At 35.9% G+C, this 72089-nt stretch overlaps 2 protein-coding genes and 1 pseudogene across 2 annotated transcripts; all 3 read right to left on the bottom strand.

Annotated features, from left to right (window-relative positions):
* Positions 1-16518: 16518 nt before the first annotated feature.
* On the bottom strand, positions 16519-41396 carry LOC149148529 (multiple C2 domain and transmembrane region protein 5-like). The gene is made up of 2 exons (XM_089442202.1): positions 41248-41396; positions 16519-17623 (listed from the first exon to the last, which is right to left on the bottom strand). Exons 1-2 carry the CDS (start codon positions 41394-41396, stop codon positions 16519-16521), a joined length of 1254 nt encoding a protein of 417 aa, XP_089298328.1.
* Positions 41397-42506: 1110 nt separating this feature from the next.
* Positions 42507-43138, bottom strand: LOC149148528 (NADH dehydrogenase [ubiquinone] flavoprotein 2, mitochondrial pseudogene; annotated as a pseudogene).
* An 11483-nt stretch (positions 43139-54621) lies between these two features.
* LOC149148527 (xyloglucan endotransglucosylase/hydrolase protein 14-like) lies at positions 54622-55994 on the bottom strand. Its single transcript, XM_089442201.1, has 4 exons — positions 55979-55994; positions 55802-55902; positions 55601-55671; positions 54622-54715 (listed from the first exon to the last, which is right to left on the bottom strand). The coding sequence occupies exons 1-4, from the start codon at positions 55992-55994 to the stop codon at positions 54622-54624; spliced, it is 282 nt and encodes a 93-aa protein (XP_089298327.1).
* Between the last annotated feature and the right edge of the window lie 16095 nt (positions 55995-72089).

Genomic DNA, 72089 nt, shown 5'->3' with positions numbered 1-72089 from the left:
TGATTATGAATTTACAATCTTAAAATTTTCTCAAAGATAGTTATTTAATTATATTTTGTATATGTTGACTATTATCTTGTATATACTTATTGAAAGATCAAGTTGTATGGTCAAATTATGAATACATCGAGTACTCCACATAGCTGATAGACACAATGAACTATGTTGTGTGACATATGAGAACTTGTTTATAGGATGGTTTATTACTTGGCTACATTTTCTAAGAGTTACAATGAATTATGTAATATTGCAAAATAAAGTGAATCAATATTGTTGATCATGCAGATTGGTTAGAATAAAGTGAGTCAGTTGATCATTCAAACTCGTTAGAATAAGGTGACTCAATGTTGCCGATTATGCAAACTAGTCAAATATATGAATTACAATTATACCTTAAATGAGTCGAGTAAAAAGCTAAAAAATTGTGGTGGAAAAAGAAAAATAATAACGAACATAAAACTTCAGAGTTAGTAAAAATATCACGAAAAACCATATCAAACCTATGTCATCTATATATGGATTCTAATTCAAGTAATAATAAAAAATACTTGGAAATAATTTCAAACACCGAGTTGTTTTTTAAGAAAACATGAGATGTGATATCCTCTGATGTATTATGCTTTTGATTAATGAAAAAACATAGTTTATTGCATGTAAATAAATTCTTAGACAACCTAATTTTTTACGTTTTCAATCCTTTCTCCATATCACATATGTATACATGCTTTTATACAACTACTGAATCTTAACTTATGAATCAAACATATCTCAAATTAAATAATGAAAAATATTTATTATTTATAAATAAACATGAAAATTTATAATAAAATGATCATTAATAGAGATTATAGTATGATTTTTTAAAAAGTTGTAAAGGATGTCAGTCTGCATTTTTATCCAACCCCGTGGAAGCATATTGTGAGGAAGAGAAATCTGGAATTGTCTCAAAGCTTATTCGAGTATCGACTTCTCCATTTTTTATTCAACCACGTGGAATTATACTGTGAAGAAGACAAACCTTGACTTGGCTTACAGGGTTGCCGTTCAACGAATGTTCTCAAAGTTTTCCTGATAGCCTGCACGCCATGAAGGAAATTTTTGGGCAATTAATATCATAATTGAGACGTATATCTCTAATCTTGCTCTTACGTATATCTCTAATGAGCGAAGTCAATTTGCATTGAAAACTCCTCTTTTCAATCTTTGTTCAGACCAGATAACCTATTTTGCGGTTATTAGAGTGTTTTAACTCTGAAATTTCAAAGGCCCTTATTTAGCTTTTATAATAATTTTTATAGTTAAATTTAAAAAAGAAATATATACATTTAAGAAAATGGAATAATATTAACCATCAAATTTTATTTTAATTTATTATGGATATTCTTAATTTAATTAATAAGTAGATTTTGTTACAATATTATGAGTCAATACATCGCTTATCAATATTACATTTCCAAATAAAATATAAACCACTTCATGTAATATTTATTCATATAAAATTTTTCTTAATTGATTAACTTAATTAAAAGGTCTTGGAAATAACCCTTATAATAGTAAATAAACAGGTTTGGTTTGTTGGATACAATTGAGATATTTTCTTGACAACTCATTTCTTGTTTAGAAAACTTTCTATGTAATATGCTGTTATATAAATGTGATAAGTGTGATGTATTAAGCTTTTGATTAATGTAAAAAACATAGTTTATACTCTATGGTTAAATACTTCCAACTTGGTATCAGTGTTAAAAACTGAAGACAAAGAATTTATTCATCAAATTGAGCAGCTCTCACATTAGGTGAGGAGCTTCACCTGGAGACTGTGTCTCACAGAACTTTCTACAAATGTATCATTAATCGTCATGAATAAATAGTTTACATGCAAGTAGGAGAGTTACAACAAACTCCTAAGATGTAGGAACTAAATCCTAATCTAAGGCTCACACTCAATTAATGAACGAACTCTCTCCAAGAATACATTTCTACACTAATTTCAACACTCCCCCTCAATAGAGAGAGAGTTCACTAGCACTCCTAACATCTCCCTAAATAACTCAAATTTAATTGTTCGAAGAGGCTTAGTAAAAATATCTCGAGCATTGTCACAAGTATTACAATATTCAATATGGATTTCCTTTTACTGAACCTTCTCCCTAACAAAGTGACACTGTGTATCAATATTCTTTGTGTTTTTATGAACAACTGAATTATTTGCAAGTTTGATTGAGCTATGGGTATCACATCTGATAACAGTTGCATCTTTCTGTTCTTCTCCAACATCCTGGAGAAGTCTCCTCAAGCAAACTGCCTCACATGTTGCTGCGCACATTGCTTGATACTTTGCTTCTGCTGAAGACAAGGATACAATGTTTTGATTCATGTTGCTCCATGTAATGACCTTGAACCCACTGTTGAATGCATAACCTGTTATGGATCATTGGTCATCTAGATTTCCAGCCCAATTTGAGTCTGAGAAACCTGTCAAGCTAACATCAAACGAATCAGTGTATTTAATACAAAAGTCTAAGGTTCCTTGAAGATACCTTAAGACGTTTTTCGCTGCAACGCAATGATTCTCAAGAGGCTTTGACATGAATTGGCTCAATACACTGACTGTAAAAGCCAAATCCGGCCTAGTTGTAGTCAAGTAAATTATACTCCCAACTAGTTGTCTATACAATGTTGCATCGACCTCCTTAGAACGATCATTATTCTAAATTTTGGTATTCTCTTGTAAAGGAACTAATGCAACTTTGCACTGATCCATTCTGAACATTTTCAATAAACTCCTAACATACTTTCCCTCAGACACAAAAGTCTGGCGAGAATCCATGCAGAATTCAAGACCCAAACAATAGTGTAACTCTCTGAGGTCTTTCATCTCAGAAACCTGTGACATTTGCTCTTTGATTTATTTAAAGAGTTCATCAACATTTCCTATAATAATAAGATCATCTACATATAAAGAAATAAAAGAAAAATTCCCCTTTTCATCAAACACAGTATATAGATTAGGGTCATTCTTGCTTCTTTTATAACTATGATGCTGGAAAAATGAATCAATTTTATCATACCACGACTTGGGTGCATGTTTTATTCCATACAATGCTTTCCTCAATCTATAGACTAAGTGCTCCTCCCCCTGTTTAACAAACCTTTTAGGTTGCATTAAACACACTTCTTCTTTTAATTCTGCATTTAAGAATGCAAATTTCACATCTAGTTGGTGTATCATTCAATTATGTTTGGTAGCTAAAGCAATTAAAATTCTAATTGTGTTTAATTATCTACAGGGTCATAGGTTTCCTCATAATCTATGCTTTCTTTCTGCAAGTACCCCTTTGCAACATGCCTAGCTTTATATTTGTCTATGCTCCCATCTGCTTTAAATTTAGGCTTGTATAACCGTGTGTAACCTATGGGTTGTTTTCCTTCACGTAGCTCAGCTAGATCTCATGTTTTGTTTTTAAGTATTGACTCATATTCCTCTTCCGTGGTTGTCCTTCATTCACTATATTTACTTTCTTCTTTGTAATTAGAGGGTTCAAAAACAATTAACATACTAATTATCAGAGCATGATCCCTATATCTTCCTCGCAACTGAATTTTTCTACCCGATCTCCTGAGTCGTGGACCAATATCAAATCTGTTATGTTCATCCATTGGTGGACTTGGCCTGCTACCTGCATCTGTACCATCCACATCTTCCTTTTTCTGCTGCTTCTACTGATGTTTTTGTTTTTGTTTCTACTCATGGTTGTCCCTTTCATCACTTCCATCTTCCACCAACAAATGCATGTGCCATTCTTCATTGCTTCTATCATTATTTCCATCATCAAGGTGCTCATGGAATACTACATATCTACTTGCAAACACTTTATGAGTAGAGGGATTAAACAATTTATAAGCTTTAAACTCTATGCAGTACCCAACAAAAATGACTTTAATGACCTTTGAATCTAGTTTCTTCCTATCCTCTTTTTGGACATGAGTAAAATATTTGGAGCCAAAAAATCTTAAATGATTAATTGTAGGCTTAAAGCCTAATAAAGATTTAAATGGAGTTTTAAAATGAAGGATTTTTGTTGGACTCCTATTCTTCAAATATACTGCAGTATTTATTGTTTCTGCCCAAAATCCATTAAATAGGTTCTTACGTTTTAACATGCTTCGAGAACACTCCACAAGGGTTCTGTTCTTCCTCTCTGCAACCCGGTTCTATTAAGGAGTGTGGGGTACTGTGAACTGCTAAACTATCCCATGGTCCTTGCAATATTTGATGAAACCACCCTTCTTGTATTCTCCCCCTTGATTCGAGTGGAGAATTTTGATGAATTTTCTTGTTTGTTTTTCAGTCATGCTTCTGAACTCTTTAAAATATTCAAAATTATGACTCTTATTTATGAGAAAATATACCCAAGTAAATCTCATGCAATCATCAACAAATAATAGGAAATAATAGGCACCACCTAATGACCTTGTTTTCATCGGCCCATAGAAATCAGTGTGCACAAGCTAGTATATCTCTCTTCTTTCTATCTACATTTGTAGGAAACTCATCCCTATTCATCTTCCCAAGAGCACACGTTTCATAGTAAAGATGAACATTCTCTAAAATAGGAAGACCATTGACCATACCTTGTTTCTAAAGTAGTAGCAGGTCATTAAAATTGATATGACTAAATCTTTGATTCCATAAGTCTCCTGTAGTCATAACTGGTGAGGTCAAGGATTGGTGTGGTGTGCTTCTGACATTCATCTTATACAATCTTCCCATTCAAGTACCTAATGCAATTGGCTTCATACGATCTAGTAGATCTTTGGTAACACAATAAGACCTAAAAAACTCTACCTTAAGGTTATGATCTGTTATCATATAAATAGAGATCATAATCTTTTTTATTCCAGGTACATACATTAATTTTTTAATATGTCTAATATTTCCATCAGGAAAAATGATAGGAACATTACCATACCCTCTGATCCGGTACCCTCTATCATCACCAAGGTAGATATTTGCACCACTCCTGGTTTCTTTAAAATTCTCAAACCAATGTATGTTACCTATCATGTGAGTGGAAGCTCCTGAGTCCACAAACCAACTTTCTTCTTTGACATCCTTAGTAGAGGACCTAGAATCATATACCTACAATCTCAGATTATGTTTCTGATCTTCATCAACAAAGTGTCCTGCATGCTTCTTATGTCTAGTGCGACCTTCATCAAACTTATTCTTATGGCAATTTTCAGCTATGTGACCAAATCTACCATAATAAAAGCATTTGAGGCTTGAATCACTTTTGTTTGAAGACATACCTTGAGGTGGTTTTCTTTGTGGTGTACTTCATCCTTTCTATACTACATTTTCCTTCCCTCTAAAGGGCTTCTTCTTCGCCCTTAGAGCAAGATCTGAACTCTGGGGTTTCAGAGTCATTCACCTTTCTTCCTCTTGCATCAGGATCCCTATCAATTATTCAAAATTGGAGGCTTTATCTCTCGCATTCAAGCCTATGATAAACATATGATAGTCATTAGTCATACCATTTATGGTAATCATGACAAGATCAATGTTTGACAATATCTCTCCTATGTCATCCAACTTATTTCTGAGCTCCTTGATTTGATAGATGAACACATCCACTGATTCATTCTCCTCCATTTTAATGGAGAGAATATTTGTTTTCAAAAACAACAGGTGATTTGTGTTTTTGATCTCATACAGGTCCTTGAGGGTTTTCTAGATGTCATTTGTTGATTTACATTCATGGATGTGATGGATAATACAGTCTTTCATTGACAATTTTAACAACACTTTTTCTTTGTTCTCCCTCTTTTCCGAGTCTTGTATTTTTGTTGTTGCTCCACCTATAGCTAGGGTCAACTTCAACTGATCACTGCTTGCAATCTTCCATGTGTTCCTCCCCTCCAATAGGGTTTGCAACTTAAATTCCCAATTAGAGTAATGGGATCCATTGAGCTTATTGCTCTCATTCAGATATGTATCTGCCATCTAGTTATCATCTTGACGGGTCTACCTCAAAAGAAAATTTGTCCTACAACAATTGATTATAAAAATGGATCTCTCTCTAGATCCAGAGAAAGGATATATAAAAAATATATATAGATGCCTGCCCTTTATTCAAAAATTAAAAAAATACAATCCCTCTCCCTCTTTTCTTTTTTAAATACAACCCTAGAACTTTGTTTAAAAAAGGTACCCCCTTATTGAATTTGCCCCAAACACATTTTCTCTCAAAATGTTCTTTGATCGAAAAAAATGATCACAAAAAAATAATACCTTTGAAAAGAAAATGATCTCCAAGCGATCAGCCTTTGAATATTAGCAGAACACCTCACACCTCGGTCAATATCAAATCAAAAAATCACATATGTTTCAGGAAAACCACCTAGTTTATTATGTGGCCCGAACATGACCTTTAGATTACACGCAGCTTCATCGAAATTTTTGAGAAATTACGTACACAGGGCTTTGAAGGGTCAACTATGCTCACCACTTGTAGGTCAGCAGGAATACAAAATTTGAACGATGTCAGAATATTGATCTTGTGGCACTATTAGGAGCACACACCTTAGGTATCGGTCATTTCTCGGACTTCGTGGATAGGTTCTATCCAACACAGGATGCACAACTTCACATGCAGGGAAATACTGTTTGGAGTCTCCAACTGGTCAGAAACTCCACCTGTTGGATTCCTTCCACTCGAAATCAACGAAAAACATAACGAATGAACAAGATCTCTTGATAACAATCCTCAAACTTTGTCTTCTCCTCCCATGATTGAACAATTGACAAATTCTATGTTGTGCTTCTCCAATGATTTGGACAGACTGGTGCACAATTTGGAACATCAGCTGCAACTAGGAGTCCCACACTGATCAGACTCTCTTTCGATCCATGCAGACACAGATCTACCCATCCATGACACCACCATCCTAGAATGTGTCGATCCATGGCACCACCTTCAATGTTGCCACCAAAATGTATCAAGCTGAAATTGGTCGTTTGCGTAGCACACACCACTAGCTCCATAGAATAGTACATCCGTGTTATTGGGAAAACTAGTGTCTATTTAGAGCCGCTAGTCCCACTAACACGGGTAGCTATCCTAGAAACAAACAAACTAAAGTCACTTGTGTTTTCCTTTACGAGAGATAGATGAGAAAGAAGCTAAGAGTACCAACCTCAGCCTTTTGCTTGGCTCCTTGCTTGTTTCCTTTCCTCTTTGACAGAATCTCGCCACTCCTTCCTTACTTGTCCCGCTTCAAGGAGCACCTATAGAGTCAAAGCAACATAATGTCATCAAAGCATAGAGATATATCACTGTAAACAATATAGGATCAGATATATATTGACCATACAAATGCATATATCAACACAATATTCAAAGATACACAAGAATATGGAGGAAAACTCAAATAGCTTTATTGATAGAACTAGTAGAAGAGAGAATTACAACCACTTGATCTGACCCAGTGCCATCCTCCCAGCATGAAAGCCCTCTTCACCTCATACAAAGCAAGATCACCCAACAATGTCTTCAAAGAGAAACCAATAGCACTTCCTTGCAAATTACAAAATTCCAGCCCTTGGATCTCTGGGATGAGGGATCCATATATAGATGTCTGCAGGGGGTGAGTCAACTTCTGAGATTTTGATTAGTGTCATCTCTCTGATAGTTCTTGGTTCCACTTAGAGATTTCATGATCTCTTACTCATACTTGGGTGAATTCAGAGAGGCAACTGTCAAATGAGCAGCTTCTAGAAGATTCTCAGGGTATCCACTTAGCAAACTGCTTGTGCCATTTGTCTACTCTTGCTCATCGCACCCTACAGAAGGGATTTCCAGTATGCATCGCACATTTTGCATGTGGCAGGTGAGATGCATCGCACCGTTGGCACTGGGCAGTTTGTATGGTCCTGCTTTGACAAGTTTTGAGTAATTTTTCATGGAGAATTTCTGGGAGATGATGTAATCAGTTGACCTTGCTCCTTTAGGGTATGGAAAAACACTTTTAATGACTTAGAAGCCCTCGGTTTATGGAAATATATGATTGGGGTTCGAGTGCCCAAATATGTCTATAACAGTTGCCCCCTAAAGCATGAGGTCATAAATCTTTTTGATGTTGGGTGAAATGCTTTATAATGAGGATCCGAGGTTTTTCAAACTGGAAGGTGACCTGTAATAAGATACAATACAATTCATTATCTTCATAATATTTTCATAATCTAGCTGAGGCGGGCATTCCCATGCTCAGCTTGATAAATTCATTTTCATGTACATAGGACACACAACCGTCTGCAGACTGATGATTCTGGTAGATCTATCATCCCTTAGTTTGGATGATTATCTATGCAACAATGATGTACATTTGATGTCTTTATTTTCCTGAATATATCGTAGCCCGGATGGATGAAACTAGATCCAGGGTCTTCAAAACTCGTTCAATCTTCACCCGAAAGTACAAGTCAGCAATGTGAAAAGATGTTCTAATGTCGAACATGGAAATACATCGCTTGATTATCAGCCAATGATGTAAGCTGTTAACAAGCGCGAGAGGAATCACCGATGATGATGATGACCCTTAAGGTACTGCAGTACAATTTACATGGTGTGAATACATGAGTCGATGTCGAACACCACGCAAAATCTTTCGGTCGAAGGCCATTAATGTAAACCTGTCACTGGAAGTGAGAAACTTGCCATTGAGGCATGCAAGCTTCAAAGTACTGAAAGGGTTGTTCTTAGTTTGACTTCTTGGATAATGAGCTGATGTTGACAAGAAGTGACCCGTCGTAGGAGGGCCTTAATGAATCCCACATCTATGACACGAAACGGAGCAAATGATTTTGTGGAGGTGAAAATGATCTGATGATACAAGGTTCAGGGTGGCGGTCATGAAAGAATGAAGCATGAAGGTATTGCAGCGGATGAGACATAAGCTGGGTAGGTGAATTCTCTGAGTGACTTCTCTTGAACATATCAGCGACACTGAAATGAATTGGTATCGTTAACCCCAAAAGTGGATGGTACGGTGGACCAATGGTGATATGACCGGTGAACGGAATAACCCAACCCGACTCAATCATGGTGATGGAGTGAAAGTGTCATGTTCAAGAGTGACCTGTTACCAATAAAGTTTCTTCAAGTTTTCTTCCCAATTTTCCCCAGTCATTTCTGACCAGTACCTCTTTACTTTTCTCAAGCTTGAGGAGGATAACATATGCTTGTTCTATAATTTTCCCTTTGGGCAAACCCATCGCTATGTTTTAACGAGCCTAGCGACAGTGAAACTCACTCTTGTCTGAATGGACAAGTTTGTCACTATTGTTTTAACGAGTTTAACGACAAGGATAACTCGGTTCTTTTCAATTTTAGAGAGTCTGAAAAGAGACGGAAAGGAAACTCCAATATTCCTTTTTCGTAATATAATCCCTTAAGTCCAAAAAAGTATAAAACAATGCGAAAGGGATGAATTTTCGATAGTTTTAACGAGCCGAACAAGAAAAATGCTTGATCTTTTTGTGTAATAATCCCTCAGGTCCAAAAAGCTTAAAATCTATAGGAGAGATGGCACTTCCAATCACTTTAACGAGCTGGAGAGGCCAATTGCTCGACAATCTTTTCATATTTTACGAGTCAGATGAAAAGAGCTTAAAGGAGACTCGTTTTTTGAGGAACGAGTGATGTTTTCGTATAGCAGCTGGTTCCAGGTAATGTTTGGAACTTTCCAATCATGACAGTGTAAAGAAGATGGCTAATAGGATCACTCATTGCAGCTGTTCCTCAAAAGGAGTAAACAATCAAACAGAGGCATATGATCGGATAAAAAAAGAGTGGAGGTGATGGTAAGAACACGACCAAGGCTCAAAAGCTGATAATAATGTGATCGCACTGGTTATTTACCGAAGATGGGTTCATTTTTTAACAAGCTTGAACTCTGGTGGAACATATGCTCATTGCTAGGTTTATTTTTTAGCGAGCTTGAACTTCGCATAAAACTGCTCATGCCAGTCGTATAATAAGGATGTCTCATCGATAGGTTCATTTTTTAGGGAGATTGCACCATTCGAAATTTTGCTTTTACTCCCTTTATTATGTAAGCTAGGAACGACCAATCCTATGAGCTGAAAGGGATAAGAATCTACAAACTAAGAAAATAAATTGTCGCTTTTCACTTTCATGCAAAAGGGTTTGCATGCCCCCAGCTATAGCAAAGTAGAGTTTCCAGGTTACCCTTCAATTTGTAGACAAAACATTTGTTCTGTGAGGAAAGGAATACCTTCTGATGGAGGTATCTTATTCTGGTCTAATCCCATTTCCTAAATGGACGGGTGTATCAGACTAGTCATATATCCTTCACGGAAACCTACCCTATACCTGAAGTTTTCCTGCCGAAGCAAACCAGGGTGCATGCCCCCTGGGTTTCAGTCAGAACCACCGAATCACTCGCGCTAATCAGGTGGACTAACTGGAGATTGATGAGACATTCCTCGTACAAAAAGACCTCTTAGGGATGGTATTTGACTATTAGCTATGTGTGAACCGGGGAATGAAAGCTAGTCTACGAGCTGGACCATTCTGCCTTCATGCAGAAAACACATCACTCGAAAGAGTGAGGAAACAATAGATCCCATGCTATAAATGTAGTTGCGCCCAAGGAGTAGATTGTAATATAAAGGTCCCTGGACTACCATTACGTTCAGATAAATGGTTTTCCTTCTCAAAGTTATAGGCAAATTTGGAAGGATCCCTAACGGTCAACTGGTTCCTTTGTCGAAGCATGTCAAATTTCACATCTCAGGAAAAATCGATGGCGAACCAAGCACTTTCCAAGCAGTTGAGGAAAGGATACTCACAGAAGCCCCCTCATCTATGATGGTACCAACCATGACCATTCTATAAGTTTGCACTATGATTCGGAATGGTACATTAGATGGTAAACGAGGTCTGCCTAGTAGATTCCAATCGAAGGAGATGACTAGGTTGCTTGGAGGTGGGACCAAATAAATGGTCGGATACAACTCTGACAAACTTCCTTCCTACGTTAAAGGAACGGGCAGATCTCCCCCATGTTCATTGGAGTTTGTGTTTAGAAAAAGAATTTGAATGGTGTCATTCTCATTCTCTTTGGTGACTGTATCATCTGAAGGTAAATCTTCTGAAGACAAGATGGGGTCGACTGCCGTCTCGACCTATTGACTTTGGTCCGATGTGGACTCAGAGGGTTTATCTTCAATGATAGGTGCTTCGACCGAAAACAAAGGTGTGTCAGTCAGATTTTCAACTAGCAATGGACTCGACAAGAGTTTCTTGTATCTAGGAGGAATTTGCTGTGGTGATGCAGGACGGTTATCCAAGACTCTTTTAGCTTCGTCCAGGAAGGGACAATGGTGGAGGGCATGATCGCCTTCACACAGTTTGCAAGGAAATTTAGATCTTCCTTTTTGTCCGGTGACTTCATTTTTGCTAGTTGACGGTGTACTCTCAACATGATCATCAGAGGTTGATGACACCAGATTGTGCAAGTGGGGAGACCAGTCCCTTAGGATCCGTGGGATGTAAGGACAATCTCAATGATAGTGGTCTCCTTTGCAGATGACACATGGATATTTAGGTTTGTATGGTGCAGTGTGTGGATTTTCGCTAGATGATGTACGGTTGCCCCTTTTTGTCGTTGGCTCCTTCTTCTTCTTCTCCTTCCCTTTCTTCTTCTTCTCATACTTTGTTTTTAGTTTTACTATTTTCACCAAGTGAAGAGGAAGAAGGAGAGGGATAAACAAATGAAGTATAAGGTTGAGGGGCAACTCTAGTATCATCTAGTTGTTGATTCGATTGCTCAGGAACCATGGTGCTTTGAATGACAGAGGTTGAGAAAAGCCATACTGGTAGGCCAATTGTCAATCCTGGAGGGGACAATGTGGCCATATGAGGTGCTCCAACATCTTCCCAAGAGGAGAAAGGGCTAGGATTTCCCCCGAGGGGAAATCCTTGATTGGTGGACTCCATTTTCTAAACCTAAGATCAATGAGGGAACAGTGACGTTATTCCGTTTAAAATAAATTTTCAACGCTTTGACACAACTTGTTTTTTCAATTTTTAAGAGTCGAGAAAAAGCTAAAGATGACTCTAGTCGCCTTCGATTTTTAATGAGCTTGAAGTGACAAGTGCTCAGATGGACCTTTTCCTTTAAGGAGTCTAAAAATGAATGAAAGAGACTACTCTCAAAATCTAGACAGAGGGATTACCAAACCAATCGCAAAACGGCAGAATACCTTTTACGGTACGGCAGTCAATCTTCCCGAATGCTGTGTTCAGTGCATTGCGATCGATAGGGCGGCAGACACAGCTTCCTAAGGATAAAGGATATAGCCTATTGCGGTCCCCCAATATATACTCAATGGTACGTGGGAGCACAAGTCCATACTGGCACTTGTCTTCTCAAAGAGGAGGAATCACCCAACCTACGATGAAAGCAACAATTACCAGGCTTTACGACGCCGGAATACGTCTCTAGCCTAGGCTTCTAGATGTTGTGAATTAGGTTCCAAAGTGTTTTTATGTTCATTGAATTTATTTTACAGTTGATATTTCTTAAGAAGTTTGCCTTTAAGGTTCACCGCGTGGTGTAGATATACAACTCCTAAATATGCAATCTAAGATGATAAACAGTTGTTTACTCTTCTTTTGCAATGAAAATCCTAGCTACTAAAGAAAGAGAAGCGAGATCCTTTCAACATAGAGCAGAGAGCAGACACTAGATGCACTGTCCTAAACAATGTAAACTTTGAAACGGGAACTGATACTGTTACCGGTTTCGTAGAGATAGCAAAAAATGACCCGATTTTCAAAAGTGGTGATGCAAAATACACATGTTTTTTTTAGAACATGGTTTTTGGAACTTTAATTTTTTTTCATGTTCAAGGATGAAATCAAGTTTTAGAATGGTAGTGATTTTCATGCTGATTTTAAAAAGTGAGTATTCTGCATCACACCCTTTTCTTAAAAGACCTATTTTTTGACTTTAAATTTTCTAGTGTGTGAAATGTAAATAATTATTTCGTAACCCTTTTTTTAAAAGACCTATTTTTTGACTTTAAATTTTCTAATGTATGAAATGTAAATAATTATTTCATAAATTTAATAATTTTGGAAGTGATCTTCTTCTTCATATTTTCTAGTTTTTTTTTATTTTTATTTTTATTTTTATAGTGGGGCTTTTATTGATTTGCATATTTAAAGAAGAAGGTTGATATTTTACATTTTCGATATTCTACATATTTATACATCATTAATTAAATTTTCAATCCACATGAAATAATTGTCTCTGAACAATAAATATAAAAATATATATAAAAAAGACAAAAACAAAAAATAAAAAATGTTAAAAAAAATTTATATCATAAACCATAAAAAATTTGGAAAAAAAAAACAATTATATATATCTATATATATATATATATATATATAAACAAAAACTAGGAAAAAAAAAAAAAACCAAACTAGTTTAAAGAAAAAAGTAGAAAAATAACGAAAAAAATTTAAAAAACTAGTGAAATTAATATTTAAAAAAAACAAAAAAATGTAAAAAAAAAAAAAAAATCTCACAAACCAAAAAGAATTTGGAAAAAAGAAACAAAATTAATATATATATATATATAAGTAGAAATAGAGAAATTAAAAAAAACATCAGAAAAAACTAGGAAAAAAAATAAAAATAAAAATAAAAACAAACTAGCTTTAAAAAAAAAAAAAAAATTAACGAAAAAAAAAAAAAAAAAACTAGTAAAATTAATATTAAAAAAACAAAAATAAAATTAAATTATAAAAAAATAAACCAGAAAAAATGGTTATTTTTTATTAAAAAAAACAAAAATACAATTATCTTTTATTAAATATACCTATTTTATTTAAAACTAAATAAATATTTTTTTTAAATAAATATATATTTTTTTAAACAATCTTGTCTTTTATTAAAAAAAAAAAAAATAACTTTTTTTTTTTATTATTATTTTTTAATTTAAAAATTCAAATTATTAAAACTACATTTTATATTTTCAAAAAAAAAAAAAAAAATTAAACCTACATTTTATGTTTAAAAAAAAAATAAAAAAAATTTAAATTTACATTTTTTTTAAACCATCTTTTTTTAATTAAAAGAAAAAAAAATTATAATGTTTTTTTAAACAATATGTTATTTATTGTAAAATATAAATCATAAAAAAAAAATTAATTTTTTTAAAACAAATTTTAATTTTTTAATTTTAAATTTTAAAAATTAATAATTTTTTTTTAAATTAATATATTAAAAAAATTATATATAATTGTTATATAAAAAAATTAAAAAATATTATTAAAGTTTTTTTTATTTTTTATTTATTAATTTTTTTTTAAAACATATTAAATTTTTTTATTAAATATTAATGTTTTAATTAAAAAATAAAAAAAATAAAAAAACGGCGCAGTCCTTGGGCCCCCGGCCGCGGCACCAGCGGGCGGCCGGAGCGGCTCGTCGATTCCGGGAATCGACGAGCCCCTCCCGCCGCCCGCTAGTGGCGCGGTCGAGGGACCAAGGGGCTACGCACCTGCCGCGCCACCAGCGGGCGGCGGGAGCGGCTCGTCGATTTCGGGAATCGACGAGCCGCTCCCGCCGCCCGCTGGTGGCACGGTCGGGGGCCCAAGGGGCTGCGCGGAAACATATTGTTTCACGGCAACCTGCGAACTTTTATTAATTACAGCCCACAATATTTTGGACTCGAACAAGAGCAACTGCCTACTTTAGACATCAAAATATCTATTGAATTTGAAACCCCTTAACTGAACCATATGGGGATTAAATGCTAATACCAACTTGCAAAACATCCTCAACTTGACACATAAGAGAAAAGGAGCTGGACCAGAGCTACCATGTTCAGTTTGCAGACATTTTATATGGGTTGCAGAAACATATTGTTTCACCGCTGCCTGCAAACTTTTATTAATTACAACTTGCAATATTTTGGACTCGAACCAGAGCAACTTACTACTTTAGACATCAGAATATCTATTGAATTTGAAACCCCTTAACTGAATCATATGGGGATAGAATGCATTTAATACCATCTTGCAGAACATCCTCAACTTGACACGTAAGAGAAAAAGGACATATTCACTGCCGTGGGCTAGTAGCAATAAAAAGATCTCCGTCTCATGTCCCTTTCAAATAAAAAGCTAACAAAAGTGGAAACTTCTCCTGAAGCATCAGGAAGTTGCATATTAAGAGTTTACCGTGGCATCAACATAATTGAATCTTTCAACAGAGTATATATAATACCTCAGTGGATCAGAAGAGATAAATAGTTAGACACTTGAATGGAGAAATGTATTTTAATTTTTTATAACTTTGATATAATGTGGTGTATAAGAGCAAAGGATAGCACTGGGTGTAAACAAGACGCAAACTAGTCTTTGCCAAATTTCTATATGCTGCACTAATTAACTAATCATTCCTCTTTGAATGCCCTTCAGTTTTAGAACGCATCTATGAATATTATGATAATGTTTCCCGCATAGTGAAAGCATTATTGAGAAATGAAAAAAATTGGCACCAACAAGGTTCAATTCCCCCAGGACAAGAATAAGCAGTTGAGGCCAGCTGCCAGTCCTGGGTGACTCTGATGGAAACCCCTAATCGCACCATCTTAATTGAACGAAAGTGCTTGTGTTAGAGGTTGAAAAGAATCGTTGCACACATAGCATGTAATGCCCCCCCTCTTTAAGCCAGATTCTAATGTTTCTATTAAGTTTAAAGAAAGCACTTAAGTTATGCCCAAAAACCTATGTAATACCCAAAAACCTATGAAAATAGGCAATTCAAAATTACACAAACGAAATAAGTTAATGCTACAGTGTTTTCTTCAAACTTCCAGATGATACCACAAACTCACAACTATCATTACTGACCCCAGACAATTTTAGCATATGCCTTTTGACATTAGTCTGAGAACTGATCACATTATTTATTTAGACGTGAAACATTTTTATAACTAAATTGGAAGCAGAATACAAGACAAATTATTTGAATTCATAAATCCAGCATCTAATGCTTATTAACAAAACAAGGGCACCGTTTCAGAAATAATGGATTGCCAAACGGATCCATCTTGCTGTACAAGATGACCCTGTATAAGTTTCAGGATAAATATAACGACATAATTCGCAAGCTCCACTAACATACAATAGGCGTATACATCATATCTGCCCACTACTTACTGTAATCTCCAGCAGAATTGGAGTACAAAAAATGCTGACGGGCCAACTTTTATGATTAAAATGGAAGTTAACAGTGCTCCCATGGAACTATAGTTCTCCCAAGCCAGATTACCAATGTCTTCTCAGAGGGGCAGCTCCAGCAAAAGTGGCAAAATGAAGCAGATGAAGATATTGGGCTTGTTTGGAGAGCAATAAGGAAAAAGCAACTAGAACAAAATAACATACCCTCATAATTGATTGCTCAAACTCCTTACAACATGCTATCAATTCGTGTAGGCAACCTCCTGAAGAAATTAAGCGGAACAGAAGGAAGTTTGTATCGAAACCTCGGGTGGCGCAGCATATAAAATCCTGATATAACAGACATTACTCGGAACAGAGTGACATATAGAATTATGGCCGCGAACAAACAAAAGGTGACAAATATGGTTGTGGCACGGGGATCTCTCCAACTCAAGAGAGACTGAAATCTTTCACCCTGTGTTGCCAAGTCTCCGACCACAGTCTGTATTCTGCCCGCAACACTCCTTAACTGATCATAGTGCATCCTCACCATCTCAGAACTTCTTGAAGTTGGGAAAGTGTCGAATTCCTCGTCGAGTTCACCAGGATGCACCGCCTCGGCATGGGAGAGGCGAGTGTCCATGTGAGGCGGGTGTCGAGGGCGCCATCGATAATGCCATATGCCAATCGGGAACATGTAAAGAAATACAGTGGGCAGGATGAGCTCCGGGTACCATACCAGAATGAGAAACAGGACATGCACCAGCATTGTCGTGATGGGGTTCTTCCAGTTGCAAATCTCATCAAACCACTTGCCCACCGCAATCAGCCCAGACATAATGGACATGATCCTGAAGAAATTCGCCTTGCTGTGGCGCATGCTCCACATATGAGAATCCACATCTATCATATACTCCACCACCTCTTTCCGCAGCAGAGGCTCGGCCCTGCTTAGCCTCATTGACACTATGTTCATCGCTTGATACCGTGGGCTCTCCAGCGGACCCACAGACAGGGGATGCAGGTAATGCATCTTGGGCAACAGAGGGGTAGTATAAATGTGCATCATGTTCACCAGAGATGAGCAAGTGAACCGCACTGCGAGCTGAAGCTCACCCATTTTCTTCACACCAGAGGGATGCAGAACCAGCAAAGGATAAGCATGAGTATAAACCCGATCAGTTTCAAGAGTTGAGAGCCGAATACGTACCCGCGCAGCCCCTTCGGCCCCCGGCCGCGCCAACAGCGGGCGGCGGGAGGGGCTCGTCGATTCCGGGAATCGACGAGCCCCTCCCGACGCCCGCTGGTGGCGCGGCCGGGGGCCCAAGGGGCGCGCAATTTTTTTATTTTTTCTATTTTTTAATTAAAACATTAATATTTAATAAAAAAATTTAATATGTTTTAAAAAAAATTTAATAAATAAAAAATAAAAAAACTTTAATAATATTTTTGAATTTTTTTATATAACAATTAAAATTATTTTTTTAATATATTAATTTAAAAAAAAATTATTAATTTTTTAAATTTTAAATTTAAAAATTAAAATTTGTTTTAAAAAAATTAAATTTTTTTTATGATTTATATTTTAAAATCAATAACATCTTGTTTTGAAACAAAAGTTATAAAAAAAATTAAAATTTAATTTTGATTAAAATATTTTAATAAATTTTTTTATTAATTTTGTTTTTATTAATTTTTTTTAATAAATTAAAATTTAATAATTTTGATTGCTAAGGTTTAATGAATTTTTTCTTTCAAATTAAAAAAAAATTACATTTAAAAAAAAAATTATCTTTAATTTTTTTTGTTTGTTTTTAAATAAATAATGAAAATTTAATAAAAAAAATTATTTATTTATTTATTCTTAAATCAAAAAGATTTTTTTTGTAAGTTGGAAATGTTCTTTAATTTTTTTTATTGAAAAATACCTATATTTTTAAAATTTCGATATTTTTTTAGTTCTTTTTCTTTAATAGTTTGAGCTTATTTTTGTCTTTTTATTTTTTTTACATGTTTTTAATATTAATTTTACTAGTTTTCAATTTTATTTTTTTGTTAATTTTCTATTTTTATTTAATCTAGTTTGTTTTTTTTTTCGCTAGTATTTGTTAATGATATTTTTAATCTTTATATTTTTACTTACTTAAATTTATATATATAAATTTTTTATTTTTTTATTTTTATTTTCCAAATTCTTTTATGATTAAACAAATTTTTTCTTTTAGTATTTTTTATTTATATTTTGTCCCATATATATGTATTTTTACATTTATTTTTTAAGTAATCATCATTTTAATCTTAATTTCACTAATTTTTATTTTTTATTTTTGATTAATTTTCCATTTTTTTTTTAAATCTAGTTTGTTTTTAATTTTAATTTTTTTTTAGTTTTTTTGTTAATGTTTTTTTTTTTAATTTTTCTATTGTTACCTATTTAATTTTATAGTTTTTTAGATGTGTTTTTTCTTTTTTTCCCAATTTTTTTTATGGTTTACATATTTGTTTTTTCCCCAAATATTTTAGATATGTTTTTTTTACTATTTATTTGTTTATAATTTGTAATTTTTTTCTAGTTTTTAATTCTTATTTTTTATAGATTAATTTTGTTTTGTTGTTTTTTTTTTTACATTTTACATTTTTATGATTGATTTTATTTTTGATGTTTGATTTTTTTGTTTTGTGTTTTTTATTTTTTGTTTTGTTTTTAGTATATATTTTTATTTATGTTTTGTTATTTTTATTTTTTATTTTTTTGTTTTGTGTTTTTTCATTGTTTTAATTTTTATTTTTATTTTTTGAAATTTTAATGTTTTTCAGGGTCACGATAAAATATTTTATGCTATTATTTTGAAATGTTGAAATTTCACCCTTGAAAAAAAAATTGTTATCCCAGCATCAACACTTTTCGTTTTGAGGGTGTTTTTTGCACAAAATTTACCATTGAGAAAAAAAAATGTTATTCGAACATCAACACTTCATTTCGAGGGCTTTTTTTGGATAATTTTTGCACCAAAAATATGTTTTCACCATCATTTTTAAAACATGTTGAAAATTTAGCTTGGAAAAAAAAAAGGTGTTATTGTAGCATCAACACTTTTCGTTTTTAGCACTGTTTTTGATGTTTTTTCGGGGTTTTTTTGGCCAGAGTTCCCGTTTTGAGTTTATAGTTCCCGTTTCAAAGTTTACATTGTTCCTAAATCAAAATCAATAAGCAGTCTAAATGCAAATGCACATTCATGTATTTGTTTTCCGCTTTCCTAATTATGAATGACAAAAAGAATGCTCAATACAAATCTGAATTACTTCTTCTTTCAAAGCGACAATACTAACGATTTTCTTTTCAAAAAGACGAAAGTAAGAAAAGACGTCACTTTTCGATTTTGAATTGAAAACTACTTTTGACACTTGAAATACTATTAATTCAGATCAAATACAAGAGTAATAGTGTAATCGACTATCAAAAAGAGAAGGATTCTTTTCTTTGACTGAAAACGACACTTGCGACACTTTCAAATCAAAAGATGACAGTTCGATTAAGTTACTATTTTGTAAAGGAGAATTGTAAATGGCGAAAAATACATAAAAACATTCACAATTCCTTGTACAATGGAGGCTGAATAATGCAAAGGAATGGGGTTTCCACAACAGTTTACTGATCACAGACAGCAAAACTCCTGAATAAAGTTGAAGACAGTGAAGAAAAAACCAAAATCAGGAGGCAGAAATAGTCTTACCTAATCATCGCACCTGTAACACAGGGAAACAGGGATGCATCCCACCTACTACACATGGGAAGTGCGATGCATCCAGTCTGCCAAAAGGAGACAATGCGATGGTCCAGGAACGTGACTTTAACTTGGTTTTTGTTCACAGTTTGCAGGTTAGTTCAGGGATTTAGGCCGAGCTAATGATAGTCAGTAAATACAAAGTATAGGGGCTGATCTAATGAGTTTACTTGAGCTACCTCTAGGGCACCTAGGATGTTTGCAAGTCAGTTGTTCAGTTCATAAACAAACCAGGAGATTGACTGAAGAACCGTTGATCTACTTTGCACTTGCATAGAAAATGCAGTTCGAAGGCTTGCTGGCTTAACTTCAGGCTTCGTCTATAGTTTATGAAGCAAACAAATAGAGACAAGCAATCAAACTATTCTCTCCCCAGTAGAGTCGCCATTTTGTTATCAGGAAAACTAGTGTCTATTCAGAGCATCTAGTCCCACTAAGATGGGTAGCTATCTTAGAAACAAACAAACTAAAGTCACTTGTGTTTTCCTTTATGAGAGATAGATGAGAAAGAAGTAGAGAGTACCAACCTCAGTCTTTCGCTTGGTTCCTTGCTTGTTTCCTTTCCTCTTTGACAGAATCTCGCCACTCCTTCCTTACTTGTCCCGCTTCAAAGAGCACCTGTAGAGTTAAAGTAGCATAATACCATCAAAGCATAGAGATCTATCACTGTAAAAAATATAGGATCAGATATATATTGACCATACAAATGCATATATCAACACAATATTCAGAGATACACAAGAATATGGAGGAAAGCTCAAATAGCTTTATTGATAGAAGTAGTAAAAGAGAGAATTACAACCACTTGGTCTGACCCAGCACCATCCTGCCAGCATGAAAGCCCTCTTCACCACATACAAAGCAAGATCACCCAACAATGTCTTCAAAGAGAAACCAACAGCACTTCCTTGCAAATTACAAAATTCCAGCCCTTGGATCTCTGGGATGAGGGATCCATATATAGATGTTTGCAGGGGGGTGACTCAGCTTCTAGGATTTTGATTAGTGTCATCTCTCTGATAGTTCTTGGTTGCACTTGGAGATTTCATGATCTCTTACTCATCCTTGGGTGAATTCAGAGAGGCAAGTGTCAAATGAGTAGCTTCTAGAAGATTCTTAGGGTCTCCACCTAGCAAACTGCTTGTGCCATTTGTCTGCTCTCTCTCATTGCACCCTACAGAAGGGATTTCTAGTATGCATCGCACTTTTTGCATGTGGCAGGTGAGATGCATTGCACCCTTAGCATTGGGCAGTCTGTATGGTCCTGCTTTGACAAGTTCTATGTAATTTTTCATGGAGAACTTCTGGGAGATTATGTAATCAGCTGACCTTGCTCCTTTAGGGTTTGAAACAACACTTTTAGGGACTTAGAAGCCCTTCGTTTATGGACATACGTGATTGTGGTTGAAGTGCCCAAATATGTCTATAACAATCTGCAAACTACACCGCCACTAATTCAAGCTACCACCATTGCACCTCCTCAACCTCTGACTCGTTGAGTAATGAAAACAACACCGGTGGCTCCACACAACTACTGATCCACAATTTTTGACCCCCACTCAACACATCGAGCCAGTTCGACAACCTCAAATCTACTCAAACTCCACAGGTGGAGCAATGCGTTTTTTTCATGCAGATCCATGCTGATGGCCCATGCTGAGAGAAGTCATTGAAAGGAATGACTGCACAACGCATTTTTCCTGGGGTCAAAGGCGGTAAATGAATAGTTCTCACTAAGTTTAAACTTAAAATGCAGGAATAAACACTATTATCTACTCACATTAATGAACTCAAATCAATTATGAATTAATTGGTGGAAATTGATAGCAGAATAGATGAAGAAGATACTAAAGCTATATTGTTAAATAGTTTATCATCAAATTATGATAATGAAATTTTTATATTAAGTCAATTTTCCACGACAATCTTGGATGAAATGATTGCAACACTTAGAAGAGAAGACAATGAAATCAGGTAAATAGTTCACATGTTGATATGCCACTATTCCATGTTGATATGTCACTATTCTCCAGGTGTAGAGTCAATAAAAACAAAAACTCGGTGGAGTGTATCTACTGTCGAAGACATGGACACACAACGATCAATTGCAAAAATTGTGGTAGAGATATTTTGAATGGAAAACTCCGCATCAATTAATTTAGCCATTTATGAAGATACATTAGATGCTGACCTTGAAGAATCAATAGGTTTTGACAGTGATATGAATTTAATGTCCAACCTCTCAAAATTTTCTAAAGGATAGTTATTTAATTATATTTTGTATATGTTGACCATAAGTTTGTATATACTTGATTGAAAGATCAAGTTGTATGGTCAAATTATGTATACATCCAATATCCAGACAACTGATAGACACAACGAGCTATGTCATCTCACAGATGAGAGCTTGTTTATAAGATGGTTCATTACTTAGCTACTTTTTCTGACAATTACAATGAGCTATGTAATATGGCAGAATAAAGTGATTCAATATTGTTATCATGTAAACTGGTTAGAATAAAGTGAGTCAATATCGTTGATCATGCAAACTCGTCAATGATGGTTAGAGACAATTGTACCTTAAATGAGTTGATGGGAAGCTTAAATATTGTGGTAGAAAAAGAGTGATGAAAGTGAGACTTCTCTTCCCTTCTGTAATGTATTTTTCGAATATTCATAGTTGAAACTGTTCAAAATGCATTTCTTGAATATTAAAATTGTTAAAGACTATTTACATCATTTGCAGTCTTATCTTCTCAAGTATCATTAAAAAAATTATCAATATTTTCACAATATATATATACGTAGCGTACGTTACCACACCCTTAGTCACCACATAACTTCTCAATATTTTCACCCTTCCACTGTCTCAACGACACTGATGTGTATGATGTTGGTCTAAAATGACTAACATGGTATGGTACGATACGTATATGTATATATAAAATTTTAATTTTATATATAGGTGTAGGGAAATTTTTTGTTATTTTAAAATTAAAAGTCTTATATTTGCAGGTAAATATATAACATTTTTTCAGGGGAATTTTATTTAAAATTTAGTACAATTTTTTATAAATTGGGTATTCTATTTTGTAAAGATTAAATTTCTAAATAGTTTTTGGTGTTGAATTTATTTAAAAATTATATTTGAAATAATAAAGTCATAATTTTACAAGAAATTATATTACTAAATTCAATTGGAAAAAAAATTTGATTTATTAATTAAATTGTATTTTTTTACTAGTAACAAAATTCTATTAGAAAAGCTAGATATGTTCCTAATTTTATTATATCGCTGGTTATTAGACTTAATTTTAAGAAAAACAAAATTGTAAAATTTATCATAAAAATAATTAATAAAATAAGTATCAACACTTTATCAATTTCATTAAAACCTTACATGGACAAAAAGATTGATATAAATTTTATTAACGGCTAGTTGATGAGAGTAATATGGATTTGAATTTGAATTTTATGCACTTAGAGGATGGTCATTAAGTTTTCTGTCATTGTCAATATGTTTGATTATGTTTTTATTAATGACGTTTCCTGTCATTGTCAACCTATTTTCCTACGGTTTAATGCGAGCGCCCACTTACCTAGTTGGTGGGAATCACACCAAGACCGTAATGGAAGTTTTTTTTTTTCATTTCTCTTCCATTTTATTGCACTCTGTGCTCCGAACATTGTTTTTGGAATGTTTCCTTTGTTTGTTTTACACATTTTGTTATCTTTATTTGTGTTTTGTGTGGGTAGATGTGTTGTTTCTTTGTGTAGTTTTTTATATGTGCACTCATAGCTGTGTTATTGCTCTGTGATTTCTGATTGTTAAAGAGTAGGAAAGGAAGGAGGACATACATAGTTGAATATGATATCCAATTGAGAAAGGTATTAATTAGTTAGATTATTATTATTTAATTTTGAGGTCACCGTCAAGCTAGACACTAAATTGGTGTTCTTTCTCTCTGATTTCAGATTGTTAAAGAGTATGAAAGGAAGGAGGACATACACATTGGAATATGATATTTACTCTATTGGTAAGCTAAGAAAGGTATTAACTAGCTAGATTATTATTATTATCTAATTTTAAGGTCATCGCCAAGCCATAAGACAGACACTAAATTGGTGTATGAGACCTCCTTGTTTTTGGGACAAGGGACACACATGTGTGCAATGCTCTAAGTCTACCGAGACATACATATTCTACTCCTCTGGTTTTGATCCTGTAACCTATTAGAAGAAAACACATGTTCTTAACCACTAGGCCAACAAAAACTATATAATCGGTTAAAAAAGTCAAGATATACACTTATGTAGTACATCCATACATATATCCCCAGGATATCCAATTATGCAGTACATCCATACATCTATCCCATCCCTGCATGGTAGATGTAAGCATTGGAGATATAAATTTCTATTATGAATTCAACGAAGTAAGGGTAAGGTTTTTTTCTCCCTGCTTTTCATTAGTTTTTATCTCTCATAAAATTTAATTTTATGTGATTCATATGATTTGATTATGTCAGTAGTTTTCATATTCAATGATGAACTGATATGTATTTTTCATTTCAAACAAAATCATCATGACAATTGATTATATGGCACTGATAGAGGAGAAAATGGTCTCCAATCTATGATCCAGTGGTTAAGATGTCACTAATTTTCACTTTGTTTTATAAAAATTGAGTTATGGCCTATGACGTGTTTCCATTAAAATCGTAATATAATTTCCTCTACTAAAAATCCACCTGCTATTTGCAGGGTGGAAAGTATTTGTTCAAATTAGATCAGAAAGCTAATAAAACAGAGTCAATGCTTGTAGAATTTTCTTTTGAACGAACGAGTAAATATATTTTTAAATTAGCTCCAACCATATTTCTTCACAAACATTTATATTTCGATAATCTTCAACCTGGAAAGAGGGGTGTCTTAAGACTCTTTGGTGTAAAAACTATATTACAAATTATTGTCTGGGAGACGGACGTTCTTAGGCTCAAAATCCACTCAACTGTAAGAAACAGAAACATAGTTTCTTCACCATAGAGAGAAGCACAAGATGCAAAATCAATTTGCATTGAAACCTCCTCATTTCAATTTTCGTTCAGAGTACATAACCTATTTTGTGGTTATTAGTGTCTTTTATTTAGTTCATTTTGAAATTTTAGAGGCTCTTTAGTATTTGCAATCATTTTTATTTTTTATTTATGTTGCATAAATGCCAAAATGAATCAATCCATAATAAATATCTAAACATTCTATCACACATTATTAAAATTAAAAAAATACTAAAAATAAACTAAATTAACTTTATTTTAAATTATTATTATTAATAAAAAAAGTTAATATAAAATTTAAACATATAGACATTTAGAGATATGGGACAATATTATTAATCATAGAGATTTACCTCCACTTTACCATAGATATTCTTAATATATAAATAGATTATGTTACAATACCATAACATATCATCACCACATCTCCAAAAAAAGCATAACTCACTTCATGAAATATGAAATACTGATGAGAGTACAACACAACGTAGATAAATCAAACACGCAACTTCAGTTGCTAACAAAAACTTCTCATAACATTCAAACAACAAAACAACAACTACAACTGCATACATTACTCCAACTGTGCGTTTGGACTATGCATAAAACCTATGCCTGATCACCTACTTTTATACACAAAACTAAGTCGGTTATTTGTCTCTTCAGATTGATATGTTTATGGGAGTGATGGCTCTGCGCAAGTTGAACAGGACATGGCGGTGGCACCCTTTCGAACCTAGGAAGGTCATGGCGGTGATGGTGAGGCAGTGTTCGGTGACACTGTGCATTAAGTCGAGGCATAATTATTTCCAATACTCCCCCTTAATTATGACTGACAACTTAACCATGACTTAACATAACTAAAACATGCATTTTGGTCTATGTCTTAGCTAGTCTTACAATGACTCAAAACTTTGACATCAACTTTTACTTTGGATTTCTCTTTCCATTTCTTTCAGATCATATATACTTTGAACTACTTCATCTTTGCCATTTTGTTGTAAGTTCTAAATTACAGTTTATTTATTTGATGTTGCAACTCTTTCATCATGATATCTTTGTTTATCATAAAAACGTAAAAAATCATTTCAGATTGTCCATGGATTTCCTCTACGTCTTTAAAAATTTTCTTGTATGTGGATTGTTGCCACATGTCATCTTCTATAGTTTTCTCGACATCATTAATATTATAATTATCAATTTGCTGCAACATAAGTTCATAATAGAATTTTATCTCTTCAGAACTCCAATACATGAAAATTTCATTAACATTTTCATTTTCTACATCGTCCATGTTGTCTTCAACATGCATAGCTACAACTTCTATGCATGCATCATCAATACAAGGTGTTTCAAGCCATGTTTCAAGGAACTTTAATTCTTTTTTAAATTTTGTTGTTTCATCTCAATTTCTTCTAACATCTACACACACAAAATCAAAGTTAATTTTATATGAAAAAACATCTTCATAGCCATATTGGTTATGTTCATTCTTCTCTAGAATGAGAACTTTCTTGTCTTCTTCCTTCTTTAACTTTTTTTATTCCTCATAATTTTAATTCTCCAACTCTGCTTCTGCAAATAGGTTTTCTTCCACTTGATTTCAAACACAAGTGGACTTATCTCACGAAATAACAACATATCGATAAGGTGTTTCTATTGCACCATCTGCAGCCAATCATCACTAGTTAATTGTTCTTCATCAAATTTAATATCAACCATTTCGATTGTTGGATCCATTGAATCGTTTGCTTCTCAGTGGAAACATTATCTATGCCAAAATAAACTCCTACTAGTAACACAATATCAACATTATGATCCACTTTCAAGTGAGATTCACCAAACTCTTCATCTTTCTATAGATTCCCTGCTATAGATCCATCTTCATTCTCATCTTCAAGCACTACTACAACAGTTTGAAAAACACTACTATCTTCAACTTGATTACTCCCCCTTGCACCAAAAGTCCTTTCAAGGATATCCCAAACCTCCTTTGTTGTCTTTGCATTTTCAATGAGGGGAAGAATGTTGTCATCTACACATTCATTTATCCATTTTAATGCCAATATATTCTTTTCCTTTTGACCTCCAACTCTTTCAAATTGATTTGTTGCTTTGAATTTCTTAACCTTTTATTTTTTTCCATTTATTTAATCACATTGTACTCTAAAATTCTCACAGAACAATGAACAATGTAAAACCAAAGATTTTCTTTCTTCTTGTAGAATATGCTGCCTTTTCCTCAGTGACTGTTCACCATATTTCTATCTGGTTTTTGGTTCAAGAATTAAAAACTTTAAATTTTCTTCTAATACGAGGGCAAAGCACAACGCTCTAATACTAGATGAAGGGAAGAGCACATCTCTCTGATACCAATTGAAAGACTGATGAGAGTACAACACAACGAACATAACTCAAATATGCAACTTCGGTTTCTAACAAGAAACTTCTCATAAGATTCAAAAAACAAAGAAATAGCTACAACTACATAGAACTACTTGGATTGTGCATCCGGACTATTACTAAAACCTATGGTCGGTCATCTACTTTTATACACAAAACTAAGTCGGTTATTTGTCACTTTAGATTGATATGGTTATGGTGGTGATGACTCTTTGAATGTTGAACATGGCATGGCAATGGCGCCCTTTCGAACTTGAGAAGGTCATGGTGGTGACGTTGAGGTGCTGGTCGGTGAGGCAGTGTGTCAAGTCGAGGCATAATTATTTCCAACAAAATATGTTTGTTGCAAAACACTGTACCACCTTATCCTTACTTTGGGGTGACATCACTCCTACAACTCCACCTCCACCAGTTATTCTTATTTTGGGGAAACAACATCTTTCTATTACGTTCCTATGACACAATTTATTTCCTTGTTGCTACATTTTTTTAATGCCACCTATTATTTCATTTCTAATACACCCTTATTGCAACGTCACCGTACTAGTGAATTGATGCAACATTGTTTCTGCAACATCACCATGATGTTACATTGTTATCACATTTATGCTATTGTAGTTCTACAACTATGCTTGAACACTAGGTTTCATGACTATAAAAATTCCATTTCTAAAGGGAATGCATGGTAATTTGGTGGAATACATGTGTAATGTTGTAATGATGAGCTGCAGAACTAGATGAGGAAATCATTATTAGCTAAGGAGTTGAACCACCATGAGTATTTATACTACAAAGGAATGATGATTGGAGTAGGAAATTCCTATGCATAGTTTTCCCAACAATTACTTAAGAGAAAGGAGAGAGAATAAGAAGGGGAGGGTTGAGTTAATGACTAAAAAAAGAGTAAGAGAGACTGCAACATGAAGAGCTCATGAAACTGGAAGACGAGGATGGGACAAAGGAGAAGAGAAAAAATCAATTGAGTCTTGTGTGAAACATATAGTGTGTATGCTAAATCATAGTAGAGTTTTATTCGAAGTAATTATCTATGTTAATAATAAATGAAAATATAATGTTGTCTCTTATCTTTTCTCTTGTGAATTTCTCAATTTTGTGAGAGTATGAATAAGTTTGTTATTTTTTTACATCATAATATATATAGTTTTTCCCACTATGAGAAGAGATGAGATTCTCATAGTGGTTATATATATGGTTGTAGTTACATTTATGGTTGTTATAAAAATTCATTTAAGCTCCTCATATTATTCCCTATTAGTGTGTTTTTAGTGTGTGGTTGTAGTTGAACTCACTAGGGGTTGTTCAACACAGTTGCTAGAGGGAAATTTGTGAAAAGTTAAGAGTAGATAAGGCTATAAATATAAGTCAAGTTGTGGGACACTAGAAAACTTGTGAGAATTCAATCACATAGAGAAGGAGTAGCATGAGGAGGTGTCGAGAACAAACAATTGGAGGAATTAAGAAGGATAATAGAAGATTTCGAAAATCAGAAACTTGGTATGTTGAAGAAGACTATGATTCAAAAGATGTGGTTGAATAAGAGAGAGATGGTAAGGAAGTAAGCACAACAATATGTTTAATATTATCTTTCAAAAATAGAGTTAGTGCAAAGATGGAAGTTTCATCCTATGACGGTAGTACAAAGGCTGAGATGGTCATTAATTATGTAAGGAAACTTGAGAGGTGCTTTAGCACAAGAATCTTCAGGACCCTAAATGAATTTTATTGTTGAGACAAAATTAAAGGGGTATTGTACATGGTAGAATATGATATAGTAGGAGAAGGTAGACTACCGAGAAGAGAAGTCTAAAACCTGGAGGAAGATGGTGAGTAAGATCAATGAGAAATTCCTACATTTTGATTACCAATAGTGTTTATGTAAACAAGTACATAACTTAAACAAAAAAGAGCTAAATGTCTTAAAGTACAAGAAAGAATTTTTCAAACTATCACTTAAATCATATATTAAAGTGATAGGGTATCAAAGAGTGACAAGATACATGAATAGATTAAAGTATTAGATTTAAGATGAAATGAGCACACATTTATTTCAAAATTTAGATGAAGTATATCAAGTCACCCTGAAGGTGGAAGAGAAGATTTGTAATGTCCCTTAATAATAAATAATAAATAATAAGAAAATAATAAATAATAATAATAATAATAATAATAATAATAATAATAATAATAATAATAATAATAATAAATATTAAAAAATAAATAATAAACAATGAATAAAAAATAATAAAAATAGAAATAGTAATAAATAATAAATAACCACACTAAAGCTCTAAATAAATATAAATAGAATTAAAACAAGAAAACAATAAAAAAATCAGTAAAGCTATCAAAAAGAAATAAAACAAGAAAGCAATAAAGTTGCATGTAGAAACATGTAGTGTGTGCATGTGGTTCCACTTCCAATGTTTGCTCTATTTATTAGATGGTGAGGAAGATGGGAGGAATTCCATCATTCCAAGATTATATCATTCATTCTCTTAGGAGAATAGTGTTCTAAGACAAAGGATTACCTGGCAGTAGTACGTTGATTGAGGGCTTGGGGGTGGCTAGTTGTAGCAAGATTTTGCGCAATTGAGCCTACGGTTTGGTGGAGAGTCATCCCCAAAAACTTGTTGTAGTTAGCAGAATTCTACACAAATCACAGGTAAGTGTCTCTACTCGTAGTTTTGAACTTTGATGTTAATTAGTTGATAATTCCATGTTAATTATAAATTACTTGATTAATCTAGTTAATTACATGTTTATTTTGGGTTGTTACATACAATCATTCCAAGATTCTATCATTCATTCTCTTGGGAGAATAGTGTTCTAAGACAAAGGAACCACTAGCATATGTAGTGTTGATTGAGTTTGTCCCCAGCCCATATGGTGTAACTTATTCTCCCTCATGCGTATGGACTCGCACGAGATCATCAAATAAACCAGCCCTCTCTGCCCATTTGTCGAGTCCTGTCAATCATCACACCTCAACATGCAACCAATGCATCAGCTATACCATCATAGTATCATAGAAAATAATCCACATGCCAAGTCTTGCATGTCATCATGTAACATTCATCATTGTTAACCGCAACATTATGAATAATAATGAACTAGATGCTCATGCATGTCATAAATTTGTACGCAACTATTATATGCTTCACCTCATGAAATACAATCATAAGTTAGAACATCAACATATTTGCATCATAGACATATCATGACTTCACATAATAAATGAACCACATGTCAATAAACCTCATATTATAGCATCATAATTCCTATGCCACGTTATGCATATCATATCCATCATGAGTGAAAAAAATACCTATCATCATGTAGTAAATGAATATGTCAATATACCTTGATATAACATCATAATGCCTATGCATATCATGATCATCATAAGGATACATTATCACTATTGTAACAACTATATAAATATGAGCCACATGTGCATGATCACCCTCCTACCATCATATCATGAAACATCGCAATACTTATCAAATATAGAACAATACTCTAACATGATTCATCAAAAAAGTCAATATCATTAACTTTACAACCATTCAACTATGAACTAAGATTATTCAACATCCGCTTATGATCTATGTTATCTCATCAGTGTTATTAGTGTTATGTTTTCATCAAGATACCAATTACTTTTTCAATAATCATTTCCACTTCTTTTACTAGGAAGTTGACCATTTACAGCATAGGTATAATCATCTAAGTACATCATTAAATTTCACATGAGCCTCATCATCTTGAGTCTTAATCTTTCGTCATATATTCTTCCTTCCCCAAGGAAATTCCGGTGAAATTCATTGTTAAGATATTACTAGTTATACAATAATTATTTAAATCATCTATCTCAAACTTGAAAATTGTTAAGATATTACTAGTTATACAATCATTATTTAAATCATCTATCTCAGACTTTAAATGCCTTGGTTTTACATCCATTTACCCTTTGACTTAACGATTCCACTACCACTATATGCAATTGCATATAAACACTAGGTCATCATGATTTAATTTTATATCATGCTTAATTTACTTGCGTGAGGGTTTGTTGATCCATGTTGACTTATACATACATTACTTAACAATTATCCTTTATCTTGTATAGCTCTTGAAGGGCTATGTGACCATCTTGAGGAGGCCAAGTGCTTGATGTTCTAGGCTAAGTACTAGTTATTGGATTGGGATGCCGAATTCTGGTGGGGGTGTAAGGACTTCAATGCTTGGGGTTGTGCACCTTAATAGTTGTGGAGGGAGTGGGCCAGCCTTGCGAGATGCCCAGAGTCATTGAGTACCATATCGGATGCCTGCCTTGGGGCAGATGAGGTTTGAGTCGGGCGCGAGCCTTGGGGCCAGCCTTGGACTAGGATACAGACCGGGGAGGCTTATGCTTGGTTCCGAAAGTGGGAAAAAAGACATAGATTCCTTGGGATTTCCCTGGTTTTGTGAAAATTTCGATGCCTGCTGGTTATACTAGTTCAGCAGAGGGTGTCGGCAACATGAAGTAATAAATAACAAAAGAAAATGTTAAATAATTCAACTTAACTTCGAGACGAAGTTCCTTAAAGTGGGAGAGTATGTAATGTCCCTTAATAATAAATAATAAATAATAATAAAAATAATAAATAATAAATAATATTAAAAAATAAATAATGATTAAAAAAAAAAAAAAAAAAAAAATAGTAATAAATAATAAATAACTATACTAAAGCTCTAAATAAATATAAATATAATTAAAACAAGAAAACAGTAAAAAAAATCAATAAAGCTATCAAAAATAAATAAAACAGGAAAGCAATAAACTTGCATGTAGACACATGGAGTGTGTGCATGTGGTTCCCCTTCCAATGTTTTCTCTATTTATTAGATGGTGAGGAAGATGGGAGGAATTCCATCATTCCAAGATTCTATCATTCATTCTCTTGGGAGAATAGTGTTCTAAGACAAAGGATTCCCTAGTAGTAGTACATTGATTGAGGGCTCGGGGGTGGCCAGTTGTAGCAAGATTTTGCACAATTGAGCCTACGGTTGGGTGGAGAGTCGTCCCCAAAACCTTGTTGCAGTTAGCAGACTTCTACTGAAACCACAGTTAAGTGTCTCTACTCATAGTTTTGAACTTTGATGTTAATTAGTTCATAACTGCATGTTGATTATAAATTACTTGATTAATCTAGTTAATTACATGTTTATTTTGGGTTGTTACAAGATTGACAAAGAGGAATAATAGAAATTGAAAAAAAAAAAAAGACAACCTAGAGGTAGAGGCTAAGAAAGTATTGCTAGAGGTAATGAAAAGGAAAATGAATCCACTAGCAACCAAGGACACAAAGCAAGAAATGGCACTAGAAGAGAAGAATACCAAGAAAAGAAAAATGAAAGTATATCATTACTTGCTATAGATGCGTATTTGAGAGGCATAAGGCATCGAAATATAGGTAAAATCATAATGTGTGAGGAAGAGGTGAAGCCTAAACACAAATCACATAGGCAGGTTAGGAAACTAGGTTTGGTGAAACTGTAATGGTCATTTAATAGGAACAAGGTGATAATTTGATATTCTAAAGGGCTTTATTTAAACATGAGAGGAAGGGGATAGAAAAAAAATTGTAGAGAAAAGGTTTTTAAGATTAAATGTAAAATTAAGGGAAAATGTTATAATTTGGTCATAAATGGTGAAAGTACAAAAAGTTTAGGCATGGAAGCAAGATAAATGTTAAAATTAAAGTGAATTTCCCATCCCAATCCATTTTAGGCTTCATGGTTAAAATTGGGACATCAAGTGACTATGCCAGATCAATGCTTGTCAAATTTTTAGATTGGTAATTTTAATGAACAAGTCTTATTTGATGTAGCAAAGATGTATGCATGTCATGCACTTCTTGAAAGACCATGGTTCGATAGGAATTATTTCCATAATGAAAAGAAGAATCTATATGAGTTCATAAAGGTTAGGAAGTTAAATATATATACATTTAAAAACATGAACAAGATTATTAACCATGGAGATTTACCCCCACTTTACCATGGAGATTCTTAATCTATAAATAGGCTTTGGTATGACACCATGGCTTATCAATACCACATCTCCAAGGAAAACCATAAGTCACTCCATATGACACTTATTCATATGAAATTATGTTTAATTAATTAATTAAATTAAAAGGGGAAAATGGGCATAACTACTTTGGAGATAGTTATAAACATTCTAATTGTGTATACTATTAAGAATATTCTAGAAAATTATATGGAGGTTAAATCCATACCATCTATCTAATAGTTGTTGATAATTAAATTAAAATTTTGGAACCCCTGTTTTTAATAAACATGCCTATGGGCATAAACATGAAAAATTGTGTTGCAAATGACCATACCACCTTATTTTTACTTTGGATTGACACCACTACTACAACACCACCTTGTTCATTGGCTAACAAAGTTTCTATCATGGTCCTTTGATATTGTTGATTTCCTTTTTGCTACATGTTTTCAACACCACATGCTATTACATTATTGCTACATCATTTTTACAACATCGCCCTACTACTACATTGATGCAATATTGTTTTTGTAACACCACCATGTTGTTACGTTGCTATGGCACAAATTATGTTATAGTTATACATCTATGCATTAACAATAGATATCATGACTAGAAAAATTCGATGTGTTTAAAGGAACTTCATGGTAAATTGGCAGATTATGTGTGTAAAGTACTAATGATGAGATTTGGAACTAGATGAGGAAATAATGATTAGTTGAGGAGTTGAACCACCATGACTTTTTTGGCAACAGAGGAAAGAAGATTGGAATAGGAAATTAGCTAGAGAGGTTGGAACATGAAGAGCTCATGGAGTTGGAGAAGGATGGAATAGATGAGAAGAGGAACAATCAATTGAGTCTAATGTGAAATAGATGGTGTGAATTCTAAAGCATAGTATATTTGTATTACAAGTAGTTGTGTATGTAAATAAGAAATGAAAATTTATTGTTGTCCCTTATATTGTCTCCATGAATTTCTCATTTTTCTTGTAGTATGTATACTATAAGTAGTTTTTCCATATGCGTGGAGAGATTAGATTCCCATAGTCATTCTATATAAGGTTTTAGTTACATCTATAGGTGCTATCAAAGATCATTTAAGCCCCTAATGTTGTTCATGTTAGTGATTTTATAGTGGATGGTTATGGTTGAACTCGCTCTAGGTTTTTTAACACAGTTATTGGAGGACACATTGTTAGAATCACATAGAAAATAAGGAATTTAAATATTAGTTAGTTTGAGGGCCACTAAAAAACTTGCAAGAATGCCACCAAATAGAGAAGGAAAAACATGAGGAGTTTCCAATAATGAAGAATTGGAGGAATTGGGAAGGATAATAAAATATTTAGAAAATAGAATACTTTGGGATGTTGAAGAAGACTCTAAATTAGAAGTGTTTTTTTTCATAGGATCTTCTAAACTAATAAGTATGTCCTACAATTTCTTTAGCTGATATTTCTTTCTTTCACTTCATCATAAAGAAACTACACAAAAGACCTTAATAGTAGAAACAAAATTCTAGTAGATTCATAAAGAGAAAACTAAGCAAGAGATTCAAAAAACTACCCTGGGAAAACCCACACAATGAGAAACCCAACAACCTTTTCATTCATTGACAATTTTGCTTGGGCACCTCCTTCCTCCAAATTCGGTTTCAACTTTAGGGGAAACATTCTATTGTTTGTCATCTGAACTTTTGCAATCAATTGTTTGCTTGGAGACTTATCAAGAATTGTGCACTCAACGTTTTTGAAACATACATTGTAGAAATTTTGCATGAGTTGGTAAATGCTTATGAGGTCAGGCTTCAAACCAGAGGCAAAATAAACATCAGAAATGTACTTCATCTCCCCCTTATTTGTTATAATATTGACTCTTTCTTTGCCCACGAAAAGACTTTGCTATCAATCGCTAATGTCACTTCATATTTCACACTTTCATCTAGATTGCTAATCATTTCTATGTTTCCTGTCATGTGGTTGTTGCACCCTAAAATTAGAATTATGTTTTTCTTGTGCTACATTACAAGCTAAAAACATGCTACCTTGGTTCTGATTTTCCTTCGTTAAATTTTCAGTTGGTTTGTTATTTATGTCATGTTTCTTCTTTCGGAATTCATCTGCATAATGACCATACTTATTATAATAATGACATTGAACTTGAGATTTATCATACCTCTGACCTTGTGCTTGATTCTATCTTGGGCCTTGACTTGAATTTTGACTTATGCCCTTTCCACTTGAGTTTGAAGGGCTATCTCTTCCACCTCTATGTCGGCTTCTTCCTCTTCCTCCAGCATTTGATCTTCCTCTACCTCTACTTTTACAAATTAAAACTTGTGTCCTGAAGGCATGCTCCAACGAGGATTTTGTTGCTCTATTCAGTCTATGTTCAATAGAAATCAGTGACACATGAAGCTCATCCACTGAAAATTGTGAGGGATCCTTTCTTTCTTCGATGGCCACAATAATGGCATCAAATCTTGCTGGCAGACTTCTCAAAATTTTCTCAACTATTCTCCTTTCCTCAAGTGTCTCTCCATGAGACCTGGTTTAGTAACCAGTGCAATTACTTGCATAGAAAATGAGTGTACATTTTGAGACTCTTTCATACAAATTGTCTCAAAGTCTCTCCTTAGCATTTGTAGTTTTGTTGTCTTCAATTTTTCCATTCCTTGGTAGTCTGTCTTGAGGGTGTCCCATGCTTGCTTGGACTTTGTTGCTGCTCCAATCTTTGGCAAAATACTTTCATGAAAGATGTAGAAGAGGGATTTTGAATCCTTCTTCCTGTTGTCCCACAAAAAAGCATTTTCTCTTGTGACAAGGCATTGTATGCTGCTGCATCTATTGGTTCTTGAAACCCATTCTCCATCAAATCCCAAATATCTTACGAAGAAAACAAAGCCCTTCATTTTTATAGCCCAATAAGCATAATTTTTCCCATTAAATTGATGTAACTGATAAGTGTGTGCTTGATGCTACCATTTCTGATTGTAGAAAAAACTTCCCCCTACTCTTAATACAGTAAAAAAAAATGTCTTCAAAACAACCTTTAACTCCGAGTAAAAACACTTCTTCTTACACTAAAAATGCCTTTAAAACAACTTTTAACTCCTAGTAAAAACACTTCTTCTTTCACTAACAGAAATTCACCCCCTAGATTTAGGGCAGAAGAGTCTCCCTCAACATTTAAGTCGCTGAGATCAAACGAGAACGAAAATGGAACTAAAAACATAGAAATTTAACTCAGTAGAACCTAGTAAGAGTGTCAAATCACAACTAAAATGGAGCTAAAAACATAGAAATTTAACTCACAGTAGAATAGAACAGAGTATAATAGAGTGGTTGCTTGTCTCCAAAGACATATAGCAATAAATTGTATTTTAAATTTTAATTTCCAAACACATGAAAATACATTCACATGAGAAATGGAGGTTGCACCTCTTTCACCAAGTAGAATAAGAATTCTTACCTCGTCAGAGTAACTCATTGTAAAACCTGTAAGTAAGATGTTTTTATGTGCCACTACAAATTGCTCCACTATTTTCTATCTGAAACTTTTCAAACTTACAACCTCTGGACTAAACTAAAAAATTTCTAGACATGTATATTCAAACATACGATTTATGACAAAATCAAAGTATTAAAACACAATATGGGAGCTTGTACAAAATATATGATTTTCTGAGCTTGTAGATGTTATGGAGTGTAAGTAACAGTGTCAGAATACTTGATGTGGGTCGGGAAATGGAGAATTTGTATTCTTACTCATAAATTGATTTAATTTATTCTTCAACGGGAAAACAAAATCAGCAACCTGCAAAAAAATTCTACTTGGATGATTTGTACCTGTACAACCCTAGTTGGGATTAATTTTCCAACAATTGTTTTATCCAACTACGCGCCAACATACTGTGAGGAAGAAAAATCTCGACTTCGCTCACGCGCCTGCCTTCAACGAAAGTTCTCAGAGTTTTCTTGATAGCCTTCACGTCATTATATATATCACAACAAACATCCCTGAAGTCTCAACACAGATCAACGGTGGCTACTCTTCCATATTAATTAGTTACTCCATCTTTCCATTATCTCGTTCTTCCCGAAGTCGGTCTAGATTGAATTTCTTGATATACGTATAGTATTCACTGTAATATTGCAATGGTCGCGGTCGGTGCACCATTAATGGCCATGAATGGAGCATGTCTCACACAATGGGGGCCAGCGGATAGGTCAATAGCGTTCCGGAAAATTCAGAATACTGTTGTGCCGACTTCTAGGGACAGTCGCCTGAAGTGCATGATAAAAATAACTAAATTTATTTCTCTGTATGAATCATCATAACCAATATTGTTATTTAACCGTATGCTTAACTGCAGACCCATCTTCCACTTAATTTCCAGGCAAATCCACAACCAAAGGAATATGTGAAGCCCTCCTGTGAGTCTAAAAGCCCAATTTCTCCTCCCACTAAAACGGTAAGCCAGTTCGTGCTCACTGTTACATGCAGTGCTCATTGGCTTGGCCTTCACTCAATACTACACGAAAGGGAGCCCTCTCATCTCTTGATCATCATCACCTCATACATCCTCCACAATATGATGTATTAATTACTTTACTCGTGGTACTCTCATCTTTGAGACGTATATCTGTTTACATCTAACTGTTGACATCTTTGCGTTATTAAGTATCAAACTGATTCCTGACGTGGACACTACATCGCAGTTCTACGCTCTTCTTAATGTATTTCTTGAATATTCATAATTTACACGGTTAAAACTGTATTTCTTCATTGTTACAAGTATTTTTTGAATATTCATAATTGAGACTGTCAAAACTGTATTTCTTGAATATTAAGACAGTTAAAGATTGTTTACATCTTTTGCCAGGCTGATCTTTGCAAGTATCATTAAAAAACTTCGGTAACTACTCTCAAAACCACCTTGTCAGGAGCGAGAACTTCTTTCTTCATTATTCATATCTCAAGAAGCCTGTAAGTCGCAATTCCATTATTGATAATTTCGACGAGGAAGAGAGAGATTTAGCCGCCGACATAATGATTCAAAATCGCCTGCGATGGCAAACCGACATGCAATGCTCCAGTATTAGATTAACACTTCTAATTTCTCAATATTTTAGCCTTTCCACGGTCTCGTCTGAAATGACCAAGATCGTGTATATATACGAAACTTTTAATTATAAGTTTTTTCTCCATCCATACATACATATATATATTAAAAACATTATTAGCAATTTTAAATAATTTTAGAGTGAAATCCCTTTTGCAGTTTTTTTTCATAAAAAATTATATATATATATTTTAAATCATAGATTAAGATTTTAAATTTTGTAAAATTTATTTTATATATATAGAATTAAGATTTTAAATAGTGTAAAGATAAAATATTTTACTATTTTTATTAATACCGAATTTATTAATTCATTCAAAAATATATTTGAAATAATATATTGGTATACGTTATATTAACCAATAAAAAAAATACTTAATCTATTAATTAAATTGTATTAAAAAAAATAAAGTAAATTCTTTTTTATTTTAACTAATAACAAAAGAACTGCTAGATATATAAATGACTTTATTATATATCTAGTTACAAAGAATACAAATTTATTAAACTTAATTTCCAAAAAATTACTGAATAATTTCATAAAATTTATTGTAAAATAATTAATAAAGTAGCAACACTTTACCCATTTCATTTAAGACCTCCCTGGACCCAAATAAATTGAAGAATAAAAACAGTAAACATGACATATGCAGCCATCTCAACTACGTTTTTTTCGGGTTATCTTGATTTAAATTTTATTAACGCTTGGTTGTCGTTGAAAGCCATATGGATTTGAATTTGAATTCTATGGATAACCCGTATTTTTTTGGGTTAGCTTGATTTAAATTTTGTTAGCGGTTAGCTGTCGTTGGAAGACATGGATTTGAATTATACGGATAATCCGTACGAAGACTAATAGTGTCTATAACGTGATTTTTTGAAAGTCTTTTCGGCGGCGTTTTCCGGTGGAAATCCGGCAGGAATTTATTGGAATCTCAAGTTTGATAGCTAGTTTCTGCACAATGAAAGCGTCACAGGGGTTTTCCAGGGTGCTGAATCCAAATATGCAGTTAAAAAACCATTTTAACTGCAACAAATCAAGATTTAACCTCAATTTCTTCCGCCGGATTCCGTTACCGGAATCTCCAAAAAGTCGCATTATAGACAACTCCTTTATGCATTCGTTCGAGATTTAAAATTGTAATAACAGTCATGATGATTTCTGTCATTGTCAGTGTGCTTGATTGCGGTTTTATTAATTAAGTTTTATGTCATTGTCAGCATGCTTTTCTGCAGTTTAATTCCAGTGTCCACTAACCTGGTTGACGTGAATTTCTCTAACTATAAAGACACTCCTAGAGTTACTATAGAATTTCATAGAAGATTAACAGTATCATGATGGTCTTATGTGTTTTTTCATTTTCATTTCCCTGCTTTTCATTACTTTTATCTCACATTAAGATTCATATGATTTGATTGTGTAAACAGTTTTCATATTTTATGGTGAAATGATATTTTTTCTTTCTTTTCAACAAATTCTGTCATGGGAAGAACGATTATATGACATTGAAGAGAGGAGAAAATTTAGATAAAATAGCAGACACTAAAAAATATTCTATTAATTGTTGAATGAGGAAATTACAGACATATTTATACAATCAATAGTCTTAAGATATGAATGCTATCTTAGACGTATAGTAGTGTGGTTGAGAGATTCTCTCAACCACACACTAAACTAGGAGAAACTAAATTCCTATTATGTAGGAACAAACTCCTCAAATAGAAAATTACAACCATAGACAAGTAGGAATTAATTATTTCCAACTCCCCCCCTTAATGACTACTTGTCATGATAGTCAAATCCACCACCATCAGGCGAATTGCATGTACAAAACCTCCAAAAACACAATCTGCCACCCTCGGACAGATCCACAACTTCTCTGATCCCGCGGATCCCCTTGAAGGTGAATTGGCGCGATCCTTAATGAAAAACCCGTGCCCATTGGCGCGATTAATGGCCTAACAGACGCGCTAGTTGGCCTTCCTGGCGCTGCTGTCAGCGGGAAAAATGTGCCAATCCCCTTCTACTCAGAGAAAAAAACATCTGAGTCCGAGTCAGGTGTTTTGTAGTCCACCTGCTCAATTGAGCACAAAGCTCTCGTGTACACACAGCCACAAAGGCAAAATATTCGCTCAACTTGTCAAGCATCGCATTGACATCCACGATTCCAGCCACAAAGGCACCTCAAGCCACATAGGCGATTCAGCCATAAAGGCAAGCTGACCACAAAGGCACTTCAGTCACACGGAATATATAGATGGTTTCTGGCTCACCATCAACCATCACTTTACAGTGAAAAAAGATGGTTTCAGGCTAACAATAAACCATTACAAAGTGGTTTTAAGATCACCATGAACTTTCAGATGCCCTTAAAAATCTTACATCTGATTCCACATTTTGGAGTTTCTCGGTACATACAATGACTATTACAATAACATGCTAGGGAGTCTATTCCACAAGCCACACTAACTCAAACAAACATCTACTTTGTTGTCCACCATAAATGTTGTCACTGCTGCTTTACCTCATCTGTGAGGGGTCCACTGATAAAGAAACCATAACATAGGCACTCACAGCCACACGAAGAGAACACAATTTTCCCTTCAAGAACAGTAATCCAGGACTCCACGATCCAGTCCTCCATCGCATTTCAGTATCCAATTCTCCTGGCATCACAACATAATGCCACTTCCCCTACTCACAGTATCGAGGCTAGTCACTATTTTTAAGCATACTACCTCATGCTCGCTAACAATCTGCAGCACGATCTCAATCATCCTCCAATTTCTGATGTAGCTCCAATTGATGTCGTTTTCACTGTCATGTGTTCAACATTTCCTGCAAATCTGCTTAGTGTTAGCAAGTACTACTAACACGCCACTCCAAACTTCGGTCATTGGAAGCCTGAACACCACCCGAGGATGACTTTAGATCCACTTTCCTTGCAAGCGCATATCCGAAAACGACTTCGGATCAAACTTCACTCCAACAACAGCAAATGAGCCTGAATCTATCTGTGGCTCTCAATTGTCCTACATAAGTCTGCCCGCTTTAAAACTAGGCTTCTGTCTTCGCGCACAGTAGCCCCACACGAGCTCGAACTGCACAGCTCCTCGACCGATTCCTTATCATGCCCGAAGCTATGCCCGCTTAAAACGCATGGTGAATGAGCTTGATTTAGTCATTGTAGGATTCACGCATCTTGAGCTCATGTTGAGAGGATGCTCTTTCGAATTCTCAGCGTCCTTTGTGGGAGCGATGCAATTATGGAAATAAACTTCTCCTCGCTTCATGTCAAGACACTTCTCCCATCCAGATGGCAGAGACATCCCTTTTTGGGGCCTCCCAACACCATCGACACAGATCTAACACATAGTTTGGGCTGAAATGAGTCGACATGACCACCACTCAACTGCAACTCAGAACTGACACTGCCACCACCGCTCCATTGTAGCTACCCAACACCACGGGTTCACCTGCAGCTGGCTACCAGGGATCAAATGCATGGTCACCGGGGCCTCTTTTCTACTCCGTCGACACTCACTCGGGCTCCTTCCAACAATAGTACCACTCGCATGGCTCCTTCATTGCTCAGACTCCGAGCAGTCCACCCACAACATCTCCTTCGCGTGACCTCTGTAAGCGAGCAAGTCAAACAACGATGCTCCTCACACAGATCTCCTCCTCAAATGGCACTGCTCCTCAGAGCTGCTACCTATGGCTCCTTTGCTTCCATGATTCAAAAAAATCGCTCATCCATATCAGAGTAGTGAAATTCAAGCATTTACCAGAGGCTAAATCCAGGAAATACTTGCAAGAGTTTTCACAATTAATTCCCTGACAGTTTTATTTGCAGATACTCGCATTCTCAGGAATTGAACAAATTGCATAATGATTTTATTTTATTGCACTGACAATAAAATATTTCAAATTGTGTCACATTAACATGAATCCAGGTCACGACATGGTGGAGGCTTTGGTTCACTAAGTAATGTAGTGTTGCCACCAGCTGGACCTGCTCTAATACGTTCTGGATTCTGTGTTCCGACTGGAGGAGTTTCGCCTCGCCTCAGCATCTCAACTATCTCAACAACACGCTTAGGTGTAACATCCTCATAGTAGTTGTATGTAAATCCTTCTGAACCCTTTGTGTAATCGGCTACAACAATCATTGCAGCATTGACACAGCATCCCATGCACTCCATTTCGCCTCCTCCACGGGTTTCATGCGAGCAACTTTGATTTCATGGAAATTTCAATGAAATTCACAGAGATCTGCCTTCAAACATGTGCCACAACGACTTCGTTCTCCGGATGCAATGCTAATCGCATTTTCCTTACATTTCCAGCTGTTCAATCGCTTGTTCCTTCAGAATCAACAACGAAACCCTTGAATTCAAACGCTTGACCGTCATCGGCCTCTACGCTCTTCTGCCTTCCCCCGGTCGCAAGTTCGAATCCAGCGGCTCGTCATCATCGTACACTGCCGGTTCTTGAGAAAAGTTTTGACGAGGATCTCTAAAGCTTGCGTTGGACAAACTCAAAAACTAAAAACAAATACCTCTCAATCATTTCCCTCAGCCCAGGAGGGGCTAGGCCCTCACAGGCTATGATACCAAGATAAAATAGCACACACTCAAAAACATTCTATTAATTGTTGAATGAGGAAATTACATACATATTTATACAGTCAATAGTCTTAAGATAGGAATGCTATCTTAGACATACAGTAGTGTGGTTGAGAGATTCTCTCAACCACACACTAAACTAGGAGAAACTGAATTCCTATTATGTAGGAACAAACTCCTCAAATAGATAATTACAACCATAGACAAGTAGGAATTAATTATTTCCAACTAATTTCCTCCATCTAATCCAATCATCAAGATGTATCTTTTATGTATGTAATAATGTTTTTCATTTTGTTCTATGACAATTGAGTTGAGGAGTAAGGCGTGCTTCTATTAAAACTGTGATATGTGCAGGATGGAATGTATTTGTTCAAAATAGACTAGAAAGCTAATAAAATAGAGTCAATGTTTTAAATAATCTCAGACCATGTTGCTTCATAAACATTTATATTTCGTGCGACCCTTGGAAACACGGACAGATGTCTTTCATATGTGTAAATATTTATTCAATGCATACTTTCACAAACTTGGAGCTAATTCAGTTTATAAAGATTTAGTTAATTTTGTTTTAAATATCTTAAAAGTGGAATGCTTAAAGGAAGTAATTACTTAATTTAAAATGAATGGTTTAATGTATGGTAGTTTGGATTCTCAAGAAACAATTGGGTTGGGCAGTTACCCAACCCTAACTACTTCTTGGGAAATTTATTCCCAACATCAAGATGATGGAGGAATCTGACATCAGTGAGGAAGAGAGAGAATGATTGAGGAAAAATATTGTTGTGTTGTAAGGACGGACAGTGTGAAGTGGGTAAGTCTCCTGAAGACCAGATAGTCATTACTAGTCAAGATCATGTTCTTGAAGACAAACCCTGTGTAAGGTGGCTCGGGGGATTGGGAGGCAAATTAATAGATAGATTTATTTCCAGTTCAGCAAGCCAGATAAATATAAACTAGAACTCGAACCCCCAGTCAATGAGCTTATGTGTTGCTTGAATGGTATAATTACATGCTCTATTACTGATTAATGAGTTAATTACAGTTTCAGGAAAATGTTTATAATGTTAGTGGTTAAGATAGGAAAACATATTAGTTGTCAACAAGTGAAATTTTAACTAGAAGAATATAAAAAGGTATGGAATAGATAAAGCGTTAAACTCGAAACGTGAGGAAAAGTAAAGTAATAATTGTAAGGTTCTGTTGGCAGAGACACAGGTGTAAGCCACCATTAAGTATAACAAGGTTAACTATATAGATTGTTACTAAAAGAATAGCCAAGTAAACAAGCGCAAGCAAGAGTGGTAGCTTCCGTGGAAATAAATAAAGACACCAATCTAGAAAGAAAGAAAGACGACCCCTTCGGCATCACTAGAAAGGAACCAGACTGAGAATTGTAAAACCATAATATTTAATAGCTGTTAAGGAAAAACAAACTTATTAAATGCATATTACTAGGCCTGTGGAATTAATCCTCGTAAGAATAGACAACTGGAATCAAACATAAAAACAATTGTGCTTATCGCATAAACCAAAAATACAATACATTTCCGGATACAAGTTCATGCATAATGAACATTAACGAGAAAATGAACTTGAGTAAGCTATTAAGATATAAACCAGAACATATATATAAAAACCAAACTAGAGTCTTCTCCATTAAAAACTCAATTTGAGACAAAATAATTGTAAGGGTTTGTAACCCCATGAACCAACAAAATAATCTACGAAGTTGTAGCCTCTCTTAAATAGAGATCTGGTTTAAACCCTAAATACAGTGAAAAAAGTGAAGAATACATGTCTGTTAACAGAAGAGAACTCCTATAAATTATAAAACAGTCGTTAAGGCCTCGGTTCATGACCAGAAAAACCCTATCAATTACACTCTAAATTACGAACAAAAGAGATCATTGTGCATGATCAAATGTTCTTCATAAAGTTCATTTCTCTTTCAAATCACAGTTTAAGAACCCTATGCATACCGGGACAGTCTTTCCACCAAGGTTTGAATCCCTGACAGGATTAACTGAACCAGGTGTCCCTTTAGTCAACATGGATGATGAACCTGCAAGACAAAAATAAGGAGAAAAATCTTAAAAAACACATAGCTAGATAAATTCGGAAAATACTATTATCATAGACTAAAACAAATGAATAACAAATACCTGGTTCGACAGAGACACCTTCGGAAGGCAGCCACCTGAAGCCGGGAATTACGAAACAATGGACCTGAGAAATGAATAGCAAGTCATGAACATCCATACTCAACGGTGCATAAGTTATAACCCATCAACATGAGAATAGGTAAATGCAGAAACTCACCTAAAGGATGAAGTGCCAAGTCGTCACAAAGAGTAGAGCCAGGAAAGCGGTAAATGCAACAAGGAATGAGTTACCCCTTTCATCTCAGGGTTTAGCTCTGGCTAAAGCCACATTCACCATCCAAATTGAGGAGTGAAGAAACACCATCCAATGCACCCCGGGATCGAAGCCAGGTGGAGTACAACTAGAGGTCATAAGCAAACACTCCATAGAGGGTCTAGTAATCTAGGGCGGCCAACTGCCCAACAGATAACACTGGCATTAATCCCTTTACTCTTGAGTTATTGTTATTAAAACATCAATACATATCATAATACGAGTGAATTAAAATAGAATCGATTTGGATTTCGTTGCAATCACATGAGGTATCATAAAGTTCAAATATGGTATTGTTGCAACTCATAACCTTTATAATTCCAAATCATTAAAATTCATAACAAATATGGAAAGAGGATATAAAGTTATATGTTGTATTAGTTGGTAGGAATTATAGAAGTCATAATTACTTTAAGCATAGATAGTATTAATTGGTAAAAACTTGAATTACTATGGTTACAAATGTAAAAGATTTTTTATTTTTTTAATGAGGTTCATGACATATGGTATCAGAGCACTCAGGTTACCAAAACTGAGGCCTCTGGAAAATTAGTATTGACAGTAATTATGTAATGTGCACAGCTAGAGCCAGAAACAGCTAGTATGAGAAGAACAGTGACAGGAACAGGAGTAACAACCTTTCTGGAGACTAATCCTGAAGTATGGGTGCAGTTGGGAGAAGAGCCGCGAAATACTAATTCCACCATTTTTGAAATTGTGCAAGAGTTAAAAGCAGAAATGGCTCGACTTCGAGCAGACAATGAACGATTAATGCAGGAACAAGAAAAAATCATGAAAATTCTATCAGACAGACAGAATCAGAGACAAACTATTCCCAGTGCCAAGCAAGGAAATATGACTAGAGGATGGGAATTTCATACTGAACAAGCAGAAACAGAAGGTGGTGAAGAAAACCAGGAAGAAGAGTCGGGTAACGTATCAGAACACAATAAGCACAAAAGACAAGGAATATAACTTCAGGGAGAATTCTGAAAGATAAAGCCTCCTCTCCTTGATGGTGGATGGGAGGAGGCAGCAAAAGCTTGGCTCATTAACATGAGAAAGTATTTCCAGTTGTACGAATATGATCATAATTTGAAATCTCAGATAGCAATCTTTTAGTTGTAGGGAAAAGCCACCTTGTGGTGGGAAGAAATAAAGATACTTTGTGGTGTAAACAAACAAAACATAACCTGGGATAAATTCCAAAAATACTTCAAGGAGAAATAATTAACAGAGAGATTTTATGATGAGAAGGCCAAGGAGTTTCATGATGTACATTTAGCACAGATTTCCATGGATGAATTCATAACTAAGTTAACCTCTTTGCTACACTATGTTCCATACACACGAGAAGAAAAGGCTAAGGTATAGCAGTTGGTTAGCAGCTTGTCATTGTTTATCAAGGAATGCCTTGAATTCGGTAATCCGAAGACTATGGATGAAGTCATAGAAGGCTAAAGTATGCTACCATCAAAATAAACAAAAAGGGGAAGGAGGTAAGAAATGGAATGAAAAAAGGCGGGTAAATTTTCATCTAATAACAATAAAGTAAATAATTTTATGATCAATAAACCTTCGAGAGGTAAGATAAATAGAAATATGAACATAAATCCAAACAGGTTTAAATTTCTCAGCGAAACCAAGACCAATGAACAATCAAGAAGGGATGACGTGGAAATGGCAGCGTGACCCCTAGTATAATGTTGGGGATGTGGAGAGCCTCATTATGTTAAAATTTGTCCACAACGTAGAATAACTCATCAAGTACCCCAAGTTCAAGAACCATCGACAGTCGGGGAGATAGCAAGAAGCATGCCAAAAATCAACGATGCTCTTTAGGATCATCAGGCGGAGTACCAGAAGACAATGATAGAGTTTTAAGGTAAAATATTCAACCAAATTGTGTCTATTTTAATTGATCCAGGAGCTATCTTAAGTTATATTACCCCCAAAATTATAGAATAGTGCAATCTGCAAGCTATTAAATTTTAAAGTCCCTGGCTAGTGCAATTAGCCATGGGAGCCAATAGGAGAGTGCTGGCCAAGGTTAGCAATTGTCCTCTGCAGATTGCTAGTCAGGCCATTACGGTAGACTTGAATGTGTTACCCTTAGGATTGTTTGATATTTTAATCAATATGGATTGGTTAGAAAAAATTGGTTCTTACTAATTGTAAAATTAAAACCATTAACTATATGGACAAGGATTGTAAGAGACAGGAGATCCAGGGGATAATAAGACCTTTAAAGTTGAGACCCGTGACAACTTCCCAACTAGCCAAATGCATCCGAAAAGGGTGCCAGATTTATGCCATACAAGTGGGATACTCATATTCGAAGGAAAAATCTAGTACCTTAGAAGACATACCAATAGTAAATTATTTTCCAGATGTGTTCCCTGAAGAAATTCCTGAACTACCTCTGAGAAGAGATATAGATTTCACTATTGAAGTAATGCTAGGGGTTGTACAAGTATCTAGGGCCCCTTATAGAATGAGCATACCACAATTAATAGAATTGAAAATGCAATTGCAAGAATTATTAGACAAAAAGTATATCCGGCCAAGTGTGTCGCCTTGGGGAGCCCTGGTACTTTTTGTTAAAAAGAAGGATGGAACCATGTGAATGTGTATGGACTACTGACAATTAAATAAGTTAACCATCAAAAACAAGTATCCCCTACCTTGTATAGATGAATTATTTGACCAAGTGAAAGGGGAAACTGTGTTTTCGAAGATCGACCTCGACTCGGGATATCATCAAATTAGGATCAAGGAGGAAGACATAGCAAAGGCCGCCTTTAGAACTCGGTATGCACACTACGAGTTTGTTGTGTTGCCTATTAGGTTAACCAATGCACGTACAACTTTCATGTGCCTCGTGAATAGTATATTCCACCAATATTTGGACAAGTTTGTATTAATTTTCATTCATGATATCTTGATTTAATCTCGAACAGTAGAGGAGCACAAAAAACACCTCTGAATTGTTTTGCAAGTTTTAAGGGAGCACCAGCTATATGCCATGTACAATAAATGTGACTTCTTTAAAGATCAAATACAATATCTTGGTCATGTCATTACCAAATATGGAATATCTATGGACCCAAAGAAAATAAAGACCACTATGGAATGGCTCATACCAAAAGATGTGGCTGATATAAGGTCGTTTATGGGTTTAGCTAGGTATTATAGGAGATTCATTGAAGGCTATTCTAGAGTGGCCTATCATATTACCTCACTACAAAAGAAAGGTAAACTTTTTATATCTAGTATAGAATGCAAAAAAAGTTTCCACCAGCTTAAAAATTTACTGACCGCTACGCTTATATTAAGTATTGTTGATCCAAATAAAGATTATGTAGTTTGCACAGATGCCAGCAAGGAAGGTGTGGGAGGCGTACTAATGCAAGATGGTGGTTTTATTGCGTACGAATCAAGAAAACTTAAGGAGCATGAGCAGAGATACTCAGCCTACGACTTGGAGCTGATGGCAATTATTCATGCTTTAAAAATGTGGCGACACTACCTAATGGGTAAGAAATTCTTGCTAATGACCAACCATCATAGCTAGACTAATTATTTCAAACGGCCCACATTAAATTCTCAACAAACTCATTGGGTTGATTTCCTAAGAGGATTTGACTTTGAAATTAAGAATTTAAAAGGAAAAGAGAATTGTGTCATAGATCCATTAAGTAGAAACGCTAACTATTTATATGAAATATCTTTTAGCGAGATACATAACAACTTTAAAGAACAAATTAAAGAGGCAACAATGCAAGACTCAGAGTATCAAACCTTGTTACAACAATCTAAAATTTTGAACAAAAAATAAATCAAGAAGTTTTACTGGTCTATAAAATAAGGATGTATGTACCCACCATAACGAGTATTAAAGATTTGATTTTAGACGAATACCATAAGATCCTTATGCCAGCCATCCAGGTTATCGGAAATTGATAACAGCCCTTAGAAAAGAATACTTTTGGCCCAGCATGAAGAAGGAGGTCGCTGAATATTTGGCCCACTATTTGGAGTGCTAGCAGGGAAAAACAGAACACCGTCACCCAATTGGTTTACTTCACTAGTTTCCGATTCTGGAATGGAAATGGGAGGTTATTTCCATTGATTTCATAATAGGACTACCCAAGTCAAAAAGACAAAATGATTCCATAATGGTGGTGGTGGATAATCTGAGCAAGTCTGCTCACTTTGGATCTGTACAATATACTTATAAGGCAATATAAATTGATAATATATTTATGCAAACTATTTTCAGATTGAACGGTATACCAAAGGTTATAATATTAGATCATGAAGTAAAGTTTACATTAGCTTTCTAGAAAGCCTTGTTTCAAGGATTAGGTACTCAACTACATTTTACCACTGCCTACCACCCTCAAACAGATGGGCAGACTGAGTGAGTAAACCAGGTTGTGGAAGACACGCTTCGAGCTTATGTGATGCAGCAACCATCTAACAGGGAAGAGTACTTGGATTTGGTAGGCTTTTCATATAACAACAACTACCACACTGACACAGGGTTACCCCTACTGTTGGAAATACTGAGAAGAGGGGGTGAATTAGCATTTCTTTTTGTTTTTTTTTGTTTTTGTTGTTACCAAAAGCACACACACACACACACACACACACATATATATATGAAACACCGAAATAGATAGCTGGAATTAATGCTTTTATTAACACAAAACAGTGCAATGAAATAAATACAATATAAGTATGTACTTGGTTGTGAATAGTTGTCAAGCTCCAACTTGGACTTCAGTGGGGCTCCAACCTCTAGAGCACCAAATCTGTTTCGCAATGGTTCTGCACTTAGGAGCACCAACCCCCAAGGATTTCAATCCTGTTCAGTTCTGAGGCTCCAACCTGTTGGGCTCCAACCAAAACCTAGTATAAACTGTTATGTTGTTGATCTTTGTTCTGCTAAGGTTCTCCTTCACTCCTATTCTCTTGCTTCTCCTGCCTCTCCTGCCACTGTTGCTTCTACTGCCTCTGCTACCTCTCACTCTGGTTATTCACAACAACAACACTTGTTGTTTCTTTGTTTTTCTGTTTTATTCATTCCCCATGCCTCTATCCATTTGTTTCCACTTACACCACTTCTTTGGCTTCCTCCACAGTCGTTGTGGATTCCTCTGTGCTGTGAAAGTTCATTGACTCTTCTGGGGACGCTACTATAACACGAACAATACATCTTCCCAATTAACTATAACAACACTCCTTTTGACAATGATTACAGGCATACATAGATTTTTTAAGTTTAACAAAGGTGTTATGCCCTGATCGCAATCTCCATCACCATGATGCACCCCATTTAACTAACGTTCAGCCTCCTGAATAATTGGAGCAATTATCATAGGCATTTCGGCCTAGAAAACCCCACGTAGGTCAAAAAACTCGATTACACAGGAAACATGGGCGAAACAGTCTAAAAGACTAAAGGGTGAACTTTAGAATATATTACACTTGCATTTATTTATGTATTGGGTTCACACTTCAAGCGCAATCGGCGATTCGTGACTCCCAAAGGTCCTTTATATGTCGAAACCATGGCATCGCTGATGGCCGACGACCAATCCTCCACTAGACGCAATATTATATTAATACAATTTTGATATTGCATCGGGTCTGCATCTATATATATATATATATATATATATATATATATATATATATATATATATATATATATCGACGATCACAAAGAAAGGGGTCGCTTACCACTGTATTACCTCCGCTCAGAAATGCCAATGCAATATGATATTATGTACCGGACCTGATAGGACTCACCACTCCCATGTATAAAGTTACACGTCCATAATCAACAATGTAAACTTTGAAACAGGAACTCATACTATTACCCGTTTTGTAGAGATAGAAAAAAAGTGACCCGATTTTGAAAAGGGGTGATGCAGAACACACATGCGTTTTTTAGAGCATAGTTTTTGGCAATATAAATTTTTTTATGTACATTGCATTTTAGAATGGTAGTGTTTTTTATGTTGATTTAAAAACGTGGTAATTCTACACCGGGCCCTTTTTTTAAAAGGTGTTTTGTTATTTTTTTTTATTTTCTAATGTATGAAATGTAAATAATTATTTTGTAAATTTAATAATTTTTGAAGTGTTCTTTTTCTTCATATTTTCTTGTTTTTACTTTAATTTTATTTTTTTTGTAGTGAGGTTTTTATTGTTTTGCATATATAAAGAAGAAGGTCAATATTTTGAATTTTCGATATACTACATATTTATACATCGTTAACTAATTTTTCAATCCACAAGAAATAATTGTTTCTAAAAAACAATATTTTTTAACAATGGACATAAAAATAGCCATTTTTAACATAAATATAACTAAAAAACTACACGTTTTGATAATTTTCTGCTACAATTGACATGTGAAAATCACAATTTTTATACGAAAATTTTAATTAAAAATAATTAAATAATAGGATTTTTTATGAATTTCATGTCAAAAAAATAATAACAATCACTTTTGTTTCAAAAAATAATAATTAACTTAAAAATTAATGCGAAAATCACATATTGCAAACATTGAACACATAACAACCCCCTCTCGGTCTACCCACCACCCCTCCCTCACATAGCGTCCACACCCCCACCCCACCCCCAAGTCGCCCCCTCCCCCCACACTCCCCTACTTTCCCCTCCCCACCCCCTCACGCTCCCGCCTCCCCTAACCCTACCCACTCCCTCACCCCTCCCCCCACCTGCAATCGGCTGGCCACCTCCTCCCTCTCCCCACTCCCCTACCTTATTCCCCCCCCCCCCCCCCCAAAACTCCCTGTCAACCCTACCTTCCCGCCCCTCCACACCTCCACTCCCCCTCACGCCCCTCTCCAACCTCCCCCTACGTCCTCCCCCACCCGTAATCGGCCGACCACCCGCTCACTCCCCCCACTTCGTACCCTAGTAGTGTCGTCCCCACACTCCCCTACCTTACCCGCCCTCTCTCACTCCCCCACTTCCACCCCCACCGCTGACCCCATGCGCACCCTCCCCCTCACGTGCCTCGCTCACCCCTCCACACCCTCCGCCAACCCCCCTCACACACCCCCTCACGCCCTGCCCATCCTACCCAGCCTTCACCCTACCTACAGTACCCATGCACCCCCTCATGCCCCCCTCACCCTACATGGCCCTCATCCTACCCACCCTACCCGCCTAGCCCCTCACACCCTCCCCACCTTGCATAAAATAGGAGAAGGAAAAAGGCACTTCAATGTTGTATTTTAGTAACTCCCCAACTTCAATGCACCTTCATGGTGTTCAGGGTTAATAGTTGGTTATATTCTTGGCACTCACACTCGTATGGTGATGAGATATGGGCAATGGGTTGTGAAATTACTTCCCTTCTATTAAATATGATTTCCATGTTAGAGACTTACTCTTGGAGGATGAGGGCATTGCCAAGCAATAACTCAAACTAAAGGAAAAAGCCTATAAAAAGGAAGGGAAAACCTAATCTTCAATTGAGTGCTCCACTTGATCATGAGACTATTTTTGTAAAGAAAACAGAGCATTTTTTGTGTTAATGGTTTCCACTACAAATCAATGTAATGGTCACTTGTATAATTGATTTTATTGTTTTAATTTATGCAATGCATAATATACTTATAATTATGCAATATTCAACTTTATGTTTCATATACTTCGAATGTGATTATAAATAGGTTTTGGAATGGACGCTAATTCTGTTTTATCAATATTAACATAGGATAAATTTGAGACATCTATATCTACACTCTTTAAAGTGATCCTCATTTATATCGATTACATTTTTTTTATGAGCTCATGGCGAATTTGTAAATTTTAAAGGTTTAATATTAAATATCAAATTTAGTGGCTACAACTCTAATATCAAATTTAGAAATTTAGTAATTACAATTATATTAAGAGATATTTAATTGTGGTAATTTAAAGATATAAGAATTTATAATTTAACAAAAACAATATTTTTGATATCTAATAGGAATAAGTTAAATATTTAAAATTTTTTAACTTATCAGGAATCGAAACACCGCAAATAAATAGTTGCATTACCGGCTTGTCAAGCTTCTTCCTATTTTAGCTACGGTACGGAGGTAATACCCGCCCAATCACGAAAACTTACAAAGCTTTGCGTATCATTTGAACAATCATAGAATTAACGGAATCCAGCATGGAGTACTCATTTAGATAACAACGGGACAACCATCTGCTCTATGATGTCATTCATTTTTATTATTCTTCTCTCGTATTGATTATGAGAGTTGTTCAAGGACTCCAAGTTAGATTTCTGCATCATATATTTAGAGCATAGGGGATTCACTTGTGTCAGCTTGTTTTTCAGATGTGCAGTACTTCGACAATCTAGCCTTTTAATATAATTATCAGCAATGAAGCGCTGCGCAAATTTTACAAATGTCTCTAGATCAGGAGTTGGTTTGCCATTAACTTCAACAATCCACTGTCTGGGAGAATGATTCATCAAAACTCTTGGAAAATACTCTGCCCTTAGTTGATGGCCGATTCTGAGAATCGGCCAGCCACCCGAGGTGGGCGGGAGTGCCGTTGGGGTGGCGTGGGATGGGTGGCAGATGGGCACTGCCGCCCATCCCGTGCCACCCCATCGGCCCTCCTGCCCGCCCTGGGTGTCTGGTCGATTCTCAGAATCGGACATCAACTAAGGGCGGAGTATTTTCCAAAAGTTTTGATGAATCATTCTCCCAGACAGTGGATTGTTGAAGTTAATGGCAAACCATATCCTGATCTCCACACTAACAAATTCTATGCCTGATGATACCTGTGATTCCAAAGTTAATTCAGATCCTCATGGGTCGACTATTCGGATATGGGATACCCGCAGTTTCTTCATTGTTCTTGAACACCCTGATGGGGATAGAATCAACCCAAAATCTGCTCACAATATGCAAAATATACATATATTACAATACAAACAAAGACTAGAAATAAATTCATGATCTGTTTCAGTTATAAGGAATAAGCACATACACGATTTGATTGTGGTTCCAAAGAATTGAATAGTTATGGAAGTCGGCTGTGGGATCAAACCACAGATTCAATCTTTGTTCTCTATTCCCAACGCCATTCGCAAAGACGTTGGTTTGTAGAGTGTACGGATTTCTTGGACATAAATTCAGTAATTCTAGTAAAAGTACAGTAAACAATATTAAAATGTATCTATTAAATAAATAAACCACTTTTGTTTTTGACCTATTTAATAAATAAATAAATAAATAAATAGTGAAAAAATAATAAATACCCACTGAATAAAAAATGGCCAAAGGAAAAATCTATAATTGTCGACTATGTAATCTTAAACTAGGAATTCTCTATTTCTGAGACACACCAGTACAAGTTATAAAATTAAAATCAATTTAATATTTAAGTAAAAGTATGAAAAAAGAAGAAGAGAAGCATTAGAACCTGAGTGTTGTTCTCCAATTTTTCGTCCTTCACGTTATATGCTGCAATGTAATCATGGTATGTACCAACTTTTGGAAAGATAAGTGGGTATGAATTAAAATATTTTAATGTTTGTATTCACATCCTAATCCCGACAGTAAAGATATTGATCATCTGAACAAATCATATGCTTCCAAATCAATCTATAAACGTTTTCTAAAAGTAGAAATAATCATAAACGAATTGAAAATAACCTTTCATGCAGTGCCTTTCTCTATAATCGCAGGCAGACTTAACAATGTTGTAACAAAATTTTCCCTATGCTTACAACTGAGAGCATCATTACTAACCCTTAAAGTGAAAATCTCTCGCCACCTGCATTGTATAATCAATGAATCATCAAATTCGTAGTCAAGTTCATCGTGCGAAGCCACATCGGACGACATCTGAATGAAAAATACCAACATTAATATATTCAAGTTTTAATTATCTATGTCGGAAATTGGGTTCAAGTACTGTAAATTGCTAATGAATCTTCCTACAAGGCTTCATTCTTGTGTCAAAATAGCTACTTACATAATACGAAGTGACTGTTCCTGCCGAGTTTCCAGACACCAGTTTAATACTCATGCTCAAGCTGCCGAAGAGGTATTCGTTTTTGGACTGAAAACCAGAACCTGATGAACAACTAAAATTATTATTACAATTCTCAGCATTCAATACATTTATGTCCATGAAAAGGAAATATTGTACCTGAGGCTTTATCCATAGTGAGCTGCGCTGTTTGGCCATTATTCAACAATTGAACGGTTCCAATTTCTGGGGTTTATGTCCGGGAAATCGTACACTCTACAAACCAACGTCTTTGCGAATGGCATGGGAATAGAGAACAAAGATTGAATCTGTGGTTTGATCCCATGGACGACTTCCACAACTATTCAATTGTTTGGAGCCACAATCAAATCGTGTATGTGCTTATTCATTATAACTGAAACAAATCATGAATTTATTTCTAGTTTTTGTTTGTATTGTAATATATGTATATTTTTCATATTGTGACCAGATTTTGTGTTGATTCTATCCCCATCAGGGTGTTCAAGAACAATGAAGAAATTACAGGTATCCCATATCTGAATAGTCGACCCATGAGGATCCGAATTAATTTTGGAATCACAAGTATCATTAGGCATAGAATTTGTTAGTGTGGAGAATGATTTATCAAAACTCTTGGAAAATACTCCGCCCTAGCCATCTGGTGCAGGCGGGAGGGCCGCCGGGGTGGCGCGGGATGGGTGGCGCTGATTTATCAAGACTCTTGGAAAATAATCCACCCCAGCCAGCCGGGGCAAGCGAGAGGGCCGTCGGGGTGGCGGGGGATGGGCGGGAGTGTGGGGAGGGGGCGGCTATGGTCGGGAGTGGGGGGAGTGAGCGGGTGGGCGGCCGATTGCGGGTGGGGGGAGTTACCCTAAAAAAAATTGATCCTAAAAAAAATCATCGTTCCAGTATCATCATTTTTTCGTTTTCAAGCTGCATTTTGCACGAAAATTTCATTTTCACTGCCATTTTTAAAACATGTTCAAAATTGTCCCTAAAAAAAAAACCATTGTTCCAGTATACAAACTTTTTGTTTTTAGCATTGTTTGTGATGTTTTTTTGGAATTTTTTGGCCAGAGTTCCCATTTTGAGTTTATAGTTCCCGTTTCAAAGTTTACATTTTTAATCCGCCTCTGATAGTGTATTTTCCCTAGAGCCAAGTTTTCTGCCTCTAATGGTATAAAGGCATTTATACATGAGCTTTTGGCTTCCGATATGCCTTCTTACTCTAATTGCTTCCTCCTATGGCTCTGACTTCTATTTTCTCTATTAGCTCCTGTGGTGTATCTGTCTGCTCCTCTTGGCTCCTCCGATAGCTCTGTGTGCTCCTCGAATATTGTCATAATGACAATCTGTGTCCAACAATCTCCCCCTTTGTTATTGATGGCATTATTCCTCTACTCTCCCCCTTTGACATCAATGGAAAAGGAATGCATATAGACTCCCCCTGTCAAACTGCACCCCTATCCTGCTACATATCTACGAATGAACTTGAGTGATGATAAAGAGATAACCCCCATATTTTGAAACAGATGTCCGAATTCTTCTCAAGGAAGAGGTTTTGTGAAAATATTAGCTATCTGCTCCTTAGTGCTGATATATTCTAGGAGGATGTTTTGTTTAGTTACTTGCTCATAGAGGAAATGATACTTGATTGGTATGTGTTATGTCCTTGAGTGCATCATTGGATTTTTGCTAAGATTGATAGCACTTGTGTTGTCACAATAGATGGTAATTGATTGATTTGTACATATGTTGGCATCTTTTAGAGCTTCCTTCATCCATAGTATTTGTGTACAGTAGTCCGCTGTAGCAATATACTCAGCTTCGGCTGTGGATAATGATATGGATGACTATTTTTTTCCGATCCAGGTTACTAAACAATCTCCTAGGAAGAATGCATTTTGATTAGTACTTTTCTGATCATCTATACTTCTAGCCCAATCAGCATCGGTGTATGTAGTTATAGTTAGTGTTGAGCTCTTTGGGTACCAAAGACTGAAATCAGGAGTTCCTTTAAGATATCTGAGAATTCTTTTTATAATGAGTAGCATCTACTAGAGGGGGGTCATCATCTTTGGTTAATTTGCAGTTTTTGGTCATAGGTGTGCTCATGGGAGCACAGTCCTCCATTCCATATCTTTTGAGCATGTCTTTTAGATATTTGGTTTGAGATATACACAATCCTACTCTGGTTTGAGATACTTGAAGTCAAAGGAAGTGAGACAACTCTCCTATCATTGACATCTCAAATTCTTTTGACATGTTTTGAGAAAATTCATGGCTCATTTCATAATTATTGCTAGCAAAAATCAGATCATCGACATAAACAAGAGGAACTAGTAACTTACCTTCATCTATCTTTATGTACAGATTACTTCCAACCACTCCCTTTTTGAAGCCTTGTTGTTGTAGATAGTGTTCTAATCTTCCATACCAAGCTCTAGGAGCTTGTTTCAACCAATATAAAGCCTTTTTCAAGTTACAAACTAAGTCCTTTCCCTCTGTTAGATCAAACCCTTTTGGCTGCTCCATGTAGACTTCTTCGTTTAGTTCCCCATTTAGAAATGTTGATTTCACACCCATTTGATATATTTTGAATCCTTTTGAGCAAGAAAATTCCAAGAACATCCTGATAGATTCCATATGGGCTACAGGTGCAAATGTCTCTTCAAAGTCAGTTCCTTCAATTTGTGAATAGCCTTTGCAAACAAGCCTTGCCCTGTTTCTGATAACCTGTCCTTCTTCATTCATTTTATTTTTTAACACCCATTTGGTTCCTATTACGTTATTGTCCTTTGGATGAGGTACTAGCTCCCATGTCTCGTTCTTCTCAATTTGGGACATTTCATCTTCCATGGCTTTTACCCAATGAGGATCCTTACTTGCTTTTGCAAATGTTTCTGGTTCTATCATAGGTAGAAGAGCAATAACGTTTATCTTTGGTGTAATGGTCACCCTTCTTCACGTTTTCATCCCTTCATCTCTATTGCCAATAATTTTCTCTTCTGGATGATATTTATGGATAAAATTCATCTTTGAAGGTGTATGAGGTGGTTCTTTCTCTTCTTCTTCTTCCTCATCTATTTCTTCTTCTTCACGTTCTTCTTCTTTAGGTCCTTCTTCTTCAATGAAAAGATCATGTTCATATTCTTCAATTTCTTTTTCTGGGAGTTCTTCATCAACCTTTACATCAATTCTTTCCACTATTTTCTTCAGTAAAAAATTGTAGCACTTGTAAGCCTTGCTCCGTGTAGAGTATCCAAGAAATATCCCATCATCAACCCGAGAATCAAACTTTCATGGTGAGCCATCATTGATCTTTATGAAGCACTTGCTTCCAAACATATTGAAGTACTTTACTAAAGCTAGTCTCCCTTTCCATAACTCATAAGCTGTTTTTTCATAGTTTGGTCTCAATTGAGTTCGATTTAATGTATAGGAAACTGTCCCTACTACTTCTCTCCAGAATTTTGGTTGCAAGTCTAGTGCTAGTAACATTGTTCTTGCCATTTCTTGGACTGTTCGTTTTCTTCTTTCAACTACCCCATTTTTCTGAGGTGTTCTTGTAGTAGATAATTCCCTTTTAATTCCATGAATATTATAGAACTTACTAAACTCGTTTGATGTGAATTATCCTCCTCTGTCTATTCTGAGGCACTTAATTTTTGAATCTTTTTCATTTTCTACAAGGGCTTTTAGATTCTTAAAACATTAAAAAGTTTCAAATTTATACTTCATAATATATATCCACATCATTCTAGTATATTCATCAACAAATAACACAAAGTACCTTTCTCCTTGGAGTGCTTGACTTCTAGTTGGTCCACACAAATCAGCATGGATGATCTCCAAGGGCTTTGATGTAGAGAGATCCTTTGTCTTGTGGCTGGTTCTAGTTTGCTTTCCATGTTGACATGGACCACATACTCCTTGATTTGGTTTGAACAGCCTTGGGATGTCTCATACAGCTCTAATATTGTTGATATTGACCAGATTTTCGAAGCTTGTATGTCCAAGTCGCTTGTGCCATAGCCAACTTTCATCTATCTGACTCAGGTAGCATTTATTTTCTTGAATCTTGTTCAAAATGTAAATATTGTTTGGTGTTCTAACCCCTTTCAGCACAAGTTCCCCTGAGGAATAGTTCCTTATTTCACAGTCTTTGGTGCTGAAGACAACCTTATGTCCTTGATCATAGATTTGGTTGACACTCAGGAGATTGTGTTTGAGCCCATCTACTAGTAGAGCATCTTGATCTTTTCCTTTTCTATTGATCAGAGTAACAGTTCCTTTTCCCGCAATTCTGGCAGATCCACTTCCGAAAGACACATTCCCTTCCTTTTTGCTCAATGAGATAAACTTCCTTTTGTCTCCTGTCATGTGTCTGGAACACCCGCTATCCACAAGCCAATGACTTCCATTATTTTGAGCATATAGATCCAAGCCACATTTATCCATGTTGGAATTCTTAGTACTCATATTTATTTCTTTGAGTGGGCAATTTTGTTCATAGTGTCCATTATTGTAGCAGAATGAGAAAATCAGATCGAATTTGGTCAAGGGACTAAATGAATTGAAGGTTTTGATTTGTCCCCGCCTTTTGGGGGCATATGAATTGATTATTTGGTCCTTTAGCTTTGGCGTTTCAATTCTGCAAGCCATGCAATGTCTAGTTTGATGACCGAAGTTTTTACAGTGAAAACAGTGTCCAAGAAAGATGGTTTTGTACCTATTGAGGTAGTCATGGTTTGAGTTGATTTCCTTCCTACGAATTACTCCTGCCTCATTCTTTGGATTTGATATGGGCCCTTGGTGGAGTACACATTTGTATTTGCTGTAGTATCCATGATTTGACTCCACATTCTTCTTTGGAGTAATTCTCTCTTGATTCTTTGGATCTGGAATGGGTTTTTGATAACATTCTTTTTCTTCTATTGGATTGCAAGAAAGTGCATCGGCATAGCTTTTCGCACTATTCTTAGTTCTTGAGGGTTCTCATTTGAAACCTATTCCAGACTTGTCATGTTGAGGTTTTTGACTTTTTAGAATAGTCTCAAGTATTTGAGAGCTTTTACAGCCCTTTTTAATTTGCTCCAACTCCTTTCTCAGAGACACTATTTCAGCCTCATGTTCTTAACAAGTCTCTTCTTTTTCTTTTAGCTTTGCTTCCAAGATATCTTCTCTCCTTCTTGTTTCCTCGTTTTCCACTTTGAGAGAAATGATTTTATTCTGTATTTTCTCATTTTCTTCAATGGCACTTATTAACAGTTCATCTACATTTCTTTCCAGCCTTGAGTCATCATCATTTGTGAATTCCATGAATAATGTTTCTTGGCTTTCATCATGGTCACTTTTCTCATCTGATTTATTTTTTATGACCATAAACTCATTCTCATCAGACTCATCTTGCTTAGAAAATAAGTTCTTCTTATTGAACCCTTTCTTTTTGTGTGCCATTCTTTTAGAATTTCCTTCATCATCACTATCATGTTTATGAGGACATTTTGCTGCATAATGACCTATTTTTCCACACTTAAAATAGATAAGAGGGTACTTTCCTTTAAGCTTAGATCCTTTCTTTAGCTTTCATACAAATTGAGCCAATTCGGATTCCACATCGGACTCATGACTACAGTCATTCCTTTCTTTCCCCTTATTTGACTTTGAAGCCTTGAATGTTGCATCTTTCGAGCTTGGGATACCTTTCCTCATCTCATAGACAGTGAGGATTCCATGGAGTTGATCCATCTTGAGGGTATCTAGATCCTTTGCTTCTTCTATGGCGCTTATTTTGGAGTCAAATCTGTTTGGAAGAGATCTTAATACTTTTTGAACAACGGTAATTTCTTCAATTTTTTCGTCCAATCCTTTAAGGGAGCTGACCACTTCAGCTAATTGGAGGAGGTATGCTACAATATCTTCCTCATCTTCCATCCTCGGGCTTTCAAATTGTCTTCTGTGAGGTTGAAGCTTTTCCTTCTTGACTTTTGAGTTTCCATTGAATAAGCCAACTAGCTCCTAACACATTTCTTTGGCAGAGTCATAGTTCATGACTTTTGTGAAATCAGAATCAGTGATTCTACTAGTGATGGAGTTCATGGCCTTTGCGTTTACAATGTAGGCTTTCCTCTCATCTTGATCCGTTCGATTAGTGGTAGCCATATGATAGTCATTTCGAACAAAATGCCAGACTTCAGGTCCAAGGGACATTAAGTAGTTGGTCATTCTATTTTTCCAGAAACCAAAGTTAGTGCCATCGAATATAGGAGGTCTTCCTGATGCTTCGTGATTTCTCATCATGGTTGTAGATCCTTCTCCAAGTCGTTAGGCTAGTATGAAGAAGCCGGCTCTGATACCAATTGTTGGAAATACTGAGAGGGGGGCTGAATTAGTATTTCTTTTTTTTGTTGTTCTTGTTGTTACTAAAAGCAAATATATATATATATATATATATATCTAGATATATATGAAACACAAAAATAGATAGCTAGAATTAATGATTTTATTAACACAAAACAGTGCAATGAAATAGATACAATATAAGTATATATCTAGTTGTGATTAGTTGCCAAGCTCCAACTTGGATGTGAGTGAGGCTCCAACCTCCAGAGCACCTGATAGGACTCACCACTCCCATGTATAAAGTTACAAGTCCGAAATCTACCTCCATATTGTATTTTCCCTAGAGCCAAGTTTTCCGCCTCCGATAGTGTATTTGCTAGGAGTCTGCGCTGATTGTGTATTTCCCATATTGCATAGTTTTGCATGCTTATAGTGTTAAAGCATGCATACATGGGTTTGATGGGCCCGATAACACACACACACACACAGATATATATATATATATATATATATATATATATATATATATATATATATATATATATATATATATATATATATATATGAGTTGGGCTTCCGATAGTTTTGTTTATTGTTGAATGCATGCATATAAGCTCTTCGATGGCTTTCTTTTCACTGTGTTCTCCTCTTCTTTGGCATATATCTATATATATATATATATATATATATATATATATATATATGACATATATATGACATATATATATGTGGCTCCTCTTGGCTCCTCTGATTGCTTTATGTGCTCCTTGAATATTTCCATAATGACAATCTGTGTCCAATAGCTTACACCCACAGTATGCATGTAAAATGCATACACACCTTTGTCCCAGGTATTTAACTCACCAAGAAGTCAAATCTTCAACCATCAATGGTAATAAATTATAGACTAACTCTTAGGCAATATCTGCTTATCGGAACCTCAATCGACCCTTAAGCCTTCACATAAGACTTTATTAAATCCTTTCATTAGGTCCTTCCTATCGGGACTTTGAAACCCCTCATAACCTTCATTATCGTTAATATCAACACTTATTCCCCTTCTAAACCTTCGTTACCCCTTAACCACATATATATAACCTTTTCCCTCATTATCATTGTTTATATAATACTTATCGCATAAAACCTTCCATCGGTGCTATTTTTCTTTATTAACCATTTACAAAGGAAGAACGCCCAAAACATACCTTTTTTCGTTTTCCCTCGGTCCTTGCCAGACTTCAAATATTTATATATCCATGTTCATATGTCGTCGGGTCTACACTCTCGGTCCATCGCCTTCCCACTGCGCTCTCCATTCACCAATCACTGATCAAACCGATCTCCACCGTCCATTTCTTTCTTTGATCCAACGGCTATCGGTGCATCACTTCATCACATGTTAACCGATCGGCATATCGCTACTCCATTAACCACTGGCGCTTGACCTTTGCGATATGTGATTAGCGACTAAATCACAACCATCGATCCTACAATTGATCAGATGGTTGACGCTAAATTGCATATCAGGCTCCACTATCTGCTAGTCCTTCACCTCGGCCTAATGTGATAAGCGATCAAATTATGACCGTCGATCTACACTTGATCTGACGGTAGGACTTTCACCTAGTTAACAAAACAGAACGACGAACCTCCATTGTCTATCTTCCTCCTTCAAATCTAACAGTTGCTAATTATTTCATGTAGACAAGCACAAGGAATAAATACCTGATAAAGCAGTTTTCCCTCACTCCTCCACTGCTACGTGTCATCCGATTAGTGGAATCAGAGCCAAACAGAATAATACCACTTACAATCCTTCTTTCGCCTGAAATCCACTTTCCTATATAAAAACCGCTTCTTTGTGATTTATCTTCTACGCACTCTTTCATGCGATGACCATTGATCTTTGTGATCTAATGGTTCCTATGCACCACCTCTTCACTTCTCCGCTCATTCCTTTTCTTTAACTTTAATTCGTCATTTAGTGTTTTTCCTTGTGGTTTTGGGATTTTCTTCAAGGTTTCGGCTTCTCCTCTCCCATTGCTCAACCTTTTCTCTGAGCGTAACCTTTGTGAATTCTCCCTTCGCTACCTCTCTAGAGCTCCACTCTAATCTTCAACTGGATTCAAAGATCCCTTTATGATTCCTCTAAATCATTCTACTCCTCTGCGTGTCCCTCAAAATTTTGCCTGCAACCCCTATTACAGAACATATGAATTCACATATAATTCATTCGTAAATACGTGTTTCACACAATTACATAGTTAGGGAATAAACCTCTTTATATATAAATATAAACAAATGATTACATTCAAGACTCTCTATCTCTCACAGGCCTGATCTTCAATATCAGTGGCCTCCTCCTCCTTCACTCTTCCCGGAGGCTTACATTTATACTAGAATGGTTCTTTTTAACTAATTCTGGTTCAAATCCTAAATCTACTAAACTGACTCCTAAATGTCCTCTATCCTCTATGTCCACTTCTAACACCATTTAATTCCTAAGAACTCTCTTTAGTTCCTCGAATCATGAGACTACCATAAGAGTTATAATTGACTTCTAACTCTTTTGTCATTATTAACCACTCATGTCCTCCTTTATTCAAGAGCATTTATGAACAACCTCGCATCATGTAATTGTTTCTTATCATACTCACTCAAAATCCTAAATGTTACATTAATTCATCACTTAGGAATCCAACTTCCGTAAAAGTACATGACCCCCTATGTCTACTAAAATACAATGATTTTCTCTTGGGTTGAATGCCCCTGCATCAAACTCCCAAAGTAGAAAAGATTCATGATCTCCTAGTCATGTGTTGATAAAAAACCTCCAGGGTCCCAAACTTTAGTTTGCAGCTGCCCAAATGTCTTGCACCTTTGCTGTTGTTGTATTTCTGATGTCTTCTATTTCATCTTCCTTTCCTTGTCAATCAAGTTCATACTCTCATTGATCATGCTTCCTGCTGCTATCATTTTCCTCCCTATGGACTGTTTCATCCTTAGCTGCCATAATTCTTCAATCTCCATCTCCAACAAATCCTTGGACTGATCTATACTTTGCCACTTACTTCTGCCTCTTTCTCTTTGTTTCAGGTTGTTGTTGTTGTCCACCAACTCTTCAATCTATCATTCTTCTTCTTGGAGTTGTTGAATGACATCACTTACTATTACTCTTACTCTCATTCTTACTTGTTCTGTTATTCTTGTTGCCCCTCTTTCATCCTTACCCTCTTTCATGATTATTTATGTCTGCACTGAATCATGACTTTTCAGTATTCTCTCTAGCAATGAGCATCTTTGTTCCATGGATTGAATTATTCTACAGAATATTCTTCTTTCATCTTTATTTGGCTGCTCATATCAGCCAAATTTCCTTCAGAAACTACAACAAAACCTGCACTCACAAACCACTTGTTAAAATAAAAAACATAAGGCCTTTGTGCCTTACCTTCCTTTGGCAAAAATTTAGTTTTTTGATCTGTTTCTTTCTCCTCTGTCAGCACATCAGTATGATGTTTTGAATTCTCAAAAGAATTCATGAGACTGTCAGCTAGTCTCTCCCCCACATCATCTGCTCTAATGATGTCTTATTTCTCTTTTCCACTGTAGTGAACTCCTTCTTCTGAAATCACATTGTCATACTCTAAATTTTCCAGCAAATATTCCAGCAATGCAATGTCTCTGTGACACTTCATAAGTACTTCATCATCACTTGTAATTCCCGCATTTATAAACAAATTATCAATTTGAAAATCACAAGGTTCAACAGTCTCAACTGTTGCTTCACATATCATCTCTTCAGACTGAATTTCATCTCCTTCTTTCACAAGAAATTCTTCCTGTGTTGTCACAGTTTCAAATATCAATGCATTATTAAGTTCTTTCCACTACAATAAATCACTTCTTCTCTCACTTAAGGGACATTCTCCATCCTCCTTTACTTCAGAGTTTTTATCTTTCGAAAGATACTCTTCCATACTTCTAACAGTTTCAAAAGATTTCACATCCTCTGCAAAACACTCCTTTGTTAGTGTTCCTTCTCCCAAGGTTAAATCCTTTGTATAGGTTTCTTCCTTATTAACATCTTTCAGTAGATGTCCTTCTTTATTACTAACTATCTGAATAGTTTCCATGGCTATTTCCACTATGCCTATCATCATACTGAACTGATGATCCTTTACTATGTTTCCAGCTAACATAGTCTCTTCTTGAAGTTTTCCTTTAATCTCTTGTTATTTACCCTCTCCAAGAGCTATCCTTGTCTCACCATATGCATTGATATTCTTCTTCATTTGTTCTGCATCTACAGACAAACTATCAGTCTTAAAAACATAAGATCCTATGGTACCACTTGATGTTTCATCCATCATATCTCCTTGGTGTTCTAAATCCTTCATATGATTCAGAAATTATTTGATGGTCTCCTCTTCAATCTCCTCAAGCCCTTCACTTGGTTGCTTGATATCTTTCCCCAACTGTATATGAGACCTATCTATCTCATCTTCTTCCCGAACAAAATTTAGATTTTGCTTGTCTTCTTCCTCCTTTATGACAATATCATCAAATTGTCCTTCTTTACATGTTTCACCTCCAAACATACAGAAATTGTCAGATTTAAAACAATGTGACCCTTTGGCCTCACTTGAAGTTTCAGTATTCAAGTCTTCATCTTCTCTTAGAACTTCACCCTGTTCTTCTTCATAAATGGACAATTCTATTTTCATTTCCAACTTAGCTTCTTTGAGTTTTTCCATCTGCCATCTTACTTGCCTCTGTTGTAGTCATCTCTGCAACTTATGCCACTTCACTAGCTTCTTCCTCAAGACCCAACCTACTCTTTGGCTTTCCTCAAGTATTCTCCTTAATGCATCGAGTTGTTCTTTTAACTTTTCATTCTCTTTTTCAATTTCATTTTGACTCATCCTCTTTCCATTTGCCTTGGCATCCTCTTTCTTCATCTTTCTTCTATTGTGGTCTTTGACAGAAACTCTATTATGACTATTAGTAGCCATCTTCTTCTTCTCTATCTTCATGAGCTCCTCACTCACTCTTTATGAGTTGCATTAAAGCCTCTGCAACAACAAGTCCTCCTTGTTACAAATTACCTCACCAAGCTTTCCTCTGTACTTGTTCATTTGGCAAGCCCTTGGTTCGCTATCTCTGGAACCTCCTCTAAGCATGTTTCTCTAGTCCCTTTAGGCTTCAACTCAACTACACTTCTCAAGAACACAACTGTCCTCTTGTATTTCAATAACCATGAAATACTTGGTTCTGATCACTTCTTCTTTCGCTTAGAAATTCTTGCCAGCTTCCTTCATTACCTTGGCAATTCTACTCACATCCTTTATGGAATTACCTTTGTGAACTACAACACTACCTTGTTATAGACATTTTTGTGCCTTACAGCATGAAGCATGAAATGTCAATAATCTAAGGGATCCAAAGTCCCTTAACATGTTGTTCCTACCCCTAAAGGAACAAGGTCAGCAAACCACAGCACTAAATATCAGTTCTCCACCTGGAAACACTCAAAAACAAGCAAATTCTGGATCATGTCAACTGCTCCACTCTGTACCTGCGCTGAATTTCAACTCTAATGAAGGCTACCTGCGCTGGGCGAGATTGGCCAAGTGGCACAGTCATTCCTCAAGGTGTCAAATGCCCAGGAAGCTTCCAAAATGACACTTGGATCAGGGAATTCGCCTTGTGATGAGTAAGAGGATCTAGATCTCCAAGTGGAAGCAAGAACCTCCAAGTGGAATCAAGAACTGAAGAATAACTGAAGTGGGAGAGGACACTAGTCAGCTTCATGCCAGCCTCAAGCTGACTCATCCTTTCTCCAAATCTCCTATATATAGAGCTCTCTCATGAGGTCTAGGGAGGCTGGAATTTTGTGACTGTAAGGAAGTGTTGTTGGTTTGAGTATAGAACTATTGGGTGATTTGCTTGAAGGAGGTGAAGAGGAGATTTCTTTCTGTTGGGAGGTGTTGCTGGATTGGGCCTCTTATGGTTGTAACACTCTCAGAACTTTACTTCTTCCATTAATAAAGCATTTGAGGTTCTTCTATATGCATGTGTCTCAATGGCGTATTGATACTTGTATATTTGATTTATTCTAATCCTTGAATCAATTATGAATGTATGCTTCTTGCAGTTTCCCTCTCTTGTCATTTTGCAGGATCTTTCTGTAGCTGGGCCAGTAAAAGAGCAAGGAGCTAGGAGCAAGCAGCAAAGAGGGAATATTGGATCAATCATTAGCGGAAGATAACGGTTAGTGGATCTCTTTCTCCTCTCTCTTACATCTCATAAAGAAGTAACCTTGAATAGCTTTGCATTCGGTTGTTGCTGAGGTACTATCACCCTTAGAGTGGGATAGGGTCATTCCGTATTGGATACTTTTCCCAACAACAAATTGGCGACTCCACTGGGGATCGTATCTTGTTGGTTGTTTGTGTTTTTGCTATTCATTTCATAAACACAGGGAGTACCGAATCGAACTACATTTGGATCTTTCAAATGCAAAGTAGAGGGCAGCTACTCTAGCTCAGTTTCTGAGCAAGTTTATGATTTGAAGAGTTGATCCACAAGGACTCTAAATAGCTCTTAGTGATAGCTTTTCATCCTCCTTTTCATCCCTTAGTGTGTACTTGACTGATAGCTTCTGATTTGGCCAAAAACTGTGAATTTTTTAGCAATCTGTGACGCGGAAACCAAGAGAAACGAAAGTTTCGTTCTTCAGTGCAGGCTGTGTGAAGGCTGTCTGCATTTCAGCGCAGTTCCCGAAGGGGCTACCTGCGCTGAAGGTCAAACTGCCTATGTACTACCTGCGCTGGACCAGTTTTGCCTAGTGCTACTGGGGTTTCCTACTGTTTCTTGCCCTGTTTTCACTCTTGTTTTGCTGCCTGTTACCAGTATATGTACCTATCTGAAACCAACTTTCCTTGCCACTATTCCGCCTCAGTTGTATAAAGAAACTGTGTTTGTTCTTTGTGTATTTCTTATATCATTTACAGTTTCCCATAACGAAAGTGAACTAGTTTTGTTGTGGCCTCTTAGATCTAGACCTGTGATAAAGTGTCATTTTGATCTTAAGAGTTAGTTTGTTTGTTGTTCATAGCTGATTGAGCTTTTGCTTTCGTCATATGGTTTGAATTTATATATTTCTAGTGTCGAAACAAGTAAATCTTAAGGTGTCTTTTGATTTTGGACAAGCTTGTTTGCTTTCACTTGAAATTGAATTCGAAATTATACAACAACTTTCTTTTTGTGTCGCACAAACATTAAGAAAGAGAAAAGAAATACTTGCATTGTGCATGTGAATTATGACAGTTTGCATGTTGATTTAGGAAAAATTCATTAGTGTGTGCTCTATGATCTGTGTGAAAAGATGTTATCTTTCTTTTCCCTCAGTAGTTAAGATTTTCAAAGTTGAAAGATTGAAAAGCTTGCTTATCATCTTAGACTGCATTTAGGAGTGTTACTATACATCTCGTGGTGATCCATAAAGGCAAACTGCTAAACACGATCAACCTTAAAATAAATTGAATTTACATAACAACGCATTGAAACATAACGCAAACACATAGAGGTCTAAGCTAGAGACGTGTTCCGGCGTCGTTAAACGTGATATCTTAGCATTGAGTGGTTGGGTGATTCCTCCACGGTGAAGCGATAAGTATCAATACGGACTTGTGCTCCCACGTACCGTCGCATATATATTGGGAGACCCCTATAGGAACAAAGCCTTTATCCATAGGAAACCGTGTCGGTCGCCCTATTGATCGCAATGCAGTGAACACAGCATTCACGAAGATCGACCACTCGTACCGTAAAACGTATTCTGTGGTTTTGCGAAAAGTTTGGCACACCCTCTGCCTAGAACTCCAGAGCAGTTTCTTTTGGCCTTTTTCAAAATCTATAATTAAAAAGTCCATCCGAGAATTTGTCACTTCCGGCTCGTTAAAACATCGAAGGAGACTAGAGTCATCTTTAGCTTTTTCTCGACTCTTAAAAAGTGAAAAAAGCAAGTTGTGTCTAAAGCGTCGTTATAAAATTTATTTTAAACGGAACATAATCACCTCCTATTCCTGCGTTGATCTTTAGGTTGAGAACATGGAACGCCCCAACCAAGGAATTCCACATGATGGAAATCCTAGTCCTTTCTCCTCTTGGGGAGAAGTTGGTGCGCCCCACATGACCACATTGTCGCTTCCAGGACTGACAATTGGCCTGCCTATTTGGCTATTCTCAACCAATGTAGTTCAGAACACCATGGTTCCTGAACAGTCGAGTCAACAGTTAGATCAGTCTAGAGCTGCCCACCAGCCTTCTACTTCCTATAACTCTACCTCCGATCCTTCATCTTCACAAGGTAGAGTCGGTAAAAGCCAAGCTCCCATGGAGAAGAAGGAGAAGAAGAAGAAGGAGGAGAAGAAGAAGGAGCCTAAGGCGACTGGGGGCAAGCAAAAGACATCTGACAAAAATCCACACACAGCACAGACCGGGCCTAAATTGCCATGTGTCATATGTAGAGGAGACCACTTCCATAGAGATTGTCCCAGTATTCCTCGGATACTAAGGGACTGGTCACCTCGTTTGCACAATTCGGGAGCATCAACCTCTGATAGTCATTGAATGCTTATCGTCAACCAGTGAAAGTGAAGGTTCAAGACAAAGAAGGGGAGCTAGGTCCCCTTGCAGACTGTGTGAAGGCGATCACGCCATCCACCGTTGTCCCTTCTTAGACGAAGCGAAGAGAGTTTTGGAAGATCGCCTGGTTTCACCGTTGAGACTTCCTCCTGGATACAAAAAACTCGTGCCAAGTCCTTCGTTGGTTGAAAATACAACTGGCCCACTCAAGTGGTCAGCTGAAGCGTCAGTCATTGAAAATGAACCTACTGAATCCAGACCAGACGAAAGTCTAAAGGTCGATACGGCAGTTGACCCGGTTCTTCCTTCAGAGGTTTCATCCTCAAATGACACCATCACTGAAGATTCATCTTCAAATGACACCCTCACTGAAGAGAATAAGGATGACACCGTCCAGATTCTTTTCATCAACACAGACTCTGATGAGCATCAGGGCAATGCGCCCATTCCTGTATCGCAGGAAGGAACATCGTCAGGGTCATATCCGGCCGTGTATTCAGTCCCACCACCAAGCAACCTGATTGTGTCCTTTGATTGGAACCAACTAGGCAAACCCCGGTTACTAGCCAGTATACCATTCAGAATCATAGTCCAAATTTATAGAATGGTAATGGCGGGAACTATCGTTGATGAAGGGGCACCTATGAGTATCCTTTCCTCTATTGCTTGGAAAGCACTGGGTTCCCCGGAGCTTTTGCCTGAGATGAGAAATCTCTCGGGTTTTGATAAAGGAACCAGTCGACCATTAGGGATCCTCCCCAATGTGCCTGTTACATTGAAAGGGAAGACCGTTCAAATGAACGTGATGGTCGTTCAAGGACCCTTGGATTATAACCTACTCCTTGGACGAGACTATATATATTGCATGGGAGCAATAGTCTCCTCACTCTTTAGAGTAATGTGTTTTCCACACGAAGGAAGAATGGTCAAGCTCGTAGACCAACTTTCATTTCCGGGATCACGCATCGCAGATAGTCACATACCAACCCTCAATGGCCTATTCACCCAAGAAATGTCTCCACCCCCAGTCCTCCTTCCCGATGAGTGCGAGTGATTCGGAAAGATGGGACTGGAACCCAGGGGGCATGCATCCTGGTCTGCTTCGGGCAGAGGAAACCTTGGATATAAGGTAGAATTTCCGCAAAGGAATATGACTAGTCCGTACCCCGTCCGTGGAAGGAAGAGGGGTTGTTCTAGAACAGGATTCTTTTGATAAGGTTACTTGTTTGACAAAGTTTATTCACCATTGTCTACTTCGGTAGACAGTGCCGAG

Source organism: Pinus tabuliformis, chromosome 9, assembly GCF_031772625.1.
Source record: "Pinus tabuliformis cultivar Carrire ecotype Pingquan chromosome 9, CPIR1, whole genome shotgun sequence".
Classification (NCBI taxonomy): domain Eukaryota; kingdom Viridiplantae; phylum Streptophyta; class Pinopsida; order Pinales; family Pinaceae; genus Pinus; species Pinus tabuliformis.
Note: the sequence above shows the minus strand (reverse complement) of the source record. Positions and strands in the feature narration are given on the sequence as shown.

What these genes read in the sequence shown, in the direction of transcription:
- LOC149148527 (XM_089442201.1), bottom strand. An exon ending in GAACAGTCACTTCGTATTAT is followed by an intron (nt 55,672 to 55,801) that starts GTAAGTAGCTAT and finishes TTTTTCATTCAG; the next exon opens with ATGTCGTCCGATGTGGCTTC. An exon ending in TCATTGATTATACAATGCAG is followed by an intron (nt 54,716 to 55,600) that starts GTGGCGAGAGAT and finishes TATTGTGAGCAG; the next exon opens with ATTTTGGGTTGATTCTATCC.
- LOC149148529 (XM_089442202.1), bottom strand. Translation starts at nt 41,396, where the DNA reads ATGCCAGGAGAATTGGATACTGAAATGCGATGGAGGACTGGATCGTGG. An exon ending in GTGGACCCCTCACAGATGAG is followed by an intron (nt 17,624 to 41,247) that starts GTAAAGCAGCAG and finishes ATTAAAAAATAG; the next exon opens with AAAAAATAAAAAAATTGCGC.